This window comes from Nelumbo nucifera, chromosome 2 (assembly GCF_055504915.1).
Source record: "Nelumbo nucifera cultivar China Antique chromosome 2, China Antique-T2T, whole genome shotgun sequence".
In the NCBI taxonomy this organism is placed as follows: domain Eukaryota; kingdom Viridiplantae; phylum Streptophyta; class Magnoliopsida; order Proteales; family Nelumbonaceae; genus Nelumbo; species Nelumbo nucifera.
This window is the reverse complement of record NC_142650.1, coordinates 84266534-84338622: the sequence shown is the minus strand read 5'-3', so window position 1 is coordinate 84338622 and position 72089 is coordinate 84266534.

Below are 72089 nucleotides of genomic sequence, written 5' to 3'. Positions count from 1 at the left end.
AGTCCATAACCTTAGTTTGATTCATGTTTACCTACATAGATATGGCTTTTAATCTATGTTCCATTCCCATTTGTTCGTCTCTGAGATTTCCCTCCTATCTCAGTGACGGAGACGACGAAATGTCTCTGGAAATGTGGGAAATCACATGGGGTGCGTGAAGCCAACTGTTTCAGCTGCATAACCCCACCACCTTTCTGTGACGGATCATATCCACTCATCAAATGAGTTTCCCTTTGGCCTCTGTCAGACAAGGTTCAGAGCCGTTTTCAGGTAAACCCTTCTATCCAGTGAGTGCACACCCATCATATTCAGGTTACGCCAAGGTACCGTGAGAGAGTTCCCATTTTCTGGTGAAGCCCCTCCCACATCGGTCTATGACGCCCCTATCATCTTATGAAACACTCCAACAGATCCAACAGCGAATGGATAGCCCAATTTTATGGTGCGTTTCCTCATTACTGATGGACCCATCATTGTGCTAATGACGGAAGGCCTTTAGAGAGTCCATCATATGGATCTCCCTATCACTTGCATTCATATTTGCTGGAGGGAACAAAATTACGGCCTAGTTCTAATTTAGGTCAAACCAAAGTGGCTCCCACTAACTTTCATAAAGTCAGATTTCTGGTGGGCCTTAATCGGCTAGGGGTTCCGTACGCATCCCTTTTCAGGGTTGTGGGGGCCCACCAGGCAAAGAGGGGGTCATCCAATGACCTTCAGGGACACCATGGCAATGATGTGCATTCAGCCATGGTGTGCGCAAGAGCCACTAACGAGTCACCACGGGCCAAGTACTTATGGCCCATGGTCGCAGCACATCAAACATCCAAACATCACATGTAAAGGAGGAATTGATCCAATCAATTAATTGCTGTAAAGCCCATTCAACGGCCCATTTAAAAACCAAGTCATTAACGATTAATGTCCACTAGGTGTATGGGCTGAATCGCAGATAGCAGTTCGGCCCATACAGCTTATCTCACAATAATGGGCTTTTGCAGTTTTAACCCTTTAAAACTGGGCTTTACAGGTGGGCCGAATTAATCCCTGTAATTGAACATCAGATTTGGAACAAAAGTGTGAGACAATTGGACTGAAAACAGCCCCTTTCGAAACCCAGATTCGGTCCAAACAGTTTTGGTCCAATCTAGTCCGAAATGGTCCAAAACTGATTTTCAATTCAAGAATTAATTATTGAATGATCTGAAATTAATAGTTTTGATTTCTAGCAAACACAAAACAATTATGGACTGTTCGCACCACCTGCAAAACAGAGGTTAATCACAAGGGTTGCAGTTTCATAAACTGCAAATCGCAGAAAATGATTTCTCCATCTGCAAATCTCCAGCGCCGCCATCTCCTTCCATCTTCTTTAATCAAGAAAGAAAACAGAAATCCTATTTCTATTAATTACATTCTTGATCAAATCCTATACATTCAGTCTAAAATAAAAAAAAAATTATTTACAGACCGAATTGAATGAAATAAATAAATAGAAAAGAAAAAGGGTGCGCAGACCATCTGCGCTAAAACTGCACTGCGATCTCCAGGTTTGAACAGTCCATTAAATCAAAATAAATAAAGAACAATTCCAAATAAATTTTGGATTTAATAAAATTAATTTCAGATCAATCGCCCTTAACAAGAAACAGTTTCTTGAGAAAAAAAAAACAATCTGCGCAAATTTTGAAAGAATACCTTCTATCCATCTGCGCAGGGTCAGATCTGATTTTCTTTTGGTTCAAGATTCGAACCTGTGGCTCTGATACCACTGAAAGAATGGTAGGATCCATCTAATGGATGCCATAAAGGTTGCGGAATGGGTGGGGCGAATTTCAAAAATTTCCTACCTTCTCCCAACTAGGAATCATATTCCCCGAATTTAGAATACAATATTCAAGGATCTACTTGAACCCTAATCAAACCAGATCTGTACCAAAAGATAAATGGGAGGATTATACCTGATCCGGAGAAGTAGTATCTCCCAAAGTTGGTGTTCACGCCCAAAGAAAGCTCCAAGATCTGTCCCTGCTGAAGATGACACAGCTGTGGATGGAACAGAACCAGCAGGGTGCATCCTACACACTGGATCCTTCACAAGAATCCCCTGGATGTACTAAACACTGAATTCTTTCAGTCTTTCTTGCAAGACTGATGTCAAGAACTGGTTTCTTGACTTTCTTTTCTGCAAAGATCAAATCTTACAATAATGCAGATGGCGGCGGCAGGAGGAGATTTCCAGAAACGAAAAGGCTGAACTGTTTTCTTTTCTGGAGAGAATGAGATCAAATATCAATTCGCAGGAACCCTTCTTGCTTACCAGAACCTCTTGGATCGAAATCTGATTTCCCTCTCTTTGTTCATTCGAAAATCTCCTCCCTTTCTTCTTGATTAAGAAATCTCCTAATTAGGAGTTATCCCAATCCAAATCAGTATTTGGATAGGGGATAATCTTAATCCCTTTCCCAGATAGAGTTAGCTTACTCTTGATCTTATCAGGAGGTTACCAGATTCAAATCTGATTTGAATTTGGTCTCTAAGAGTGGATAAGGCTAAGAGCCCAATCCTTTTTGCTAACTTCAATCTCAAATTCGCCCCATTGATGGGTGATCATATCAGCCCACCTCGAAATGGGCTTTTGGCCCATTAAGTATCCAGTGTTTAATTAGTTTCCAATCTGCTGCCCAGTTGGGCTTCTTTGTATGGCGTGGGACCCAAGCATTGATCTACACACCAGCCACATGGGTTCGGCCCAGCCTTTAATACAAGGCCCAGCCGAATTCACTGAAAATCTCAATGAACCCCTTGAGTCCATCGTATGAACCCTATGGGCCCAACACTTACATTAAGTGGTCCCTGGGCCAAGCCATCTTATAAAAACCCAGGGACTGTGGGCAGGTGCAAGATTAGCCCATCAGGTATTATCCTAAATGGTCTTACACTTAACCTCTCAGCCCTTAACGATCAAGCACTGCCCGTCAAGAGAGGACCTCTCCCTCGGCTGCAAGGAACAGTGCCGCACTCTCCTCTCACATGGATCCCGGGAATTAAAACCATTTGCAAACATTTTGAAACCGTACATATATATGTAAATATATTAATTTTGCAAAAACAAAAATTCCAATGATTGAAATCAACTGCCGGCAGTTTGGTTTCCATCAGAGAGAGTGCATTCCCGATCATTACCCTTTGTCCGACAAAGTGGCTGATTCTGTCACTATGACCACCCACTCAGATGAATTCTCAAACTGCCCCAACATACCCAGGTTTTGATCCCCATTAAGGATCTCACTGATTGGCATATCAAAGGCAGCCTGATCCAGCACCTAGTGAAGTGTCATAATCGAGTCTAGGGGTCAGGTGTAACTTTCCAGTTTTGCCCATCTATCTCCAAGGTCCAGGGTAAGACTGGAAATCTGGTCCGGTTCAAGGATTCAAGTAATCCCATGCTGTATGTGCCTCGGGTCTTACCCTGATGGCTGAGACAGGCCATCCCAACACTTGGTGGCACACCAGTATCAGCCTTGGCAGGATAAATCTCCCCAGACTTATCCAACGGCTGTGAACATTTAAAACTAACATGAGTCTCTACAAATGTCCAGTTTTAGGGTTTTACACAGAATTAAACCAAACAACATGAATCAAACATGCACTTTATTTATTTCCACTAAATAACAAAAGTACATCAAAATGATTGAAGCTAAGGACATACAAAACTGTCTAACAGTTGGTTCATGATTGGTGCAGCCAACTCCCTTGGTGTTCTCTCCCTATCAGCCATCCTTTCTTCTTCTTAAAAAATAGGTGGATCACAAGTTGGTAAGACGAATTCAGAATTCACCCTTGGAGGTAAACGATCCTTCCTTTGCTTCGCCTCCTTCCTTAAACGACGGGTAGTCTTCTCAATTTTGGGGTTGTACCCTAGTTCACCTCTTTGAGAAGCACGAGGCATAAAACATGGAAGGTTAACACAAATAGAAGGTAACAAGCTAAGAAATTAAAGTTGCTCCCCGGCAACGGCGCCAAAATTTTGACGGGTTGTCGAAGCCCTCAAAATTAATGCTAGTCCCACAATAGAATTTTTGTAGTAATACTAGTACTAGGTTGAATCCCATAGGGAGCTAGGGAATAATTTCTCAGCTGAATGATTAATATAATGGAGTGAGAAAATTAAATAATTAAAATTTCTAAAAGAACAAGAAAGCAATTAGCAACGAACAAACAAGAGAAATCAGTCTTACCGAATTCTGATTCAAGGGTTCGGATTGATCAATTGGTCATCGATCATAGGTAGACTTCGACAATCTTGCAATTCAAGCATTTAACCTTAGATTTATTAGGATAGCCATAATAAACCTTGTGTTTTCCTAAATCAACTAACCAAACCCAACATTTGATCAACACTTACCACTAATTGATTGGGTGCGATAGCGTTCCATATTAACTAGTGATAGCATTAAGCTTTGTGAGAACAGTTAAACCAAAATAACAATAATTGAGATAGCTGCAATTATCGAATCTTGTTTCATTGATTCCCCTTAGGTTATAACATGTCAATACATTGGTCAAAGGCTGTCACGAACAATTGACCTAGAAAGATATTAACCTAATTGCTACTTATACCACTATTCGTGACAATTATGGATCACCGAACCATGGATAGCAGTAGGAAAATCAACATTAATTAATTTTTCAGACTAATTAACATTAACATCCATTGAGAATATGCACAAGAATCAATGAATACTTGAATTAAAAAGCAAGTACTTGAGTTAAATACAAAACCTCACAATGACACAATTGAATCTCCCCCTTGAACCAGAAAAGAAAAGGCTTAGTTGCTCATGATTTTCAAACCCTCCAGGCTTTGCTTCTTAGTAGGCTGCACTGATCTTCTTGAGTTGCTTGATGCTTGATTGCTTGATTGCTGGATGATTGAGTGATGCCTAAAGCTAGTCCCCCCCCCCCCCCTTTATATAGCTTTAGGAGGAGGGGCTCTCTCCATCTCCCTTTAGGAGATTAACTTTAAAATTAGAAAGTCCTAATCTGATCTACTTCTATCCTATCCTATCTAGTAATCTCAATCTCTTATCTTTAGGATTACAATTGAAATTTAAATCTGATAGGACTCTTCATTCTTGAATTCGAGTTGGGATTCTTTAATAACTTGGGCCGCTACAGGACTCTTCTGTGAATTTGGGCTTCAGCTATGGGCTGGGCTTTACTACGAAATTGTTCCGACTTTGGATCCGATTTTGACCTCGATGCAGACCGAATTTGTCAAAACCCAAAACATGAGAGTTGTGGGACTTTCCCTTATCTTTCCAGTGCATCTTGAATCATCCACATTAGAGTCCGGGATCGAGGGTTATGCCTAGATTACTGAATAGTGCCAAAACTGTGCAAAATCATCCGATTAGCCTTGTTTTCTTCCAATCGCCTTCTTGCTTGCCCTGAATCGAAATACAAGAGTAATGAGTCCAATTGAGTGCTAAATTAATGTAAAAAAATTAATATTTGGGGATAAAAATAGGGTACTTTTTAGTCTCAGCACAATGATATTGAGAAAGCAATCAGGATGCCCAAGAACTAGCCCGAATGATCTGAAGGGATGGAAGATCCATCATATGGATGGTCGAACCCTATAGGAAGGTTGGGCGAAATTTCAAAATTTTCTCTCTCTCCCATGTGGGAATCACATTCCCTATTTTAGAAAACTGCATTTTCAAGGTCAATCTGGAACCCAAACCGGACGAGATCTAAAACCAAAAGGGAGTGGAGGGATATACCTGATACAAAGTAATAATAACCTTCAATGAAGGTTTTCACGCCCAAGAAAAAATTCAAAGACTGCTTCCACCGAACATGACATGGGGCAGGATGAAGCAAAATCAATAGGGTAGTTCTTCACCAAGAATCTGATGGAGGGCTAGTGAGCACGACTTCAAATTATCTTTTCTGCCCAAAGGTAATATCAAGAACTCTTCTTGATCGCTCCCACAGGTGGAGATCGAACTGGTATGGTGGCAAGAGCAGGAGAAAAGGAGACGGTGCAGTCAAACTGTGTTGTCTCTCTCTGGAATTCAACAGTCAATCAGATGATTTCTAATGGGTTCTAAGGGTTTTCCCTGCTCTCCTATTTATAGCCTTAAAGAGAGGTTATCCTAATCCCATTAGGAGTTTCCTAATCCAAATCTTGTATTTGGATCTAGACTCTCTTTAAGAGATAAGGATAATCCCTTATTTTATCTACAGATAAAGATCAACCCTCCTAATCTAATTAGGAGTTTTCTGCTCCAAATCTTTATTTGGATCTGGACTCTCTGAGTGGATAGGGATAATCCCTTATCCTATCTGCTGATCTAAATCCCAGAACCGCCCCTTTTTAATTTCTCATTAAGCTAGTTCGAATTGGGCTTTAGGCTCATTAAGTCTATCTACTCACTTACCCTCCAAACTGCTGCCCAGTTGGATATCCTTGTATGGCATGGGACCCAAACATTGATCTACACATCAGCCACATGGGTTCAGCCTAGCCTCTGTTACAAGGCCTGGCCGAATTCACTGTAGGAGATAGTGAACCCCTGAGTCCATCACCATAGGCTCTTAATGGGGCCAACAATTACACTAAATGGTCTTTGGGTCAAGCCACCTTATAAAAACCCAAGGACTGTGGGCAGATGCAAGATTAGCCCATCAGGTATTACCCTCGATGGTCTAACACTTAAACTCTCAGCCCATAATGATCAAACACTACCCGACAAGAGAGGACCTCTCCCTCGGCTACAAGGTGCAGTGCTGCACTCTTTACTCACATGGATCCCGAGAATTAAAACCTTTTGCAAACATTTTGAAACCATAATATATATATATATATGTATATATGTATGTTTGTATATCTCTATATAAATATATTTTGCAAAACAAATTTCAACGGTTGAAATCGACTGCTGGCAATTTTGGTTTCCATCAGAGAGAGTGCATCCCCAATCATTCACTTTGTCTGAGAAAGGGGCTCATCCTATCACTATGATCACCCACTCAGATGAATTCTCGGACTGTCCCAACATACCCAAGTGTTGACCCCCTCTAAGGATCTCACTGATTGGCATATCAAAGACAGCCCAATCCAACACCTAGTGTAGTATCATAATCGAGTCTAGGGGTCAGGTGTAACATTCCAGTTTTGCCCATCTATCTCCAAGATCCAGGGCAATACTGGAATTTTGGTCCAGTTCAGGGTTTCACCCTACATGTACTATCAGGTCTCACCCTGGCAGCTAAGACAAGCCACCCCAACCAACTTGGCAGCACATCAGTGTCAGCTTTGGCAGGATAAATCTCCCAGATCTATCCAACGGCTGTGAAGATTCTAATCTAACATGAGTCTCATATGTGTCCAGTTTAAGGGTATTACACAGAAACACACCATAATAACATGAATCAAATATGTACTTTATTCATTTACATTAAATGTCATAATGTACATCATTGTGATTGGAGCTAAGGGCATACACTATCTAACACGATCAACAGGCCGATCCCCATCTCGGGAGACTCGCCACCGCAGTCCTCTACATCAAGAAATTCCACAGCCTCCGGCTAGCCGTGGTTGATCCTGGTCAATTCCAAGCAATGCAAGAAAAGGTCAACAAGATCTTCGAAATGATGCAGAACCTAGGACCCGCAGCACCGCCTAACAAGACCGTCCCCCCTTATGCACCGACACGCACGAAGGATGATCCCCGTTTCGAGGATACCAAAGCGCGCCGAGCAGGCAAGGGCAAAGCAAGATACAACAAGAAGGTCCACCCCCTCTGCCTGCTCTCATAGAAGGATGCACCAGACCATGCGGATCTCTGCCAAGGAAAGGCTCGGCAGACGAACGCCACCTCACGTGGTCTCCGTCGCTGAGTCTTTCTCCGTGAAAGACCACGCCACACGCCCCAAGAAGGAAAGGGCAACGCACACCATAGCCCTAGACCAAAGAGATGAAGAGATTCGGGAACTCCTACAGTGCTTAGAAGAGCTAGAGCGCAGCCAGAGAAGCACGGCGCCGGTTGTAGATCAGCCCGCACCACCGACCGTGCCCACGGCCAAGGAACCACCCTTCACCCAGGAAATTGTGGATGAGGTACCTCCCATAGGATGGTGGGCACCTCAGCTTGACAAGTACGATGGAAACACTGATCCGGCCAACCATATCGAGGCATTGAAGGCTCAGTTAATGTTGCACGGATCCTCCGAGGGCTTCTTGATGTGCAAAACCATAGTGGCAACCCTCGCAAGTCCAGCCCTAACCTGGTATTCCTCCCTTCCTCCACGCTCAATAGCGTCATGGGAGCAGTTGGAAACCCAGTTCCGTGCTCAGTTCACAGTGAGTCAAAAGCATTGGAAGACCTTGACCAACCTCATGCAGCTGCGATAGAGGAAAAACGAGTCCCTCAGGTACTATCTGGCAAGATTCAACAAGAAAGCACTATAGGTCAGGAACCTGAACCAGTCCGTGGCCTTCACCGCTATTCAACGTAGCCTCCACCCATCCCCGTTCAACTTCTCCATCTCCAAGAACCCTCCGCAAACCCTGGCTACACTAATGAGCCATGTGCAGAAGTATATCAACATAGAAGAAGCATAGACACAACTACAGGATGAGGAAGAGAGGCCTGACAATCGGAGGAGAGATACTGAGGAGCAAAAGTCAAAAAGGTTAGATCGGGACCATAAGAGGCAAGACCGCTGACCTGACCATAGACCGCGGACACCCCCGCCAACCTATCGGAACTTCACGCTGCTCAATATGCCATGGTCTAAAGCCCTGATGCAAATCTACGACCACAACTATTTTCATTGGCCCGAGAAGATGAAAACACAAAGCAACAAAATGAATTGCGACAAGTATTATGAGTTCCATAGAGATCATGGCCATGACACGGAGAACTGCTTCGACCTGCGCAACCAGATTGAAGACCTAATCAGGTGTGGATACCTCAATTGGTTCATCAAGAATGAGAAGCCGACACAGGAAGAACAACACACGGAGGATGCTCGACCGCCGCCTTGAGCTCCCCCTGCTGGTGTGATCCACATCATATCAGGTGGAATCGCCGAAGGAGGTGAGAGTAGCTCGAGCCGCAAGAAGTATGCACAACTATGCGAAACCGACAAATGGGGGCACAAGAAGAAGTGCTGCCAAACCATCACATTCACCGACAATGACCTTTGGGGGATTAAGACACCGCATGATGACACCTTGGTAATCATAGTTGAGGTGGCCAACTTTGAGGTATGGCGGATCCTGGTTGACATAGGTAGCTCCGTCGATGTACTCTTTGAGGACACATTTGAGAAGCTTGGCATCGACAAAGAGTGCCTAACCCCCGTCAACACTCCCCTAATGGGATTCTCTGGGGAGTCCCTCCTGCCCAATGGAAGAATAACCCTCCCCCTTATGATTAGAGACGGTGACATTACTGTGATGACCATGGTAGATTTCATTGTGGTTCTTTGCCCCTCTTCATACAACGCCATCCTTGGTAGGCCGACCCTTAATGCTCTGCAGGCTACGGTCTCCACATTCCATCTCGCAATGAAATTCCCCACTAAGTATGGCATAAGGGTAGCACGTGGAGACCAAAGAACTGCATGGAAGTAAAACTTGCTCTCCTGCCGAGGACCACGCCCAGCTACGAAAACATTGATGGCAGGAGCTTATGACTTAAGAAACAAAGTGAGAGCACAGCGTGGCCAACCTATTAAAGACCTCATCCAGGTGCCACTCAATGAAGAAGACCCCAAACAGACAGTCCAAGTCGGTTCTCTCCTAGATGACTGCCTTTGGGAAGAGCTTGTACAGCTACTAAAGGATCACGCTGACGTATTTGCCTAGTTGGCAGTAGATATGCCGGGGATTGACCCCAAGGTCATCATACACTATTTGAATGTCGACCCCCACTACCGACCTATCAAGCAGAGGAATAAGAGCTTCACAACAAAACGGTGGCAAATGATTGCAGACGAAGTACAAAAGCTACTCGACGCTGGCTTCATTCGAGAGGTCAAATACCCTGACTGGTTGGCCGACGTGGTAATGGTGAAGAAAGCCAATGGGAAGTGGAGAATATGCATCAACTTCACTGACCGAAACAAAGCCTACCCCAAAGACAGCTTTCCTCTACCAAGGATCGAACAACTTGTCGATGCAACGGTGGGCCATGAACTCCTGAGCTTTATGGATGCCTTTTCATGGTATAATCAGATTCGAATGAATCTCGATGATCAGGAGAAGACAGCTTTCATTACCGATCATGGCTTATATTGTTACAAGGTCATGCCCTTTAGCCTCAAGAATGCCAGTGCCACTTACCAATGGCTGGTGAATGAGGTGTTCAAAGATTAACTCAGCCAAAACATAGAGGCATACGTCAATGACATGCTAGTGAAGAGCAAAAAGGATGAGCTGAAGGAAGTGAGAGATCTATCTTATGGACGCCCAAATCTTGCGGAATAAGGTGGGCGAATTTCAAAAATTTCTCTCCCCTCAACTGGGAATCACATTCCCTATTTTAGAAAAAGCATATTTTTCAAGGATCAATCTTGAACCATGAATCGAACCAGATCTGAACAAAAGCAGTAGGAGAGGATTATACCTGATACGGAGAAATAATATCTCCCAACGAAGGTGTTCACGCCCAAGGAAGGATCCAAAGACTGCTCCCACTGAACATGGCGCAGTGTAGGATGGAGCAGAATCAGTAGTGTTCTCTCCAAGAACCTAATCCTTCGCAAGAAATAGTAGGATGGCATGTGAGCACAGCTTCCTATCAGTCCCTTCACAAGGAACTGATGTCAAGATCGAATCTTGATTTCTCCCACTGAACTGGAGGTCGAACTGGCAGGTGAGGCGGCAGCAGGAAGGAGGCGGCAAGAAAGAATTTCGCAGGGTTGCTTAATTTTTCCTTCTGTGATTTCAGCTCTGAAAAGGATGTGAATATGTGGGTTCTAAAGGCTGCTGCCCCCTCCTCCTTTTATAACTTTAAAGGGATAAGCTCCTAATCCCATTAGGAGTTGCTGATCCAAATCATATTTGGATTAGAGTTCCCTTTAAGTGATAAGGGTAAACCCTTATCTTATCTGTAGATTAGATCAGCCTTCTCCTAATCTCATTAGGAGGTTTCCAGATATGAATCAAATTTATATCTGGACTCTCTGAGTGGAGAGGGTTAAGACCCTATCCTATCTGCTAATCCACTCCCAGAATTCACCCCTTATTTAACTAATCAAATCAGCCCTGTTTGAAATGGGCTTTAAGCCCAATAAAGTTATGTGCTCACTTAGCCTTCCTAACTGCTGCCCAGTTGGGCTTCCTTGTATGATGTGGGACCCAAACATTGATCTACACATCAGCCACATTGGTTCAGCCCAGCCTTTGTTACAAGGCTTGGCCGAATACACTGTTTTGGGCAATGCACCCCTGAAACACATAACATGGGCTCTATGGGCCCAGCACTTACCCTAAGTGGTCACTGGGCCAAGCCACCTTGTAACACCCAGGGACTGTGGGCAGATGCAAGATTGGCCCCATCAGGTATTACCCTCAATGGTCTTACACTTAACCTCTCAACCCATAATGATCAAACACTACTCGACAAGAGAGGACCTCTCCCTCGGCTGCAAGGAACAGTGTTGCACTCTCTTCTTCTATGGATCCCGGGAATTAAAACCTTTTGCAAACATTTTGGAAACCATAATATATATACTTTTATATCTCATAGAAAATATATTTTGCAAAACAAATCTCAACGATTGAAATCGGCTGCCATCAGTCTTGGTTTCCATCAGAGAGAGTGCATCCCCGATCATTACCTTTGTCCGACAAAGGGGCTGATCCTGTCACTATGATCACCCACTCAGATGAATTCTCAGACAAGTCCCAACATACCCTGGTTTTGACCCCCGCTAAGGATCTCACTAATTGGTACATCAGAGACAACCCAATCTGACACCTAGTGTAGTATCATAATCGAGTCTAGGGGTTGGGTGTAACTTTCTAGTTTTGCCCATTAATATCCAAGGTCTAGGGCAATGCTGGAAATCTGGTCTGGTTCAAAGATTCAATTAATCCTGCACTGCATGTGCCTTGGGTCTCACCCTAGCGGCTGAGACAGGCCACCCCAACTGACTTGGTGGCACATCAGTGTCAGCCTTATCAAGATAGGTCTCCTCAGACCGACCCACTGGCTGTGAACATTCTAAACTAACACGAGTCTCATTAAGTATTCAGTTTAAGGGTATTACACAGAAACACACCAAAGGTACATGAATCAAATATGTACTTTATTCATTTACAATAAACTCATAATGTACATCATTCTAATTGAAGCTAAGGGCATACAAAAACTGTCTAACAGCTCCCACTTGCACTTAGGTCTAATCTGGTACAAGCCGGAGTCCCATGCTTTTCACGAGTTTCTCAAACACTTTCTGTGATAGTGGCTTTGTCCATGGGTCTGCTACATTTTCCGCTGACGCTACCATCTGAATCAGGACATCCTCTCTACCAACAATCTCTCGCAGTACGTGGTACTTCCTCTCGATGTGCTTTGACTTTGAGTGGGCTCGTGGCTCCTTAGCCTGAGCAATTGCTCCCTGTTTGTTGCACACGATGCTATCATGAAAACATATCCAGATGTAGACTTTCTATCGTCTAGATCCAACTGGAAATCGGCATCAGTATACCCCTGGATCTGTAATGAGCTACCATCGAATATCAGACAAAACTCTTTTGACCTTTGAAGGTACTTAAGTATGTTTATCACAGCAGTCCAGTGCTCCTGCCCTGGGTTGGCTTGGAATCTGCTTACCACACTCACTGCCTGAGCAATGTCAGGACGAGTGCACAGCAAGGCATACATGATGCTCCCTATGGCTGAGGCATAGGGAATGTCTTTCATGCCCTCAATCTCCTCAGAGGTCTTAGGAGACATCTTCTTTGAGAGAGTGACTCCGTGCCTGAAAGGAACACTTCCTTTCTTGGAGTTCTCCATGCTGTATCTTTTGACTATTTTGTCAATGTAAGTAGATTGGGATAATCCTATTATCCGCTTCGATCTATCTCTATAAAGTCGAAGACCCAGTATATACGAGGCTTCTCCAAGATCTTTCGTGGAGAATTGTTGTGAAAAACATACTTTCACCATAGTTAACATTCCTACATCATTCCCAATGTGTAGAATGTCATCTACATATAGAACCAAGAAAGTAACCTTATCCTCACTGGTCTTCCTGTAAACATAGGGCTCATCCGGATTCTGCTTGAAGTCAAACGATTTGACAGCAGAGTCAAAACGGATGTTCCAACTCTTAGAAGCTTGCTTAAGTCCATAAATGGATCTATTAAGTTTACATACCATGTGTTCCTGACCTGTAGCAATGAAGCCTTCCGGCTGCTGCATATAGATATATTCAGTAAGATCTCCATTCAGGAATGCAGTTTTGACATCCATTTGCCAAATCTCATAATCATGGTATGCTGCTATAACTAGCAGGATCCTAATGGATTTAAGCATGGCCATAGGAGAAAAGGTTTTCTCATAATTGATGCCCTCTTTCTAAGTGTACCCTTTTGCCACCAGACGAGTTTTGAAGGTCTCAACCCTTCCATCGGGGCCCTTCTTCCTCTTGTAAATCCACTTGCAACCAATTGTTTTCACCCCAGAGGGCGGATCTACTAGAGTCCAAACTCCATTGGTCTCCATTGAGTTCATCTCTGCTCTCATGGCCTCCACCCACTTCTGGGAATCTATGTCCTGTTAGACAGTTGTATGCCCTTAGCTTCAATCAGAATTATGTACATTATGAATTTATTGTAAATGAATAAAGAACTCATTTGATTCATGTTCTTGTGGTGTATTTCTGTGTAATACCCTGAAACTGGACACTTAATGAGACTTGTGTTAGTTTAGAATGTTCACAGCCATTGGGTGGAGGTTGACACTGATGTGCGGCTAACTGTTGGGGTGGCTTGTCTCAGCTAACAGGGTGAGACCCGAAGCACATGCAAAGTAGGATTAATAGAACCTCTGAACTAGACCTGATTTCCAGTATTGCCCTGGACCTAGGAGATAGATGGGCAAAACTGGAAAGTTACACCTGACCCCTAGACTCGATTATGATACTACACTAGGTGTTGGATTGGGCTGTCTTTGATGCACCAATCTGTGAAATCCTTAGCGGGGGTCAAAACCTGGGTATGTTGGGACAGTCCGAGAATTCATCTGAGTGGGTGATCATAGTGACAGGATCAGCCCCTTTGTCGGACAAAGGTAAAGATTGGGGATGCACTCTCTCTGATGGTAACCAAGACTATCGGCAACTAATTTCAAGTGTTAAGATTTTCTTTTGCAAAATATATTTATATATAAAGATATATATATGTTATGGTTTCGAAATGATTTGCAAAAGGTTTTAATTCCCAGTATCCATGTAAGCGGAGAGTGCAACACTATTCCTTGCAGTCGAGGGAGAGGTCCTCCCTTGTCGAGCAGTGTTTGATCATTATGGGCTGAGAGGTTAAGTGTAAAACCATTGAGGATAATACCTGATGTGCTAATCTTGGATCTGCCCACAGTCCCTAGGTGTTACAAGGTGGCTTGGCCCAGGGACCACTTAGGGTAAGTGTTGGGTCCATAGAGCCCACAAGATGAGTTTCATGGGGGGAACTGTCCATAACAGTGTATTCGGCCAAGCCTTGTAACAAAGGCTGGGCTGAACCCATGTGGCTGATGTGTAGATCAATGTTTGGGTCCCACACCATACAAGGAAGCCCAACTGGGCAGCAGTTTGGAAGGCTAGGTGAGTGCATAAACTTAAATGGGCCTTAAGCCCATTTCGAACTGGGCTGATTTGATAGTCAATTAAAAGGGGCGAATTCTTAGATTGATCAGCTGATAGGATTGGGCCTAGACCCTATCCACTTAGAGAGTCCAAGATCTAAATGAGATTTAGATCTAGAAGCCTCCTAATTAGATTAGATTTAGATCTAAATGAGATTTATAGGGAATTCGATTCCCTGCAAAGGTGGGAGAAATTTTGAAATTTGCCCTTTCCATTCCGCAAGACTTGGGCGTCCATGTGATGGATATCCCATCCCTTCAGTGGTATCAGAGCCAGGTTCAAATCTTGAATCAATTTAATTCAGATCTGAACCTGCGCAAATGGGCAGAAGGTGTTCTGCCCGATTTGCGCAGATATGAGTTTTGGGAAATTTGTTCCCAAAATTAATGGGCAAATAATCTGAAATTAATTTTATATAAATATGATTATTGTTTAGAATAGTTCTTTATGATTTTCTTGATTTATGGGCTGTTCGTACAAGAAGAGATCGAATTCTTGGTTTGCGCAGGGAACCTGCAAGATTTGCAGTTTCTTGATTTATTAATTACATTTGGTCTGTAAATAATTTTTTTTTTTATTTTTGGACTCAATGTATTAGGTATTCGATCTGATGTAAATATAATAGAAATTAGGTTTCCTATTCATTTTATTTTGGATCGAAGATGGCGGCGCAAGGAAGGAGATTTCGCAGATGGGACATTCTCTACCTGCGATATGCAATTTATGAAACTGCATTCTGTGTTCTAGCCTCTGTTTTGCAGGATGGATTGTACGAACAGCCCCGGATTGACTGATTCTTGTTTTCTTTTATCAGTTCTTTAATTTCATATTATTTCCTTGAATTAAAGATTTAATTAAAAATCAAACCCTAGTCCCATTCAAACCAAGATTGGTTCAAATTGTTTGGACCGAATCTAGGGTTCGATTAAGGCTGCATATCAGCCCTAATTTTTGTTCATATGGGCCTAAGGATTGATAACTAATTGGATATTTAATTTGGCCCAACCTGTAAAGCCCAGTTTTAAATTGTTAAAACTGCCAAAAGCCCACTTCAAAAGAACAAGCTATATGGGCCGAACTGGGTAACCCTAATTCAGCCCATATACCTAGATGATATTAATTGTTAATATTATGGATTAAAATGGGCTTCAAATGGACTTTTACAGATAATTAATTAATTGGATCAATTCCTCCCTGCATGTGGTGTATGGATGTGTGATGTGCTACGTTCATGGGCCATAAGTGCTTGGCCCATGTAGATTCGATAGTGGCTCTTGCACACACCATGGCTGAATGCACATCATTGCCATGGTGTCCCTCTTGGTCATTGGATGACCTCCCTCAATGGTGGGCCCCACACCTCCTAAAGAGGTTACGTGCAGAACCCTAGCCGATTGAGGCTCACTGAAATCTGGCTTTATGAAAGTGAGTGGGAGCCACTTTGGTTTGACCTAAAATAAACTAGGGGATAGTTCTTGTTCCCTCTAGTAAATATGAGTGCACGTGATAGGGAGATTCATGTGATGAACTTTCTAAAGGTCTTCCATCATTAGCATGAGGATGAGTCCTTCAATAATGAGGAAACGCACCAGAAAATGGGCTATCCATTTGTTGTTGGGTTTGTCTAAGTGTTTCATAAGATGATAGGGGCGTCATAGACCGATGTGGGAGGGGCTTCACCAGAAAATGGGAACTCTCTCACGGTACCATGGCGTTCACGAATATGATGGGTGAGCACTCACTGAAAATGGCTCTAAACCTTGTCTGACAGAGGCCAAAGGGAAAACTCATATGATGAGTGGATATGATCCTTCATAGAAAGGTGGTGCGGTTTTGCAGCTGAAACAGTTGGCTCCATGCACCCTACATGGTTTCCCACATTTCCAGAGACAAGTCATTGTCTCCGTCCTTGAGCAGGAGGGAAAACTCAAAGATGAACAAATGGGAATGGAACATAGATTAAAATCCATGTCTATGATTTGAACATGAATCAAATAAGGTTGTGGACTGATATTTGTTGTTTTATCAGAAAATGGAAAACGGACAATTTGCAAAGCTTCATGACGACAACAAGCTTAAGGGCCCAGCCGACTGGTACCGTAACCTAATGCTGGTTTTAACATCTGAAAAATTGGACAAGGCAGTCAAGTCTCCTGCCCCGGAACATCCGGGTGATAGGGCTTCTGAAGCCTGTAGGAGAGAATTCCAAGATTGGGAGGATAAAAACTCCCTAGCCCGCTGCTATGTCGTTGCTTCTTTGGACAACTCAATACAGAGGCAGTTCAATCAGATCGAACTTGGTAAGGACATATTGGACAGTCTGAAAACAATGTACGAAGAGCATAACCGTTCTACTCGGCAGAAGGTCTTGAAAATGTTCATGACCGCTCAGATGTCCAAGGGGCAGAAAGTTCATGACCATTGTCTTCGGATGATGGGATACATTAATGAGCTGGAAGCCCTTGGATCTGGGCTAGATCTTGGCACTCAAGTAGATGCCATTCTGAACTCCTTGCCCTCTTCCTTCAATGGGTTCATATTAAACTACAATATGAACAAGCTGAATGTCAGCGTCCAAGAGCTGAGCAATATGTTGCAAAGGGCTGAGGACTTACTTAAGAAGGATGAGCCTGTTGTGATGCTTGTTGAAGCTAACAAAATGGGCAAGAAAAAGAGGAAGGCAAAGAAGCCTCAGAAGAAGACTACCAAGCCCAAGAAACAGAAGAAGGACAGGACAGCAGATGCATGTCACTTCTGCAAACAAACCGACCACTAGAAGAGGAATTGTCCTTAGTACCTGGAATCCAAGAAAGGTAATTTCGAATCTTATGTCATAGAAACTAACTTATTGGTGGCTTTTGCATCCTGGTGTATTGACTCCGGGGCTTCAACTCATGCGTGTAACTCACTGCAAGGATTAAAGGTAAGTAGAAGGCTGAAGGATGGAGAAGTGATGCTCTACTTGGGGACTTCTGCAAGCGTTGCAGCTACGACAATAGGCACCGTAGAATTAAAATTTGTAGAAGGAAATATTGTACTTAAAGATTGTCTTTTTGTGCAAAATCTAAGAAGAAATTTGATTTTTGTCTCAAAACTGTGTGCGGATGGATATTCTGTCTTTTTCAGTAATACGATTACTATTAAAAGAAACAATAAATTCATCGCATATGGGGAACTAGAGAACGGTCTCTATGTTCTACATCCTTCTCTAGAAACTAACATAGCCGAAACTACATCGGCCGAAATCCCCAAGAAAAGAGCATGTGATACGGTTAATCCCACGTGCCTGTGGCATTATTGACTTGGCCATATCGGTATTGACCGAATCACAAGACTGGTAAAGGATGGTCCTTTGGATTTTCTAACTGTAGAAGATCTTCCCACTTGTGAGCCTTGCCTTCAGGGTAAGATGACAAAGAGGCTATTTATCGGTAAGCCTGAAAGATGTACAAGCACGCTTGACCTTATACATACTGATATATGTGGTCCCCTGAGTGTTAGGACCCGTAACCAACACATGTATTTCATTACATTCACTGATGACTATTTTCGGTATGGTTACGTGTACTTCATGAGACATAAGTCTGAATCCTTTGAAAAGTTCAAAGAGTTTAGACAAGAGGTCGAGAAACAGTTAGGGAGAGAAATTAAGTCCCTTTGATCAGATCGAGGCGGCGAATATCTCTCTGACAAATTTAGGGACTACTTGAAGGTAAACGGGATAGTATCACAGTTAACTCCTCCTGCTACACCACAACTTAACGGTGTTTCAGAGAGGAGGAATAAGACCCTATTAGATATGGTCCGGTAACTTCTCATCCATTCAGAGTTACCCACATCCTTTTGGGGATACGCATTAGAGACTGCGATATACGTGCTGAATCGGGTTCCAACCAAATTGGTTCCTAAGACTCCCTATGAGCTTTGGACCGGAAAGAAACCAAGTGTATGACACTTGAAGATTTGGGGTTGTCTGGCTCACGTTAAAAGGACTAATCTGGACAAATTGGAATCCAAGACCAGTTGTTGCCTATTCGTACGCTACCCAAAGGGCTCAGTGAGCTACCTATTCTATGATCCAAGTGAGCAGAAGGTGTTCTGTAGTCGGAATGCGCAATTCTTAGAAAATGACTACATCTTGGACAATCTTCGTCAGGAAATTGTTCTTGATGAGGAGAGCCCAGATGCAGTGGGAGGTGTCCCACAAGTTCCAGGTAGTGACCAACCTAGAAGATCTACCCGGGTGTCCAGGCCACCGGTCCGTTTTGGTTACGATCAGGATAGTTACCTGGTCGAAACCTTGACTAATGAAGAGGATCCCGTAACTTATACGAAAGCTATGTTGGACATAGACTCCCTTAAATGGTTAGATTCTATGAAAGCTGAGATGGACTCAATGAAGACCAATGGAGTCTGGACTCTAGTGGATCCGCCCTCCGGGGTAAAAGCAATTGGTTGCAAATGGATCTACAAGAGGAAGAAGGGCCCCGATGGCAGGGTTGAGACCTACAAAGCTCGTCTGGTGGTGAAAGGATACACTCAGAAAGAAGGCAACGATTATGAGGAAACCTTTTCGCCCGTGGCCATGCTTAAATCCATTAGGATCCTGCTAGCTGTAGCAGCTTACTATGACTATGAGATTTGGCAGATGGATGTCAAAACTGTGTTCCTGAATGGAGATCTTACTGAAGATATCTATATGTAGCAACCGCAAGGTTTTGTAGCTACGGGTCAGGAACACATGGTCTGTATGTTGAATTGATCCATCTATGGACTCAAGCAAGCTTCTAGAAGTTGGAACATCCGATTTGACTCTATGGTCAAAAGGTTTGATTTTGAGCAAAATCTGGATGAACCCTGTGTTTACAAGAAGACCAGTGGTGACGAGGTTACGTTTCTGGTTCTGTATGTAGATGGCATTCTGCTCATTGGGAATGATGTAGGAATGTTAACTACGATAAAAGTATGGCTGTCACAACAATTCTCCCTGAAAGGCCTTGGAGAAGCCTCCTATATACTGGGTCTTCGACTCTATAGAGATAGATCGAAGTGGATAATAGGATTATCCCAATCTGCTTATATTGACAAAATAGTCAAGAAATACAGCATGGAAAACACCAAGAAAGGAAATGTTCCTTTCAGGCATGGAGTCAATCTCTCCAAGAAGATGTCTCCAAAGACCTCTGAGGAGATCGAGAGCATGAAAGAGATTCCCTATGCCTCAGTAGTAGGGAGCATCATGTATGCCATGCTGTCCACTCATCTTGACATCGCCCAGGCAGTGAGTGTACGAGCAGATTCCAGGCCAACCCAGGGCAGGAGCATTGGACTGCTGTGAAATGCATACTTAAGTACCTTTGAAGGACAAAAGAGTTTTGTCTGGTATTCAATGGTAGTTCAATATAGATCCAAGGGTAGACAGATGCGGATTTCCAGACGGATCAGGATGATAGAAAGTCTACGTCTGGATATGTTTTCACGATAGGATTGTGTGCTATTTGCTAGAAAAGCAGCAAATAGGGGTCTACAGCAGACTCCACAACCGAGGCCGAATACATTGCTACAAGTGAAGCTGCCAAGGAAGTCGTGTGGATGAAGAAGTTCATTCACGAATAGGGAGTAGTTCCGTCCAGCACATCACCCATCCCATTGTTGTGTGACAACAATGGAGCGATTGCTCAGGCTAAGGAGCCATGAGCCCACTCGAAGTCGGAGCACATCGAGAGGAAGTACCACATACTCTGGGAGATTGTTGGTAGAGGGGATATTTTGATTCAGAAGGTAGCATCAGCAGAGAGTGTAGCAGACCCATTGACTAAGCCACTGACACAGAAAGATCTTGGAGAAGCCTCCTATATACTAGGTCTTCGACTCTATAGAGATAGATCGAAGCGGATAATAGGATTATCCCAATCTGCTTACACTGACAAAATAGTCAAGAGATACAGCATGGAAAACTCCAAGAAAGGAAATGTTCCTTTCATGCATGGAGTCACTCTCTCCAAGAAGATGTCTCCCAAGACTTCCGAGGAGATTGATGGCATGAAAGACGTTCCTTATGCCTCAGCCGTAGGGAGCATCATGTATGCCATGCTGTGCACTCATCCTGACATAGCTCAGGCAGTGAGTGTAGTAAGCATATTTCAGGCCAATCCAGGGTAGGAGCATTGGACTACTATGAAAAACATACTTAAGTACCTTCAAAGGACAAAAGAGTTTTGTCTAGTATTCGACGGTAGCTCATTACAGATCCAAGGGTATACAGATACCGATTTCTAGTCAGACCCAGATGAGAGAAAGTCTACATCTGGATATGTTTTCACGATAGGATCATGTGTTGTTTGCTGGAAAAGTAGCAAACAGTGGTCCACTGCAGACTCCACGACTGAGGCCGAGTACATTGCCGCAAGTGAGGCTGCCAAAGAAGCCATGTGGATGAAGAAGTTCGTTTACGAGTTGGAAGTAGTTCCATCCAGCACATCACCCATCCCATTGTTGTGTGAAAACAATGGAGCCATTGCTCAGGCTATGGAGCCGCGAGCCCACTCGAAGTCGAAGCACATCAAGAGGAAGAACCACGTACTGCGGGAGATTGTTGGTAGAGGGGACGTCCTGATTCAGAAGGTAGAGTCAGCGGAAAATGTAGCAGTCCCAATGACAAAGCCACTATCACAGAAAGTGTTTGAGAAACACGTGGAAAGTATGGGACTCCGGCTAGTACTTGATTGGACCTAAGTGCAAGTGGGAGCTGTTAGACAGTTTTGTATGCCCTTAGCTTCAATCAGAATGATGTACTTTATGAATTTATTGTAATTGAATAAAAGTGCATATTTGATTCATGTTCCCTTGGTATGTTTCTGTGTATTACCCTTAAACTGGACACTTAATGAGAGTCGTGTTAGTTTAGAATGTTCACAGCCAATGGGTCGGTCTGGGGAGACCTATCCTGACAAGGCTAACACTGTGGTGCCACCAAGTCGGTTGGGGTGACCTGTCTCATTTGCCAGGGTGAGACCCTAGGCGCATATAGTGTAGGATTAATTGAATCATTGAACTGGACCAGATTTTCAGTATTGCCCTGGACCTTGGAGATTGATGGGCAAAACTAGAAAGTTACACCCGACCCCTAGACTCGATTATGATACTGCACTAGGTGTCGGATTGGGCTGTCTTTGATGTACCAATCTGTGAGATCCATAGCGGGGGTCAAAACCTGGGTATGTTGGGACCGTCCGAGAATTCATCTGAGTGGGTGATCATAGAGATAGGATCAGCCCCTTTGTCGGACAAAGGTAATGATCGGGGATGCACTCTCACTGATGGAAACCAAGACTGCCGGTAGCCGATTTCAACCATTGAGATTTGTTTTGCAAAGTATATCTTATATAAGATATAAAAGTATATATATATTATGGTTTCTCAAATGTTTGCAAAAGGTTTTAATTCCCGGGATCCATATAAGTGGAGAGTGCAACACTGTTCCTTGTAGCCGAGGGAGAGGTCCTCTCTTGTCAGGCAGTGTGTGATCATTATGGGCTGAGAGGTTGAGTGTAAGACCATTGAGGATAATACCTGATGGGCTAATCTTGCATCTGCCCACAGTCCCTGGGTGTTACAAGGTGGCTTGGCCCAGGGATCACTTAGGGTAAGTGTTGGGCCCATAGAGCCCATTCGATGGGTTTCAGGGGGTGCACTGTCTTTAACAGTGTATTCGGCCAGGCCTTGTAACAAAGGCTGGGCCGAACCCATGTGGCTGATGTGTAGATCAATGCTTGGGTCCCACGCCATACAAGGAAGCCCAACTAGGCAGCAGTTAGGAAGGTTAAGTGAGCACATAATGAGATTAGGTGAAAGCTACTCAGAGAGTCCAGATCTGAATCATATTCAGATCGAGAAACCTCTTAATGAGATTAGGTGAAAGCTACTCTAATTTGCAGATAAGATAAGGGTTTATCCCTATCACCTAAAGAGAAGGCTTATCCCTATAAGGGTTTATCCCTATGATTTGGATAAGCTACTCCTAATTGGATTTGGAGCTGATCTTTTAGGTTAACAAAAGAAGGGGGTGGCAGCCTAAGAGACATACGTCAGATTTTCTTTAGTGCTGAAATCAAGAAGAGTGAATTCTGCACCCTGCGAATACTCTCTTGTCGCCTCCCTGTTCTTGCTGCCCTGTTTGCTAGTTCGATCTCCAGTTGTGGGAGAAGTCAAGATTGGATCTTGACATCAGCTCTTTGAGAAAGGATTGAAAGGAAGTTGTGCTCATGTACCATTCTACTGATTCTTGCGAAGGACAGAATTCTTGGGGAAGAACACTGCTGATTCTGCTCCATCCTGCACTACACCATCTTCAGTGGGAGCAGTCTTTGGATCCTTCCTTGGGCATGAATACCTTCGTTGGGAGATATTACTTCTCCGTATTAGGTATAATTCTCTCCTACTCCTTTTGGTTCAGATCTGGTTCAGTTTAAGGTTCAAGAATGATCCTTGAAAATATGATTTTCTAAATAGGGAATGTGATTCCCAGTTGAAGGGAGAGAAAAATTTTTGAAATTCGCCCCCTTATTCCGCAATCTTTGGGCATCCATGGGATGGATCTCTCATCCTGTCAAATTGAAGCCCCGGAGTCAATACACCAGGACACAGAAACTACCAATAAATTGGTTTCTATAACACAAGATTCAAAATTACCTTTCTTGGATTCCAGGTAGGCAGGACAGTTCCTTTTCCAGTGGCCGGTCTTGTTGCAGAAGTGACAGGCATCTGATGCTTTGTCTTTCTTCTACTTCTTACCCTTAGTGGCTTTCTTCTGAGGCTTCTTTGCCTTCCTCTTTCTCTTGCCTGTCTTGCTAGCTTCAATAAGCATAGCTATAGGCTCATCCTTTTTAATCAGTTCTTCTGCTCGTTGCAACATTTTGCTGAGCTCTTGTAAGCTGACATTCAGCTTGTTCATGTTATAATTCATTATAAACGGATTAAAGGAAGGAGGCAAAGAATTAAGGATGGCGTCTATCTGGGTCGTAAGGTCCAACCCGGATCCAAGAGCTTCAATCTCATTGATGTAGACCATCATCCGAAGACAATGGTCATGAACTTGTTGCCCTTTGGACATTTGAGCGGTCATGAACTGTTTCAAGACCTTTTGTCGAGTAGAATGATTATGCTCTTCATACATCGTCTTGAGACTGTCCAATATGTCCTTGGCAAGTTCAATCTAATCGAACTGCCTCTGTATTGGATTGTCCAAGGACGCAATGATGTAACACCGGGCAAGGGAGTTTTTCTCCTTCCAATCCTGATAGTCTCTCCTTCGGGCCTCAGAAGCCCTATCACCCGGATGCTCCGAGGTAGGATTTTTAGCCACTTTCTCTAACTTTTCAGAAGTTATGACCAATATAAGGTTCCTAAACTAGTCGGCATAGTTCGGACCCTTTAGCTTGTTGTCATCAAGAAGCTTTGCAAATTGTTCGTTTGTCATTTTCTGATAAAATAGCAAACATCAGTCCACAACCTAATTTGATTCATGTTCATTACATAGATATGGCTTTTAATCTATGTTCCATTCCCATTTATTCATCTTTGAGATTTCCCCCCCATCTCTGTGACGGAGACTACGAGTTGTCTCTGGAAATGTGGGAAATCACATAGGGTGCATGGAGCCAACTATTTCAGCTGCATAACCCCACCACCTTTTTGTGAAGGATCATATCCACTCATCATATGAGCTTTCCCTTTGGCCTCTGTTAGACAAGGTTCAGAGCCGTTTTTGGGTAAACCTTTCTGTCGAGTGAGTGCTTACCCATCACATTCATGAACGCCAAGGTACCGTTAGAGTGTTCCCATTTTCTAGCGAAGCCCCTCCCACATTGGTCTATGACGCCCCTATCATCTTATGAAACACTCAGACAAGTCCAATAGCAAATGGATAGCCCATTTTCTGGTGCATTTCTTCATTACTGAATGACCCATCCTCATACTAATGATGGAAGGCCTTTAGAGAGTTCATCATATGAATCTCCCTATCACATGCACTCATATTAGCTGGAGGGAATAGTAATTACGCCCTATTTTGATCTAGGTCAAACCAAAAGTGGCTCCCACTAACTTTCATAAAGTCAGATTTTGGTGGGCCCAAATCAACTAGTGTTTCGCACGTATCCTCTCCATGAGGGGTGGGACCCACCACTGAGGGAGGTCATCCAATGGCCAAAAGGGACACCCTGGCAATGATGTGCATTCAGCCATGGGTGCGCAAGAGCCACTGTCGAAATTGCATGGACCAAGTTCTTATGGTTCATGCTCGAAGCACATCACACATCCATATATCACATGCAAGGATAAATTGATCCAATCAATTAAATATTTGTAAAGCCCATTTGAAGCCCATTTCTAATCCATAATATTAACCATTAATATTATCTACGTATATGGGCTGAATTAGGGTTGATCAGTTCGGCCCATATAGCTTAATCCGCGATGTGGGCTTTAGCAGTTTTAACAACTTAAAACTGGGCCTTTACAGGTTGGGCCGATTTAAACATTTAATTAATTATCAATCCTCAGGCCCATTAGTGGGAAAATAAGGCTGACATTCAACCTTGATCGAACCCTAGATTCGGTCCAACTAGTTTGGACCAATCTGGTTCGAATGGGTCTAGGGTTTGATCTTTAATTAAAGATTTAATTCAAGAATTAATCTGAAATTAATTACTGATAAAAGAACAGGCAAGAATCAGTCAAATAGGGCTATTCGCACAATCCGTCCTGCAAAAAAGAGGTTAGATCACAGGTTGCAGTTTCATAAACTGTAAATCGCAGATAGCGATTCTCCCATCTGCGAAATCTCCTTCTCTGTGCCGCCATCTTCGATCCAAAATAAAATAAATAGAAAACCTAATTTCTATTAATAATTACATTAGATCGAATGCCTATACATTCGGTCTAAAAATAAAAAAAAAAAAATTATTTTACAGACCAAATGTAATAAAATAATAAAGAAACTACAAAATTGCAAGTTCCTTGCGCCAATCAAGATTTCGATCTCGATGTGAACGAACAGCCAAAAAATCAAGAAAATTATAAAGAACAGTTCTAAATAACAATCAGATTTATAAAAATTAATTTCAGATTAATCACCCATTAACTGGAAACAAATTTTCCAAAAAAACATTATATCTATGTAAATCGGGTAGAACATCTTCTGCCCATTTATGCAGGTTCAGATTTGATTCAATTTGGTTCAAGACTTGAACCTCACTCTGATACCTCTGAAGGGAGTGAGAGATCCATCGTATGGACACCCAAATCTTGCGGAATAAGGTGGGCGAACTTAAAAAATTTCTCTCCCCTCAACTGGGAATCGCATTCCCTATTTTAGAAAAATCATATTTTTCAAGGATCAATCTTGAAACATGAATCGAACTAGATCTGAACAAAAGCAGTAGGAGAGGATTATACCTAATACAAAGAAAGAATTTCTCCCAACGAAGGTGCTCATGCCCAAGGAAGGATCCCAAGACTGCTCCCACTGAAGATGGCACAGTGTAGGATGGAGCAGAATCAACAGTGTTCTCTCCAAGAACCTAATCCTTCGCAAGAAATAGCAGGATGGCACATGAGCATAGCTTCCTATCAGTCCCTTCACAAGGAACTGATGTCAAGATCGAATCTTGATTTCTCCCACTGAACTGGAGGTCGAACTGGCAGGTGAGGCGGCGGCAGGAAGGAGGCGGCAAGAAAGAATTTCGTAGGGTAGCTTAATTATTCCTTCTGTGATTTCAGCTCTGAAGAGGATGTGAATATGTGTGTTCTAAAGGCTGCCGCCCCCTCCTTCTTTTATAACTTTAAAGGCATCAGCTCCTAATCCCATTAGGAGTTGCTGATCCAAATCATATTTGGATCAGAATTCCCTTTAAGTGAAAAGGGTAAACCCTTATCTTATCTGCAGATTAGATCAGCCTTCTCCTAATCTCATTAGGAGGTTTCCAGATCTGAATCACATTTAGATCTGGACTCTCTGAGTGGAAAGGGTTAAGACCCTATCCTATCTGCTAATCCAATCCCAGAATTCACCTCTTATTTAATTGATCAAATCAGCCCAGTTCGAAATGGGCTTTAGGCCCAATAAGGTTATGTGTTCACTTAGCCTTCCTAACTGCTGCCCAGTTGGGCTTCCTTGTATAATGTGGGACCCAAATATTGATCTATACATCAGCCACATGTGTTCTGCCCAGCCTTTGTTACAAGGCCTGGCCGAATACACTGTTATGGGTAGTGCACCCCTGAAATCCATCACATGGGCTCTATGGGCCCAACACTTACCCTAAGTGGTCCTTGGGCCAAGCCACCTTGTAACACCCAGGGACTATGGGCAGATGCAAGATTAGCCCATTAGGTATTACCCTCAATGGTCTTACACTTAACCTCTCAGCCCATAATGATCAAACACTCCCCGACAAGAGAGGACCTCTCCCTCGGCTGCAAGGAGTAGTGTTGCACTCTCTTCTTATATGGATCCCGGGAATTAAAACCTTTTGCAAACATTTTGGAAACCATAATATATACTTTTATTGAAAGAATGGTAGGATCCATCTAATGGATGCCAAGAAGGTTGCGGAATGGGTGGGCGAATTTCAAAATTTTTCCTACCTTCTTCCAACTGGGAATCATATTCCCTAAATTTAGAATTCAATATTCAAGGATCTAACTTGAACCATAACCGAATCAGATCTTAACCAAAAGTAAAAGGGAGGAATATACCTGATCTGGAGAAGCAATATCTCCCAAAGTTGGTGTTCACACCCAAAGAAGAAACCAAGATCCGCTCCTGCTGAAGATGACACAGCTGTGGGTGGAATGGAACCAGCAGAGTGCGTCCTACACACTGGATCCTTCGCAAGAATCCTCTGGAAACTCTAAACACCGAATCTTCTTCAGTCTTTTCTGCAAAACCGATGTCAAGAACTGGTTTCTTGACTTCTTTCCTCTACAAAGATCGAATCTTGTGAGAGGCAATGGCAGCGGCGGCTGGAGGAGAACTCCAAGGACGAAGATAGGAGAAGTGATTCTCTTCTCTTTGGAGTATGAATGAGATCTAATCTCTATTCGCAGGAAGCTTTCTTGCTTTTATTGAAACCCTTGGTTCGAAATCTGATGTTTTTCTCTCTTAGGGTTTCTCCTCCTTTCTTCTTGATTAAGAAACCTCCTAATTAGGAGTTATCCCAATCCAAATCAGTATTTGGATAGGGGATTATCTTAATCCTATCTGCAGATTAAGTTAGCTTACTCCTGTTCTTATCAGGAGGTTACCAAATTCAAATCTGATTTTAATTTGGTCTCTCAGAGTGGATAAGGTTAAAAGGCCCTATCCTTTTGCTAACATAATCTCAGATCCGCCCCATAGATGGGTGATCACATCAGCCTAGCTCGAAATGGGCTTTTGGCCCATTAAGTGTTCAGTGCTTAATTTGTTTCCAATCTACTACCCAGTTGGGCTTCTTTGTATGGCCTAGGACCCAAGCATTGATCTACACACCAGCCACATGGATTCGGCCCAGCCTTTATTATAAGGCTGAGCCGAATTCACTGAAAAGCTCAGTAAACCCCTGAGCCCATCACATGGACCCTATGGGCCCAACACTTACATTAAGTGGTCCCTGGGCCAAACCATCTTATAAAAACCCACGGACTGTGGGCAGGTGCAAGATTAGCCCACTTAGATGAATTCTGAGACTATCCCAACATACCTAGGTTTTGATCCCCATCTAAGGATCTCACTGATTGGCATATCAAAGACAGCCCGATCCGACACCTAGTGAAGTGTCATAATCGAGTCGAGGGGTCATGTGTAACTTTCCAGTTTTGCCCATCTATCTCCAAGGTCCAGGGCAATACTGGAAATCTGGTCCGGTTCAAGGATTCGAGTAATCCTTGTGGCCGAGACAGGCCATCCCAGCACTTGGTGGCACACCAGTATCAGCCTTGGCAGGATAAATCTCCCTAGACTTATCCAATGGCTGTGAACATTTAAAACTAACATGAGTCTCTATAAGTGTCTAGTTTTAGGGTCTTACACAGAATCATACCAAACAACATGAATCAAACATGCACTTTATTTATTTACACTAAATAACAAAAGTACATCAAATCGGATTGAAGCTAAGGGCATACAAAACTGTCTAACATTTATATCTCATATAAAATATATTTTGCAAAAAAAATCTCAATGAATGAAATCGGCTGCCGGCAGTGTTGGTTTCCATCAGAGAGAGTGCATCCTGATCATTACCTTTGTCCGACAAAGGGGCTGATCCTGTCACTATGATCACCCACTCAGATGAATTCTCAGATTGTCCCAACATACCCAGGTTTTGACCCCCGCTAAGGATCTCACTGATTGGTACATCAGAGACAGCCCAATCCGACACCTAGTGTAGTATCATAATTGAGTCTATGGGTCGGGTGTAACTTTCCAGTTTTGCCCAATCTCCAAGGTCCATGGCAATGCTGGAAATCTGGTCTGGTTCAAAGATTCAATTAATCCCACACTGCATGTGCCTTGGGTCTCACCCTGGCAGCTGAGACAGGCCACCCCAATTGACTTGGTGGCACATCAATGTCAACCTTATCAGGATAGGTCTCCTCAGACCGACCCACTAGCTGTGAACATTCTAAACTAACACGAGTTTCATTAAGTGTCCAGTTTAAGGGTATTACACAGAAACACACCAAAGGAACATGAATCAAATATGTACTTTATTCATTTACAATAAACTCATAATGTACATCATTCTGATCGAAGCTAAGGGCATACAAAAACTGTCTAACACGAGCAGCACCTTGCCGACCTAAAGGAAGTCTTCAATACCCTTATGAAGTTTTAGATGAAGCTAAACCCAACCAAATGTGCCTTTGGGGTCAGCTCGGGTAAATTCCTGGGGTTCACGGTGACACAAATGGGGATTGAGGCAAATCTAGTGAAAATACAGGCCATCCTCGACATGCAATCGCCCCGAACCTACGAAGATGTGCAATGAATCACTGGTAGAATAGCCGCCCTTAGCAGGTACATGTCAAAATATGCGGACTGGTGTTTGTCATTCTTGAAAGCCCTAAAATAACCGAAGGACTTCCTATGAACCAAGTAATGTGAATGGTCCTTTCAAGAACTGAAGCGGTACCTAAGCTCGCCGCCACTCCTCACCAAGCTGAGCCTAGGGGATGAGCTATTGCTCTACCTATCAGCCGGAGATGTGGTCGTCAGCTCGGTACTGGTCAAGGAGGAAGACCAGGTATAGAGGCCAATCTACTACACCAGCAAAGTCCTTAGTGGCGCGGAAACTATTAAACAGTGTATGCCCTTAGCTCCAATCAAAACGATGTACATTATGACATTTAATGTAAATGAATAAAGTACATATTTGATTCATGTTATTATGGTGTGTTTCTGTGTAATACCCTTAAACTGGACACATATGAGATTCGTGTTTGTTTAGAATCTTCATAGTCATTGGATAGATCTGGGGAGATTTATCCTACCAAGGCTGATGCTGATGTGCCACCAAGTTGGTTGGGGTAGCTTGTCTCAGCTGCCATGGTGGGACCTGAGGTACATGCAGTGTGGGTTTTCTTGAGTCCTTGAACTGGACTAGAATTCCAGTATTGCCCTGGACCTTGGAGATAGGTGGGCAAAACTGGAATGTTACACCTGATCCCTAGACTCGATTATGATACTGCACTAGGTGTCAGATTGGGTTGTCTTTGATATGCCAATCAGTGAGATCCCTAGAGGGGGTCAAAACCTAGGTATGTTGGGACAGTCTGAGAATTCATCTGAGTGGGTGATCATAGTGACAGGATCAGCCCCTTTGTCGGACAAAGTGAATGATCGGGGATGCACTCTCACTGATGGAAACCAAAGTTGTCGGTAGCCGATTTCAATTGTTGAAATTTGTTTTGCAAAATATATTTATATAGAAATATACATATGTATATTATGGTTTCAAAATGTTTGCAAAAGGTTTTAATTCCCAGGATCCATGTGAGTAGAGAGTGCAGCACTATTCCTTGCAGCCGAGGGAGAGGTCCTCTCTTGTCGGGCATTGTTTGATCATTATGGGCTGAGAGGTTAAGTGTAAGACCATTGAGGGTAAAACCTAATGGGCTAATCATGCATCTGCCCGCAGTCCTTGGGTTTTTATAAGGTGGCTTGGCCCAAGGACCATTTAGTGTAAATGTTGGGCCCATTAAGAGTCCATGGTGATGGATTCAGGGGTTCACTGTTTCCTACAGTGAATTTGGCCAGGCCTTGTAACAGAGGCTGGGCTGAACCCATGTGGCTGATGTGTAGATCAATGTTTGGGACACACACCATACAAGGATATCCAAATGGGCAGCAGTTTGGAGGATAAGAGAGCACATGGACTTAAGGGGCCTAAAGCCCAATTCGAACTGGTTTAATATGATTAATTAAAGAAGGGGCAGTTTTGGGATTTACATTAGCAGATAGGATAAGGAGTTATCCCTATCCACTTAGAGAGTTCAGATCCAAATAAAGATTTGGATTAGGAAACTCCTAATAAGATAAGGAGGGCTGATCTTTATCTGTAGATAAGATAAGGGTTTATCCTTATCTATTAAAGATAGTCCAGATCCAAATACAAGATTTGGATTAGGAAACTCCTAATGGGATTAGGAGAAACTCTCTTTAAGGCTATAAATAGAGGAGGAGGGCGAACCCCAATTCACCCAATCAAATTACTGATACAAGAGAGAAGACATCTGTAGTTGGACTGACACCATATTCTGCTCTTGCCTTCTCTTATTGCTGCCGCCATTTCTAGTTTGATCTCCACCTGTAGGAGCGATCAAGAAAGGTTCTTGATATCAGTTTTTGGAGAAAAACTGATCTGAAGTCGTGCTCACTCGCTCTCCATCAGATTCTTGGTGAAGAATCAGGTTCTTGCTGAAGGACCACCCTACATTGTGTCATCTTTAGTGGGAGCAGTCTTTGGAGATCTCCTTGGGCATGAACACCTTCATTGGGAGTTACTACTACTCTGTATCAAGTATATCTCTCTCCTACCTTTTGGTTTCAGATCTAGACTATTTTAGGGTTCAAGATTGATCCTTGAAAATGCAGTTTTCTAAAACAGGGAATGTGATTCCCATATGGGAGAGAGAAATCACCCAACCTACCTGCAGGGTTCGGCCATCCATATGATGGATCTCTCATCCTTTCAGAGGTATCAGAGCCAGGTTCAAATCTTGAACCAAAATTGATCAGATCTGAAACTACGCAAATGGGCAGAAGGCGTTCTACCCGATTTGCGCAGATTAATGATTTTCTGGGAAATTGGTTTCCAGATTAACGGCGATTGATCTGAAATTAAATCTTTTAAATTTGATTTATATTTAGAACTGTTCATCTTATTTATCTTGATTTATGGGTTGTTCGTATGGTGGAGATCGCATTCTTTAATGGCGTAAGAAAATTGCGATTTGTAGTTCTTTACATTCTGGTTTGTAATTATTTGTTTTTAATCTTCTAGACTGAGTGTATATGAATTCGATTTGATGTAATATTAATAGAAAATTAGGGTTTTTCTATTTTATTTTATTCAAGATTGAAGCTGATTACGCAGAAGGAGGAGATTTCGCAGATTAGGGTTTGTAGTTTGTGAAACTGCAAACTGTAATCTAACATTTGTTTTGCAGGTAGTAGATCTGCGAACAGCCTTAGTACTGATTCTTGATTGTCTTTAATCAGTAATTTAATTTCAGATCAAATCTTGAATTAATTCTTGAATTAAAAATCAAACCCTAGACCCATTCGAACTAGATTGGACCAAACTGGTTGGACCAAATTTGTGGTTCGATGGGCATTGTTCTCAGCCCTAATTTTTCACTCTTGGATCAAGGGATTGATAGTTAATTGCAAGATCTAATTCAGCCCACACCTGTAAAGCCCAATTTTAATCTGTTAAAACTGCTTAAGCCCATTAACTACGTAAAGGCTATATGGGCCGAACTGCACTTTGCAATTCAGCCCATATACCTAGATAATATTAATCAGTAATATTATGGATAATTATGGGCTTTAATAATGGGTTTTATAGATATTAATTGATTGGATCAATTTTATCCCTGCATGTGATGTATGGATGTGTGATGTGCAACGTTCATGGGCCATAAGTACTTGGCCCATGCAGATATGATAGTGGCTCTTGCCCACACCATGGCTTAATGCACATCATTGCCATGGTGTCCTTAAGATCATTGGATGAGCTTCCTTCATGGTGGGCCCCACACCTCCCTAAGAGTAACTGTGCAGAACCCTAGCCGTTTAGGGCCCACCGAAATCTGGCTTTATGAAAGTCAGTGGGAGCCACTTTGGTTTGACCTAAATTAAACTAGGGCGTAATAATTTTGTTCCCTCCTGAATTATGGGTGCAAGTGATAGGAAGATTCATGTGATGAACTCTCTAAAGGCCTTCCATCATTAGCATGAAGATGGGTCCTTCAGTAATGAGGAAATGCACCATAAAATTGGGCTATCCATTTGCTGCTGGATCTGTTGGAATGTTTCATAAGATGATAGGGGCGTCAAAGACCGATGTGGGAGAGGCCTATCCTAAAATGGAAGACTCTCTCACGGTACCTTGGCATTCACGAATATGATGGGTGAGCACTCATTGGATAGAAAGGTTTAACCTAAAATGGCAATGAACCTTGTCTGACAGAGGCCAAAGGGAAAGCTCATATGATGAGTGGATATGATCCTTCACAAAAAGGTGGTGGGGTTATGCAGCTGAAACAGTTGGCTCTATGCACCCTATGTGATTTCCCACATTTTTAGAGACATAATTCATAGTCTCCATCACTGAGATAGGAGGGAAATCTCAGAGATGAACAAATGGGAATGGAACATAGATTAAAAGCCATATCTAACATGAATCAAATTAGATTGTGGACTAATGTTTGTTTTTTATCAAAAATAGCAAACAGACAATTCGCTAAACTGTTGAACGACAACAAACTTAAGGGCCCAAACTATGCTGATTGGTACCATAACCTTATGCTGGTCCTTACTTTAGAGAAGTTAGACAAAGTAGCTAAGAGTCCTGCCCCGGAGCGTCCAGGTGATATGGCTTCTGAGGCCCGTAGGAGTGACTACCAGGAATGGGAAGAGAAAAATTCCCTAGCCCGCTGCTATATCAATGCCTCCTTGGATAATCCGATACAGCGACAATTCGATCAGATCGAATTGTCCAAGGATATCTTGGATAGTCTGAGGATGATGTATGAGGAGGAGAATCATTCTACTCGTTACATGGTCTTGAAGCAGTTCATGACCGCGCAGATGTCCAAGAACCAATAGGTTCATGATCATTGTCTTCAGATGATGGGCTATGTCAATGAACATGAGGCTCTTGGATCCAAGCTTGACCATGTCACAAAGGTAAACACCATCCTAAATTCTTTGCCTCCTTCCTTCAATCAGTTCATCATGAATTATAACATGAATAATCTAAATGTTAGCATTCAAGAACTTAGCAATATGTTGCAGTGGGCCGAAGAACTGATAAAGAAGGATGAGCCCATTGCTATGCTTGTTGAAGCCAGCAAATTGGGCAAGAAGAAGAGGAAGGCAAAGAGAAAGCCTCAGAAGAAAGCTACTAAGTCTAAGAAGCAGAAGAAAAATAGGGTATCTGATGCTTGTCACTTCTGCAAGCAAACCGGCCACTAGAAGAGGAACTGTCCTCAGTACCTGGAATCCAAGAGACAAGGTAATTTCAAACCCTGTGTCATAGAAACCAATTTGTTGGTAACTTCTACTTCCTTGTGTATTGACTCTAGGGCTTCGACTCATGCGTAACTCACTACAGGGGTTCAAGATAAGTAGAAGATAGAGTGACGGAGAACTAACTCTTTACTTGGAGACTTCTACAAGTGTTGCAGCTACAACTATAGGAACTGTAGAGTTAATTTTCAGAGAAGGAACCATTGAACTAAAAGATTGTCTTTATGTACAGAATTTGAGAGGAAATTTGATTTCTGTTTCAAAAATGTGCACACATGGATATTCTGTTCTTTTTAGTAATACAATTACTATTAAAAGAAATAACAAATTCCTCACATACGGAGAACTTGAGAATGGTCTCTGAAGGGATGAGAGATCCATCCTATGGACGCCCAATGATTGCGGAATAAGGGGGCGAATTTCAAAAATTTTTCTCTCCCTTCAACTAGGAATCGCATTCCCTATTTAGAAAATCATATTTTCAATGATCATTTTTGAACCTTAAACTGAATCAGATCTGAACCAAAAGGAGTAGGAGAGAATTATACCTGATACAGAGAAGTAGTATCTCCCAATGGAGGTGTTCACGCCCAAGGAAGGATCCAAAAACTGCTCCCACTAAAAATGGCGCAGTGTAGGATGGAGTAGAATCAGCAATGTTCTTCTCCAAGAACTCTGTCCTTCGCAAGAATCAGCAGGATGGTACGTGAGCACAGCTTCCTTTCAATCCTTTCTCAAAGAACTGATGTCAAGATCCAATCTTGACTTCTCCCACAACTGGAGATCGAACTGGCAAGCAGGGCGGCAAGAGCAGGGAGGCGGCAAGAGAGTATTCACAAGGTGCAGGATTCTCTCTTCTTGATTTCAGCACTAAAGAAAATCTGATGTTGTGTGTCTTCTAAAGGCTGTCGCCCCCTCCTTCTTTTGTTAACCTAAAATGATTAGCTCCTAATCCAATTAGGAGCAGCTTATCCAAATCATATTTGGATAAGACTTCTCTTTAGGTGATAGGGATAAACCCTTATCTTATCTACAGATTAGATTAGCTTTCTCCTAATCTCATTAGGAGGTTTCTAGATCTGAATCATATTCAGATCTGAACTCTCTGAGTGGATAAGATTAAGACCCTATCATATCTGCTAATCCATCTCAGAATTCGCCCCTTTAATAAACTAAATGAATAGCCCAGTTCGAAATGGGCTTTAGGCCCATTAAGCTTATGTGCTCACTTAACCTTCCTAACTGCTGCCCAGTTGGGCTTCCTTGTATGGCGTGGGACCCAAGCATTGATCTACACATCAGCCACATGGATTCGGCCTAGCCTTTGTTACAAGGCCTGGCCGAATACACTGTTAAAGACAGTGCACCCCTTGAAACCCATCGAATGGGCTCTATGGGCCCAACACTTACCCTAAGTGGTCCCTGGGCCAAGCCACCTTGTAACACCCAGGGATTGTGGGTAGATGCAAGATTAGCCCATCAGGTATTATCCTCAATGGTCTTACACTTAACCTCTCAGCCCATAATGATCATACACGGCCCGACAAGAGAGGACCTCTCCCTCAGCTGCAAGGAACAGTGTTGCACTCTCCACTTATATGGATCCCGGGAATTAAAACCCTTTTGCAAACATTTGAGAAACCATAATATATATACTTTTATATCTCATATAAAATATACTTTGCAAAATAAATCTCAACGGTTGAAATCGGCTGCCAGCAGTCTTGGTTTCCATCAGTGAGAGTGCACCCCCGACCATTACCTTTATCCGACAAAGGGGCTGATCCTGTCACTATGATCACCCACTCAGATGAATTCTTGGGCTGTCCCAACATACCCAGGTTTTGACCCCCGCTAAGGATCTCACTGATTGGTATATCAAAGACAGTCCAATCCGACACCTAGTGCAGTATCATAAACGAGTCTAGGGGTCGGGTGTAACTTTCTAGTTTTGCCCATCAATCTCCAAGGTCCAGGGCAATACTGGAAATCTAGTCCAGTTCAAAGATTCAATTAATCCCACACTGTATGTGCCTAGGGTCTCACCTTGGCAGCTGAGACAGGCCACCCCAACCGACTTGGTGGCACCACAGTGTCAGCCTTGTCAGGATAGGTCTCCCCAGACCGACCCACTGGCTGTGAACATTCTAAACTAACTTGAGTCTCATTAAGTGTCCAGTTTAAGGGTATTACACAAAAACATACCAAGGAAACATGAATCAAATATGCACTTTTATTCATTTATAATAAACTCATAAAGTACATCATTCTGATTGAAGCTAAGGGCATACAAAACTGTCTAACAGTCTCTATGTTCTTCATCCTTCTCTAGAAACTAACATATCCGAAACTATGTCGGATGACATCCCCAAGTAAAGAACCCGTGATACACTCAATCCCATGTGCCTGTGGCATTACCGACTTGGCCATATTAACATAAATCGTATCACAAAGTTAGTAAAGGATGGTCATTTGGATTTTCTAACCATAGAAGATCTTCCAACTTGTGAACCTTGATGAACATACAATTTATCTATAATTTATGAGGTCTTTGCGTGGATTTTTATGCCGTTTTTATTTAATTTTGCCCTAATTTAGTTTAATGGTAAGAAAATATTTCAGGGGTAATTAATCCAAGAAAAAGAAAGAAAAAAGGCAAGAAAAGAAGGTTCAAGATTGAGGTGAATTGGGTGCCATCTCTACCCCAATTCACCCTATGACACATATAACCTGCTTCAAGGGTGATTGGATAACAAGGAATGAGGAAAATTCAGATCTGAATTGGTACAGATCTGAACTGTAGTTGAGGACTCAACTGATACAGAGCACATTTTGAATTCTGGGTGGACTGAATTCTTGGCTTTATCCACTTGTACCCAATCTAAATTAGCTAAGGATGTGTGTTTGGATTGAATAATTGTGATGCCTCAAAATATTCAATAAAAAGCAGCAGTGCATTCTATTAGCATTCAGATCTGTAGTAGGGCTGCTACAGTACAACAGTTAGTAGACCTGATTTCAGGTCAGGTTTGTGCTTTCAACCACCCGCACACACTCTTGCATATTCCTTAATTTCAAATTTTTATTTTTTTTTTCTTTCTATGATAGTCAGCTCTGATGTCTATTAAGAATGGATATGAGGTCTGATTTGAACTTGCACTCAGATCTGCTCTGCAACCTGCTAATTTGCAGCAATGTAATGCAGACCTGATTTCATGTTTCTGCAAAAGTTGTGTGGACCGAATGGCTTGTTTTACATAAACTTGAAAGCTATGGGTTGATATGGATGTTGTTGGTTGATGTGCATTTGTATGGACTTGTAAGAATTTTGAACCAAGATATGGGCTGAATCAACTGTGGGTTGAACTGCTGCCATTAATCCGAATTGCAGCAACACATACAGGTGGTATGCATTGCACACCTGATTTCAGGTCATAGAAGTTCTTCAAGATTATGAGCCATACACTTGCATAGCTTACAAACCTAAACCCAAACCTGGCTTAGGTCTGGTTATAGCTCAATTTAGGTCCCCTGAAGGCACCTTGAGAATTCAGCTTTGATAAGCAGCCCTCTGTCTAGCAGATGTTAATGGATGTGTGCAATAGTATACAATGCATTTCAATTCAGATTTCAATTATTATTGCTTTTTGAATTTCTCTGAACCAACAATCCCAAAGAATTGTAGGTTTGAAAGCAGATGCTGCAATTAATGGATGTAAATAAGATTGTTGGTTTGGATCCCTCTTAATAATCAAAATTATTTATGATTAGTAAATCATTGTACATATCTCAGTTATGATAAGCTTGGATTTATATTCTGTTGTATTGGCCTTTTTATTGCCTTGACTTTCACAGTTTATGACAAGTAGAGTCGAGCTGGAGGAGATCCTCTATGACCCAGAGATTGAAAGAACTCTCCGTGTCCATCTAAGAGCAGCTAGACAAGTCCAACAAGAAGCTCAAGAAGCTCAAGAAATGGATGAACAGAGAACCATGATGGATTATGCCAAACCCTCACTCACTGGAGCTGCTTCCAGCATTATCAGGCCTACTATTGCTACTAACAACTTTGAGATTAAACCTGCCATTATACAAATGATTCAAAAAACTGTGCAATTCTGTGGAATGGCCAATGAAAATCCCAATGCACATATTGCTAACTTTTTAGAAATATGTGACACCTTCAAACACAATGGGGTAAGTGATGATGCGATTAGGTTGAGGTTATTCTCATTCTCTTTGAAGGATAAAGCCAAAGCATGGCTGAATTCATTACTAGCAAGATCAATAGCTACGTGGGATGAAATGGCCAGCCGTTTCCTCTCTAAGTATTTTCCCCCTTCTAAAACTGCTAAAATTAGGAATGATATCACTACATTTTTCCAACAAGAGGGGGAATCTTTATACGAGTCATGGGAATGATAGAGCTGCTGAGAAGAGTTCCTCACCATGGCCTTCCCATATGGCTGCAAGTGCAGACCTTCTATAATGGTCTTACCGACTCAAATAAAACCATACTAGATGCTGTAGCCAAAGGGTCCATAAACAATAAGTCTCCTGAGGTTGCCCATGCACTCATTGAAGAAATGGAAACCAACAACTATCAATGGCATTCTAAAAGAACCCAAACTAGGAAGCAATATGCCCTGCATAATGTTGATACTTATACGGCACTATCTGCACAAATAGGAGCACTCAGTAAGAAAATTGATGAAATGCAGATAGCTGCCATGCATGTGCAACCTCTTACTTGTGAATTGTGTCGAGGAGGCCACATCAGTACTGATTGCCAAGTTGGCAATCAGTTCAGGCCATCTATTGAACAAGTCGACTATGTCAGCAATTTGTCAAGACAACTGGGTTACCAGAGTCACCATACCTTTCACCCAGAATGGAGGGGGCATCCAAACTAGTCCTGGCCCAGTCAGCATACTTCCAAGCCTTTCCACCAGACTTATCATCAGCCCGAACCAAAATCCAATTTGGAGGAGCTTATGACAAAATTTATAGCAAGTGCGGAAACTAGGTTCCAGAACTAGGAAGCCTCAATCAAGAACCTAGAAAACCAAGTGGTGCAATTGGCACAATTAATCTCTTCCAGACTGTCGGGAACTCTTCCAAGCAACACTGAAGTGAATCCACGAGAGCAGGTCCAAGCTATTACCTTAAGCAATGGAAAAGAGTTGCCCGAGGTAGAAAAGAAGAATAGGGCTGAACCCAAGGCAGAAACAAGCCTTGGGACTGGAAAGCAGATGAAGAAACAACATGAAGCACAACAAGGGATGCTCCAGCAGCCACAAGTTCCATTCCCTAACAAGCTGAAGCAATAGAAAATGGAGAAGGAATTTGGTAAGTTTCTTGAAATATTTAAAAGTTTACACATTAATATTCCTTTTGTTGATGCTTTAGCCCAGATGCCACACTATGCAATGTTTTTGAAGGAATTATTGGCAAACAAAAAGAAACTGAGAGATGTGGCTATAGTTGCTTTGAATGAGGAATGTTCTGCTATCCTTCTGAATAAGCTGCCTCAGAAACTCAAAGATCTAGGGAGTTTCACTATTCCTTGTACTATAGGCAATTTAAAAATTTAGAAAGCTTTATGTGACCTGGGAGCTAGCATCATTTTAATGCCATTTTCTATCTTCAAGAAATTGGGATTGGGGGAACCCCAACCCACTAGAGTGGCATTACAATTGGCTGATAGATCCATTAGACATCCTAGGGGGATCTTAGAAGATGTCTTAGTTAAAGTTGACAATTTCATTTTTTCAATTGATTTCATTGTGTTAGACATGCAAGAAGATGTGGAGGTCCCACTTATCCTAGGGAGACCCTTCCTGGCTACCGGGAAAGCGATGATTAATGTCCAACAAGGAAAACTCAGCCTTAGGATACAAGATGAGGAGATAATTTTTAAAATGTCTGATGCTACGAAACATGCACCCTCTAGTGATGATTCTTCTTATATGATTGATGCCATTGATATGACAATTGATGAATGCTTCTAGGTAAGTAAGATGGCTGATCCTCTTGAACTCTACCTCTAGCAGGGAGAACTTGAAAAAGGAGAAAATGAAGAAATAAACCTCATGATAGCATATCTGAATGGTAAGCCTCAATTCAAGGGAAAGGGGTTTCTCAAATTAGAGAACTTAGGCAAATTGCCTGGACCATCAAGTAAGCCATCATCCCAAGAACCCCCCCACCCTTGAACTAAAGCAATTACCTTCCCATTTAGAGTATGCTTTCCTTGAGGAACCATCAGCTCTCCCCGTAATAATTTTTGCATCGCTAAATCCTTTACAAAAAGAAAAATTATTAAGAGTGTTGCGGGAACACAAAAATGCTATAGCCTGGAAGGTAGAGGATATCAAAGGCATTAATCCATCAATCTGCACTCATAGAATTTTGATGGAAGAGGACAGCAAGCCTTCCGTTCAGCCCCAAAGACGCCTGAATCCCAACATGAAAGAAGTGGTAAAGGCTGAAATAATTAAGCTACTAGATGTCGGGATCATTTATCCTATTTCTGACAGTTCTTGGGTAAGCCACGTGCAAGTCGTGCCCAAGAAAGGGGGTATGGCCGTTGTTCCAAATGAGAAAAATGAACTCATCCCAACTAGAACTGTCACCGGATGGCGTGTATGTATTGACTATAGAAAGTTAAATGAAGCCACCCATAAGGACCATTTCCCTCTCCCATTTATGGACCAAATGTTAGAGAGGCTAGCCGGGCATGAGTATTATTGTTTCTTGGATGGATATTCGAGGTATAACTAGATCCCAATTGCACCATAAGACCAAGAAAATACCACTTTTACTTGCCCATATGGTACCTTTGCATACCGAAGGATGCCCTTTGGATTATGCAATGCCCCAGCAACCTTTCAGCGATGCATGATGTCCATATTTTCTGATATGGTTGAAAAATTTATTGAGATCTTTATGGATGATTTTTCAGTTTTTGGCTCTTCATTTGATGCATGCTTGAATAATCTGGAACAGGTGCTTACTAGATTCGAAGAAACACATCTTGTGTTGAATTGGGAGAAATGTCATTTTATAGTGCAAGAAGGCATAGTGCTTGGACACATGATCTCTCACAGAGGTATAGAAGTCGACAAGGCCAAGGTAGAGGCAATTGAAAAATTACCACCCCCATCATCTGTCTGCTATGTGAGAAGTTTCTTAGGGCATGTCGGCTTCTATAGGAGGTTTATTAAGGATTTCTCAAAAATTGCCAAGCCACTATCTACCTTGCTTCAGAAAGAAGTGCCTTTTGAATTTTCAATTGAATGCCTTCATACTTTCAACACCTTGAAACCCATGCACCTATCATGGTAGCACCAAATTGGACCCTCCCATTTGAATTAATGATACGAGTGATTCTGCTGTAGGGGTTATTTTGGGACAAAGAGTGAACAAACATTTCCAGCCAATTTACTATGCTAGCAGAACCTTGAATGGACCCCAACTCAATTACACCACCACAGAAAAGGAACTGCTAGCAGTAATCTTTGCACTTGATAAATTTTGTTCATATCTAATATTGTCCAAAGTTGTTGTATACACAGATTACTCGGCATTATGGCACTTGCTTACCAAGAAAAATTCAAAACCAAGACTGATCAGGTGGATCCTTCTACTACAAGAATTTGATATTGAGATTAGAGACATGAAGGATGCTACAAACCTGGCTGCTGATCATCTCTCCTGGTTAGACAAGGTAAGCTCAAAAGAGGAGATAACCAGCAACATCCGAGAAGAATTTCTGGATGAACAGCTGTACTCAGTTCAAGAATACGCATCTCCTTGGTATGCTGATTTTGCAAATTATCTAGCTGCACAAGTCATTCCACCTAACCTATCATATCAACAAAAGAAGAAATTCCTTTCTGATGTAAAATATTATTTGTGGGAGGAACCCTCTTTATATAAATTATGTGCAAATCAGATCATAAGGAGATGTGTCCTTGAGGAGGAGATGGAGTCGGTACTCCAATTTTGCCATGATAAAGAAGCAGGAGGTCATTTTGGAGCTAGCCACACCGCAGCCAAGGTTTCACATTATTCAAGGATGCCCACAGGTATGTGTCCACATGTGACAAATGTCAAAGGTCGGGAAACATTTTCCGACAGAATGAAATGCCCCTTTCCAATAATTTAATCTGCAAAATCTTTTATGTTTGGGGTATAGACTTCGTGGGACCCTTCCCGAATTCGTTTGGGAATAAGTACATCCTCGTTACTTTTGATTACGTATGGAAGCCATGGCTTTGCCCACAAATGACTCAAGGAGGGTGGTACACTTCCTGAAGAAGCTATTCTCCCGATTTGGCACTCCACGAGCTATAATTAGTGATAGGGGAACTCATTTCTGCAATAGCCAATTTGAGCGGTTAATGCAAAAATATGGAATTACACATAAATTGGCTATCCCTTATCACCCTCAAACTAGTGGCCAAGTGGAGTTGGCTAACAGAGAACTCAAAAGAATTATGGAAAAGACTGTAGCATTTGCTAGAAAAGATTGGTCCATTAAGTTAGATGATGCATTGTGGGCATACAAAACTGCATATATGACACCCATTGGCATGTCCCCCTACAGGTTGGTCTTTGGTAAAGCATGCCATTTACCAGTAGAATTAGAGCACAAGGCCTATTGGGCTCTTAAATTCTTGAATTTTGACATTGAGGCCATAGGGGCTAAAAGGAGGCTACAATGGAATGAGATGGATGAATTCAGACTTGCCGCCTATGAAAATGCCAAAGTCTATAAAAAAAGAATTAAAAGATGGCATGATAAGAACTTGTTGAGGTGGGACTTTTATGTTGGGCAGCAGGTATTGTTATATAATTCCCGTCTCTGCTTGTTCCTAGGCAAGCTGAGATCCAGGTGGTCTAGACCCTTTATCATCACTCAGGTTTTTTCCCAAGGGGCTATAGAAATCACCCACCCAGTTCAGAGCACATTTAAAGTAAATGGCCAGCGCCTGAAACCATATTTAGTGGGCGGTACTATACCCCCTCCATCCACTGTTTATCTTGACAACCAATGATCTTCTTGTTCATGAACAGGTTAAGGCATATTTTCTTCATTTTTTTTAGGATATTAGTTAGTAAAATAAAGATCTCCTTTTCAAAATTTCAATTCATTTTTAGCAGAAGAGGCTTCCCACCAAAGTGCCCACTTTATTATCTAGGGAGTCCTCTATTCACCCTTCTCTTTACTTGCTATTCCTTTTGTTGATTTCATTATTGTTCCCTATCACTAGGAACATTGCGGACAATGTTCATCTTAAGTGTGGGAGAGTGAGCTTGAGGCTAGGGTGTGGGAGCTGAAACCATGCACCTCATTCACCCTAACACACATATGCAGGCAATGACATATCCAAGTAGACTGGAACTCCTTAAGTTCATTGATATTTATTAGGTGATTTTTTTTAAGAAGGAATACAATGAGTTGAGGGAGACCAATGTAATTGTTAAGTTTTTATTCTTACGAATGACCCAACTTAGTATATGCATTGAGAAAAAGGGGGAGTTGAATATGTCTTTCAACATAACTAGCCTTAACTACCTTCATGTGTATGAAAGCACTTGATTTCATTGTTAATGGTCAAGAAAGCTAGTGCACATCTGAATTGTTGATACATGAGGTTCAATAATTGAGCCCAAATTGACTCCGCTATTTTGAGCTGAATAGTAAAACTAGCAGCTCAGAACATGATTCTTGTTATTTGCCTCAAGCATGTGACCAGTGTGAGATGGAGCATAAAATGCACTCACACTAAAAGAAGAAGAAAAGGGTGAGACGGAGCATAAAATGCACTCACCCCTTGAAATAAGTAATTATGGTGACAACTGAGGTTCAAAGGGACATACTAAAGTTGAACTCTAATTAAGATATAGTTACAGATGTGAAACGTAGTGCAATTAGATTATTAATGATGTGTGGCTCATTGTGACACTAGCAAGTGCACTAGCCATTCAAGTAATAGAGTAGTGAGTAGAGTATCATTCCCACGAGGATTTATGTAACAACTACTAGTAATAAATCAGTCTACTGTTATCTAATCATCCGAAATGTAAAATTAATGAAAATCTAAAATTCTAACTACAAAGTTATTTCTAACACATTGGACCAAACACCTTGTATGCAAGTGAGGAGACAAGCTAAAGATGCATAGAAAAATAAATTCAGCAACTAGTTTTCTAGGCAATTCGAGTAGAATAGGATTCAGCCTTGGTTTGGTGAAATCTCAAAGCAATGAACAGTCTCTCTCGTGTGCATGTTCAATCTATGCATGAGTGATGGTCCTTATATCTCTATCAAGGATCTAATCACCATGCATGCATTCAGATCTTAACAATTCTAGGGCTTCATTTCAGCTGGATGATCATCAACTCAGTTGAATGAACACCAACCGAATTGTGCAAGTTATCTCTAACCTTGCACTCAATTCGGCTCTTGATTGGCAGATCTGAAATCTAAGTCTTTCTCAAGCACTCTAAGAATTTCAAGAAAGAGGAACAATTCAGCCAGACTGAATTAAAGCTACCTAAATTCTTTCTCAAGTAATTCAGGTATTACAAGTTCATGATCTAAAATCATAGATCTGATTTTATAGAATAGCAGTTCGGATTTCACTATTTCATGATCTGAATTTTCAGATCTGAGATTGGAAAATAGCAATTCAGACCTTGTAAATTCATGATCTGAAATTTCAGATCTGAGATTTCAGAATAGCAGTTCGGCCAACAATCCACAATTGATATTCCAAACAAGAAACTTCAAGATTGAATCTACTTTACTTGAATGAACTTAGAAAACAAATTACAGAATTGAATTTACATAATACATGCTTTGATTACAGCATGAAAGGAAAATTTGATGGAGAAATTACATAAATCTTAGCTGAATTCGATTACCAATTTGTGCAGAAATCAAGTGAGGATGAAACCTTGATCTCCAATTGCTTTCTCCCCCTTCGATTTCAGCTTCTTCTTCTCTTGAAGCTGCTTGTTCCTCCTCTCTTCTCCTCTCTTGTGCCTATCTCTCTCTTCTTCTCTCTTAGAACAAGAACTCAAGGAGAGATTGAAATCAGGTGTTGGACCACTTTTTCCCCCTCTAGAGGCCTTCTTATATAGGCTTTCAAGGAAGCTCTTGTCTCTTCTTGAAGTCTCTAGAATTGAGTGTATTACACCTCTCATGAACCTTCTAGAGTGCTCCCTCCTTCTCTTCAAGAAACTTCTAGGAGTTGCCGCCCCTACTCCCTTTGGGCTGCTATTTGGGCTGCAACTTAGCTTGCTTTTTGAGCACATGTAGGCTGCACTCTAGGCTGTTCTTTGGGCTGAAAATGGGCTAGGCCGAAATTTCCTTCTTACTAGGCTTCTTCCCTTGGGTTTTCCAAAGAGTTAGCTTGCACTACTTGGGCCGAATGAAACTCCCTTGCTCTCAAGGCTGGGCTGGGCTGAACTTGATAAATTTTGGGCTTTCTTTTCTTGCTTTTTGCCTTCTTTTTCTTGAGTTGGCTGCCCCTTAAATCTTTCTTGCAATCAAGCTAAAATAGGGCAAAATCTAATTAAACCGGCATAAAATTTCATGCCAAAACCTCATAAAATAAAGATAAATTGTAGGTTCATCAATTAATTTTGACAATTAAGGAGCTGATTTATATATTGATTGGGAGTGAAGGCTGGATTTTGAAGAAATTCATATTCTCCTTTCCTTGGATCTTATACATGTGTTAAATGGTAATGTCTTTGTTTGAGGACAAGAAAAAGCTTAAGCGTGGGGGTATTTGATTGCAAGTTTTATCCTAATTCTAATTTTTTTATGTAATCTTAGAGAGATAAAGAGATTGAGTTCATTAGATAAAGAGATAAGATTAGAATTAGGATAAAACTTTCCACTCTTGTAAGATTAACTTCAAGAGGAAGTAGGAGACCACCCCCCTCCCCTTTAATCTGTATAAAGGAGGGGGCGGACCAGCTTTAGGCATCACTTGATCACTAATTCACTCAATCACTGAATTTCGGATTTGAATCAAGAAGCAAGGAGCAATCAGTCAAGAAGGGTTCAAGAAAGGTTCAAGAATTCAAGAAACTTAAAGAAGAAGGTGGCGGAAGGAAGAGGAGATCTCAGCACCATGGGCGAATTCAAGAGTTCTTTCTTCCCCTTTGTTTGCTTTAATTCTTCCATCATGAACTGATTTGTTTTCTTGCTAGGGCTATGGAAAGCCTAACCATGTTAATGAATATATTTTTATCTTCTTTATTTATCCAAGATTGTGATTTCCATATAGTCTATGAATTATTGTGCTTATTGCAATTAAGAGTTTGGCCACCTCTTAATTGATTTGGGTTATCTGAATGAATTGAGAGAGGAATTCACATAATTGATAGAATAATTCATAGTTTGAATTGAATGGTATATAGAGATATATATACTTGATTCATCTGAATTTAATGGTTTTCTTGGACTTAATGCACTTCCATCTTGAGAGCTCTACTCGAGAGATCGAAGGGTTACCTGATGGGCGTAGGTTTAGTATATCTCGAGAGAGAATATTAAATAAATTTGGGAAAATCTCAGCTTATGGGAATGACAATTAGTCTTGGATAATCGGACCCATCAATATTCATTACATTGGTTAGGTGGACCAAAAGTCCTAGCAATTTCATCATTTGCATATTCGATTAGTAATCACCCTTGTTTTTATTTCTTTTGTTCCAGTTTTATTTTCAGTAGTTCTTGCTCCATCCTAAATTTCGATTCTCCAGATAATTAGGGAAAACTGTGATTCTAATACTTATTTTGTTAAATCCCCGTGGGAACGATATTATTATACTACTTGATAATTAGTGCACTTGCTAGGGTTATATATTTATAGCTATCAAGTTTTTAGCGTCGTTGCCGGGGATTTAATCCTAAAATAATATTAGAACTTGTTAACCTTGATTAATTTGGATTGTTATTTCTGTTTTTATTATTTTATTTTGTTTTTTTTTTTGTTATTTTTGTTCGAATTTTTTCTTTATTTAAAGATATGCTTGGGAAGTATCCTCACCATGGAATACCAGTTTGGCATCAAATTCAAACTTTTTATAATGATATTGCTCCATCTAATCGCTCCATTATTGATGTAGACTCAGGAGGCACAATTATGAAGAAAACTCCAGAGGAAGCCTATGATCTAGTGGAAGAAATGGTATTAAACAACTTCCAATGGAGTAATGACCGAACCAATCAAAAGGGAGTACACCATATCGATTCCTTTGCTGCTCTTGAAGGGATGAAAGATCCATCCTATGGACGCCCAAAGATTGCGGAATAAGGGGCGAATTTCAAAAATTTTATCTCTCCCTTCAACTGGGAATCGTATTCCCCTTTTAGAAAATCATATTTTCAAGGATCAATCTTGAACCATAAACTGAACCAGATCTGAACCAAAAGGAGTGGGAGAGGATTATACCTGATACGGAGAAATACTATCTCCCAATGGAGGTGTTCACGCCCAAGGAAGGATAAAAAATCTGCTCTCACTGAAAATGGCACAGTGAAGGATGGAGCCGAATCAGTAATGTTCTTCAAAAGAACTTGACCCTTTGCAAGAATCAACTGGACGGCTTGTGAGTACAGCTCCAATCAATCTCTTCCCAAAAGATTGAAATCAAGATCCAATCTTGATTGCTCCCAAGAACTGGAGATCGAACTGAAGGAATGGCAATGGCAGGAAGGTGGCGGCAGGAGAGAATTCGCAGTATGCAGGAAATCTCTCAATCTCTCTTTCTTTAAGAGAAGAATGCTGTTGATGATGTAAAAGGCTGCCGCCCCCTTCCCCTTTTACAATCTCAAAGGGATCACCTCCTAATCAGATTAGGAGTTGCTAATCCAAATCATATTTGGGTTAGAAGTCCCTTAGTGATAAGGGATAATCCTTATCTTATCGGCAAATCAGATCAGCTGTCTCCTAATCTAATTAGGAGGTTTCCAGATCTAAATCTTATTTAGATCTTGGACTCTCTGAGTGGATAGGGTCTAAGCCCAATCCTTTTAGCTGACCCACTTCAGAATTCGCCCCCTTTAAATGACTGATCAAATCAGCCCAGTTCGAAATGGGCTTAAGGCCCATTAAGGTTATGTACTCAAAAACCTTCCAAATTGCTGCCCAGTTGGGCTTCCTTGTATGGCGTGGGACCCAAGCATTGATTTACACATCAGCCACATGGGTTCAGCCCAGCCTTTGTTACAAGGCCTAGCCGAATGCACTGCTGAAGACAGTGTACCCCCTGAAACCCATCAAATGAGCTCTATGGGCCCAACACTTACACTATGTGGTCCCTGGGCCAAGCCACCTTGTAACACCCAGGGACTGTGGGCAGATGCAAGATTAGCCCATCAGGCATTATCCTCAATGGTCTTACACTTAACCTCTCAGCCCATAATGATCATACACTGCCCGACAAGAGAGAACCTCTCCCTCGGCTGCAAGGAACAGTGTTGCACTCTCCACTTATATGGATCCCGGGAATTAAGACCTTCTTGCAAACAATTTAGAAACCATACATATATACTTTTATATCTTATATAAAATATATTTTGCAAAACAAATCTCAACGGTTGAAATCGGCTGCCGGCAGTCTTGGTTTCCATCAGTGAGAGTGCATCCCTGATCATTACCTTTGTCCGACAAAGGGGCTGATCCTGTCACTATGATCACCCACTCAGATGAATTCTCGGACTGTCCCAACATACCCAGGTTTTGACCCCAGCTAAGGATCTCACTGATTGGTACATCAAAGACAGCCCAATCCGACACCTAGTGTAGTATCATAATCGAGTCTAGGGGTCGGGTGTAACTTTCTAGTTTTGCCCATCAATCTCCAAGGTCCAGGGCAATACTGGAAATCTGGTCCAGTTCAAAGATTCAATTAATCCTACACTGTATGTGCCTAGGGTCTCACCCTGGCAGCTGAGACAGGCCACCCCAACCGACTTGGTGGCACCACAGTGTCAGCCTTGTCAGGATAGGTCTCCCCAGACCGTCCCACTGGCTGTGAACATTCTAAACTAACACGGAAACATACCAAGGGAACATGAATCAAATATGTATCTTTATTCATTTACAATAAACTCATAAAGTACATCATTCTGATTGAAGCTAAGGGCATACAAAACTGTCTAACAGCTCCCACTTGCACTTAGGTCCAATCAGGTACTAGCCAGAGTCCCAGACTTTCCATGTGTTTCATAAACACTTTCTGTGTCAATGGCTTAGTCAATGGGTCTACCACATTCTCCGCTGATGCTACCTCTTTACACTATCCTCCCATAGGTCCAGCGTTGTCATACAGCAGTTGAACGGGTGATATGCTGAATTCCAAATTCAGGAATGAACACCTTCATTCATAAGGCAGCCTCACTTACGGCAATGCTTTCGGCTTGCGTTGTGGACTATTAATTTGCTAGTTAGGACCCCTGCTTGCTGACATTCAGGAAACAACACACGATCCTATCGTGAAGACATATCTAGATGTAGACTTTCTATCATCTGGGTCTGACTGGAAATCGGCATCTGTAAACCCCTGGATCTGTAGTAAGCTACCGTCGAACACCAGACAAAACTCTTTTGTCCTTCGAAAGTACTTAAGAATGTTTTTCATAGCAGTCCAATGCTCCTGCCCTGGGTTGGCCTGAAATCTGCTTACTACACTCACTGCCTGAGCAATGTCAGGACGAGTGCACAGCATGGCATACATGATGCTCCCTACGGCAGAGGCATAGGGAACGTCTTTCATGCCATCAATCTCCTCAGAAGTCTTGGGAGACATCTTCTTGGAGAGAGTGACTCCGTGCCTGAAAGGAACATTTCCTTTCTTGGAGTTTTCCATGCTGTATCTTTTGACTATTTTGTCAATGTAAGCAGATTGGGATAATCCTATTATCCGCTTCGATCTATCTCTATAGAGTTGAAGACCCAGTATATAGGAGGCTTCTCCAAGATCTTTCATGGAGAATTGCTGCGAAAGCCATACTTTCACCGTAGTTAACATTCCTACATCATTCCCAATGAGTAGAATGTCATCTACATACAGAACCAAGAAGGTAACCTTATCCCCTTTGTACTTCCTGTAGATACAGGGTTCATCCGGATTCTGCTCAAAGTCAAACGATTTGACATCAGAGTTAAAACGGATGTTCCAACTTCTAGAAGCTTGCTCAAGCCCATAAATGGATCTGTTAAGTTTACATAACATGTTTTCCTGACCTGCAGCAATGAAGCCTTGCGGCTGCTGCATATAGATATCTTCAGTAAGATCTCCATTCAGGAATGCAGTTTTGACATCCATCTGCCAAATCTCATAATCATGGTATGCTGCTACAGCTAGCAGGATCCTAATGGATTTAAGCATGGCCACAGGCGAAAAGGTTTCCTCATAATCGATGCCCTCTTTCTGAGTGTACCCTTTCGCCACCAGATGAGCCTTGAAGGTCTCAACTTTACCATCGGGGCCCTTCTTCCTCTTGTAAATCCATTTGCAACCGATTGCCTTTACCCCGGAGGGCGGATCTACTAGAGTCCAGACTCCATTGGTCTCCATTGAGTCCATCTCTGCCCTCATGGCCTCCACCCACTTCTGGTAATCTATGTCCAACATAGCTTCCGCGTAAGTCACGGGATCCTCCTCACTAGTCAAGGTTTCCACCAGGTAACTATCCTGGTCATAACCATAACAGACTGGTGGCCTGGATGCCCGAGTGGATCTTCTAAGTTGGTCACTACCTGGAACTTGTGGGACATCTCCCACTGCTCCTGAGCTCTCCTCATCCAGAACAACTTCCTAACGATGGGTGTCCAGGATATAGTCGGTTTCCAAGAACTGTAAATTTTGACTGCAGAACACTTTCTGCTCACTTGGGTCATAGAAAAGGTAACCTATAGAGCCTTTTGGGTAGCCTACAAATAGGCAACGGCTGGTCTTGGATTCCTACTTGTCTGCACTTGTTCTTTTGACGTGTGCTGGACAACCCCAAATCTTCAAGTGTCTGACACTTGGTTTCTTTCCGGTCCAAAGTTCATATGGAGTATTCGGAACTGATTTGGTTGGAACCCGATTCAGCACGTAAATCGCAGCCTCTAATGCGTAACCCCAAAAGGATGTGGGTAACTCTGAGTGTATGAGAAGCGACCGGACCATATCTATTAAGGTCCTATTCCTCCTCTCTGAAACACCGTTAGGTTGTGGTGTAGCAGGAGGAGCTAATTGTGATACTATCCCATTGTCCTTTAAGTAGTCCCTGAATTCGTCAAAGAGATATTCGCCACCTCGATCGGATCGAAGGGCTTTAATTTCTCTCCCTAACTGTTTCTCGACCTCTTGTCTAAACTCTTTGAACTTTTCAAAGGATTCAGACTTGTGTCTCATTAGGTACACGTAACCATATCGTGAAAAATCATCTGTGAAGGTGATGAAATACACGTGTTGATTTCGTGTCCTAACACTCAGGGGACCACATACATCAGTATGTATTAGGTCAAGTGTGCCTGTACATCTTTCAGGCTTACCGTCAAATGGCCGTGTCATCATCTTGCCTTGTAGGCAAGGCTCACAGGTGGGAAGATCTTCTACAGCTAGAAAATCCAAAGGACCATCCTTTACCAACCTTGTGATTCGGTCAACACTGATGTGGCCAAGTCGGTAATGCCACAGACACGTGGGATTAACTGTATCATGGGCTCTCTTCTTGGGGTTTTCAACCGACGTAGTTTCGGTTATGTTAGTTTCTAGAGAAGGATGTAGAACATAGAGACCGTTCTCCAGTTCCCCGTATACGATGAATCTGTTGTTTCTTTTTAATAGTAATCGTGTTACTAAAGAAGACAGAATAACCATTTGCACACAGTTTTGAGACAGAAATCAAATTTCTTCTTAAATTTTGTACATAAAGACAATCTTTCAGTACAATTATTCCTTCTCTAAAATATAATTCCACGGTTCCTATGGCCGCGGCTGCAACAGTTGTAGTGGTCCCCAAGTAGAGTGTGACTTCTCCCTCACTCAGCCTTCTGCTTACCTTGAACCCCTTTAGTGAGTTACACGCATGAGTTGAAGCCCCGGAGTCAATACACCAGGACGCAGAAGCTACCAACAAATTGGTTTCTATAACACAAGTTTCGAAATTACCTTTCTTGGATTCCAGGTAGGCAGGACAATTCCTTTTCCAGTGGCCGGTCTTCTTGCAAAAATGACAGGCATCTGATGCCTTGTCCTTCCTCTGTTTCTTGGGTTTGGCAGCCTTTTTCTGGGGCTTTCTCTTCGCCTTCCTTTTCTTGCCCGATTTGCCAGTTTCAACAAGCATGGCAATGGGCTCATCCTTTTTAATCAATTCTTCGGCCCTCTGCAACATATTGCTGAGTTACTGCAAGCTGACGTTCAGCTTGTTCATGTTGTAGTTCATGATGAATGGATTAAAGGATGGAGGCAGAGAGTTGAGAATAGCATCGATCTGAGTTACCAGATCCAGCCCGGATCCAAGAGCCTCTAGTTCGTTGATATAGCCCATCATCCGAAGACAATGGTCGTGAACTTGTTGGCCCTTGGACATCTGCGCGGTCATGAACTGTTTCAAGACCTTCTGCCGAGTAGAACGATTCTGCTCTTCGTACATTGTCCTAAGACTGTCCAATACGTCTTTAGCAAGTTTGATCTGATCGAACTGCCTCTGAATTGGATTGTCCAAGGAGGCAATGATATAGCAACGGACAAGGGAGTTTTTCTCCTCCCATTCTTGGTATTCTCTTCTTCGGGCCTCAGAAGCCCTATCTCCCGGACGATCCGGGGCAGGATTCTTTTCTACCTTGTCCAATTTCTAAGAGGTTAAGACCAACATAAGGTTCCTATACCAGTCAGCACAGTTTGGGCCTTTCAACTTGTTGTCATCAAGTAGCTTTGCAAATGATCCGTTTGCCATTTTCTGATAAAAGAGCAAACATCAGTCCACGACCTAATTTGATTCATGTTCATTTCATAGATATGGATTTTAATCTACGATCCATTTCCATTTATTCGTCTCTGAGATTTCCCTCCTTTCTCAGTGACGGAGACTACGGGTTGTCTCTGGAAATGTGGGAAATCACATAGGGTGCATGAGGCCAACTGTTTCAGCTGCATAACCCCACCACCTTTCTGTGAAGGATCATATCCACTCATCATATGAGTTTTCCCTTTGGCCTCTGTCATACAAGGTTCAGAGCCGTTTTCAGGTAAACCTTTCTATCCAGTGAGTGCTTACCCATCATGTTCGTGAACGCCAAGGTACCGTGAGAGAGTTCCCATTTTCTGGTGAAGCCCTCCCACATCGGTCTATGACGCCCCTATCATCTTATGAAACACTTAGACAAGCCCAACAGCAAATGGATAGCCCATTTTCTGGTGCGTTTCCTCATTACTGAAGGACCCATCCTTGTGCTAATGATGGAAGGCCTTTAGAGAGTTCATCATATGAATCTCCCTATCACATGCACTCATATTATCTAGAGGGAACTGATAATTACGGCCTAGTTTTATCTTTAGGTCAAACCAAAGTGGCTCCCACTGACTTTCATAAAGCCAGATTTTGGTGGGCCTAAATCGGCTAGGGTTCCGCACGAGGCCTCATGATGAGGTGTGGGGCCCACCACTGAGGGAGGTCATCCAATGACCAAAAGGGACACCATGGCAATGACGTGCATTCAGCCATGGTGTGCGAAAGAGCCACTGTCGATTGAGCATGGGCCAAGTACTTATGGCCCATGTACATAGCACATCACACATCCATACATCACATGCAGGGATAAATTGATCCAATCAATTAATTATCTGTGAAGCCCATTTGAAGCCCATTTTAAATCCATAACATTAACCATTAACATTATCTAGGTATATGGGCCGAACGGTTCAACCCATATAGCTTTAAGGGTTAAGTGGGCTTTTAGCAGTTTTAACTGTTTAAAACTGGGCCTTTACAGGTTGGGCCGAATTAACCATTCAATTAAATATCAATCCTTAGGCCCATCAGTGGGAAAATTAGGGCTGACTTTCAGCCTTGATTAAACCCTAGATTCGGTCCAATCAGTTTGAACCAATCTTGGTTCGAATGGGTCTAGGGTTTGATCTTTAATTAAATCTTTAATTCAAGAAAATAATCTGAAATTAATTACTGATAAAAGAAAAACAACAATTAGTAAATCAGGGCTGTTCGCACAATCCATCCTGCAAAACAGAGGTTAGATCATAGAATGCAGTTTCACAAACTGCAAATCGCAGATGGCGATTCTCCCATCTGCGAAATCTTCTTCTTTGCGAAATCTCCCTTTCTGCGCCGCCATCTTCGATCCATAATTAAAATAAATAAAAATCCTATTTCTATTAATAATTACAACAGATCGAATGTAACAAATAAAAAAACTGCAGGGATGAGAGATCCCTGCAAATCAAGAAACTGCAAATCTTGCAGGTTCCCTGCGCAAACCAAGATTTCGATCTCCTCTTGTACAGACAGCCCATAAATCAAGAAAATCATAAAGAACAATTCTAAATAATAATCAGATTTATAAAATTAATTTCAGATTATTCGCCCATTAATTTTGGGAACAAAATTTCCCAAAACCCATATCTGCGCAAATCGGGTAGAACACCTTCAGCCCATTTGCGCAGGTTCAGATCTGAAACAAACTGGTTCAAGATTTGAACCATGGCTCTAATACCACTGAAGGGATGAGAGATCCATCCTATGGACGCCCAAAGATTGCGGAATAAGGGGCGAATTTCAAAAATTTTATCTCTCCCTTCAACTGGGAATCGTATTCCCCTTTTAGAAAATCATATTTTCAAAGATCAATCTTGAACCATAAACTGAACCAGATCTGAACCAAAAGGAGTGGGAGAGGATTATACCTGATACGGAGAAATACTATCTCCCAATGGAGGTGGCGTAGTGAAGGATGGAGCAGAATCAGCAATGTTCTTCAAAAGAACTTGACCCTTCGCAAGAATCAACTGGACGGCTTGTGAGTACAGCTCCAATCAATCTTTTCCCAAAAGATTGAAATCAAGATCCAATCTTGATTGCTCCCAAGAACTGGAGATCGAACTGAAGGAATGGCAATGGCAGGAAGGTGGCGGCAGGAGAGAATTCGCAGTATGCAGGAAATCTCTCAATCTCTCTTTCTTTAAGAGAAGAATGCTGTTGATGATGTAAAAGGCTGCCGCCCCCTTCCCCTTTTATAATCTCAAAGGGATCAGCTCCTAATCAGATTAGGAGTTGCTAATCCAAATCATATTTGGGTTAGAAGTCCCTCAGTGATAAGGGATAATCCTTATCTTTTCTGCAAATCAGATCAGCTGTCTCCTAATCTAATTAGGAGGTTTCCAGATCTAAATCTTATTTAGATCTTGGACTCTCTGAGTGGATAGGGTCTAAGCCCAATCCTTTTAGCTGACCCACTTCAGAATTCGCCCCCTTTAAATGACTGATCAAATCAGCTCAGTCCGAAATGGGCTTAAGGCCCATTAAGGTTATGTACTCAAAAACCTTCCAAATTTCTGCCCAGTTGGGCTTCCTTGTATGGCGTGGGACCCAAGCATTGATCTACACATCAGCCACATGGGTTCAGCCCAGCCTTTGTTACAAGGCCTAGCCGAATGCACTGCTGAAGACAGTGTACCCCCTGAAACCCATCAAATGAGCTCTATGGGCCCAACACTTACACTAAGTGGTCCCTGGGCCAAGCCACCTTGTAACACCCAGGGACTGTGGCCAGATGCAAGATTAGCCCATCAGGCATTATCCTCAATGGTCTTACACTTAACCTCTCAGCCCATAATGATCATACACTACCCGACAAGAGAGGACCTCTCCCTCGGCTGCAAGGAACAGTGTTGCACTCTCCACTTATATGGATCCCGGGAATTAAAACCTTCTTGCAAACACTTTAGAAACCATACATATATACTTTTATATCTTATATAAAATATATTTTGCAAAACAAATCTCAACGGTTGAAATCGGCTGCCGGCAGTCTTGGTTTCCATCAGTGAGAGTGCATCCCTGATCATTACCTTTGTCCGACAAAGGGGCTGATCCTGTCACTATGATCACCCACTCAGATGAATTCTCGGACTGTCCCAACATACCCAGGTTTTGACCCCAGCTAAGGATCTCACTGATTGGTACATCAAAGACAACCCAATCTGACACCTACTGTAGTATCATAATCGAGTCTAGGGGTCGGGTGTAACTTTCCAGTTTTGCCCATCAATCTCCAAGGTCCAGGGCAATACTGGAAATCTGGTCCAGTTCAAAGATTCAATTAATCCTACACTGTATGTGCCTAGGGTCTCACCCTGGCAGCTGAGACAGGCCACCCCAACCGACTTGGTGGCACCACAGTGTCAGCCTTGTCAGGATAGGTCTCCCCAGACCGACCCACTGGCTGTGAACATTCTAAACTAACACGAGTCTCATTAAGTGTCTAGTTTAAGGGTATTACACAGAAACATACCAAGGGAACATGAATCAAATATGTATCTTTATTCATTTACAATAAACTCATAAAGTACATCATTCTGATTGAAGCTAAGGGCATACAAAACTGTCTAACAGCTCTATCAGCTCAACTTGCTAATCTGAATAAGAAACTTGACACTTTTAATGTTGCAGCTATTAATGCATCATCTAGCATCTCATGCGATTTATGTGGTCAAATAGGACATACTAATTCTGATTGTCAATTAAATAGTCCTTTTATTTCCTATGAGAATGCTAATTTTATCTCTCACGTTGGCAGGTCAAACTTCAACCCATACTCCAATACATACAACCCAGGGTGGAGGAATCACCTGAACTTTTCATGGAGTAACAATTAGCAAAAGGCACCCATGGGTTTCCAACCACAGCCGCCCCCACAAGAAAAAAAGAACAATCTGGAGGAAATGATCTCTAAGTTCATTAATGCCACTGAAGCAAGGTTCCAAAGCCATGAAGCATCAATTAAGAATTTAGAAGTTCAAGTGGGGCAATTGCTTAAGAACTTGAAAATCTATATAAGGAGGCCTCTAGAAGGGGGGAAGGTATTCAATTGCTTAAGAGAAAGGCTCTCCCACTCCTAGAGGTTCGAATACCTTGAAGAGAAGAGAAGAGAAGAGAAGAAGGGTTAGGCGCAAGGAAGAAGAAGAAGAAGGGGCTGAAAGAGTTCAAGTCAAGCTAGCAAGAAGAGAAGTTGAGTTCAAAATTGGGGGTTTTTTATTCAGAGATCTATTGTAATCATTCTATTCTAGTTTCATTTTCCTTTGATTTGAATTCAGCTTCCTTGTTGTAAATTTTTCTTTCTCCCTCTTTCATTCTTTCTTGATGTATTTCAGTTTGTAAAATTTTAAATCAGCAATCAAATTCTTTTTGATTCATTCGAATGATTGTGAATTGTACATAAAGTTTCTTGAATAGGGGTTAAATTGTAGATTAATTCGGCCAATTAACTTTCAAAACTCAGATCTGAATTCAGATCTCAGATTGCAAGATCTGAATTGCTTGAAAGAGAATTCAAATCTACAAATTTCAGATTGGTCAAATTAATCTAAAGTTTGGAATTCTTAGAGTGCTTGAGAAAGACTCTAAGAATTCAGATCTACTATTCAAGAACTGAATTGGATGCAAGGTTAGAGATAACTTGCACAATTCAGTTGGTGATCAATTCAGATTTGAATTGATGCCTTAGAAGTGTTTGAAGAAATGCATGCATGGGATTAGATCCTTGATAGAGATATGGGGATCATCACTAATGCATAGGATGAACATGCACTCGAAAGAGGTTGTTCATGACCTTGGGGTTTCACCAAACTAAGGCTTAATCACAATCTATTTGAATGATTCAACTTGATTGATTGCTGAATTCTGAGATTAGCATTAAACTGTTTACTCTTCTAACCTGAATTGAAGGCAATTGGGCCAATAATTTAGATAGATTTTAGTTTAGAATTTTTAGCTTTTCAATAAAGTTTTGATTTATTGTTGATCAGATAAGAAGTGCCCAGTTTAGTATTGGTAATTGTTTCCTAAATCCTCGTGGGAACGATACTTCACTCACTACTTTATTACTTGAACGGCTAGTGCACTTGCTAGTGTCACAATGAGCCACACACCAAACCTTGCCTTTAGGGTAAGATGATGAAACAACCATTTAACGGTAAGCATGAAAGATGTACAGGCACACTTGACCTTATACATATTGATGTATGTGGTCCCATGAGTGTTAGGACACGTAACCAGCACGTTTATTTTATAACATTTACCGATGATTATTCTTGGTATGGTTACGTGTACCTAATGAGACACAAGTCTGAATCATTTGAAAAGTTCAAAGAGTTCAGACAAGAGGTCGGATGCAGCTAGGGAGAGAAATTAAGACCCTTCGATCGAATCGAGGTGGCGAGTATCTCTCTAACAAATTCATGGACTACTTAAAGGTCATTGGGATAGTATCATAGCTAGTTCCTCCTGCTACACCACAACAAAACGATGTGTGAGAGAGGAGGAACCGGACTTTATTGAATATGGTCCAATCACTTCTCGTACATTTAGAGTTACCCACATCCTTTTGGGGTTATGCATTGGAGACTGCAATATACGTGCTGAACTGGGTTCCAACCAAATCAGTTCCGAAGACTCCCTATGAGCTTTGGACCGGTAAGAAACTAAGTGTGAGACACTTGAAGATTTGGGGTTGTCCGACACATGTTAAAAGAATGAGTGTGGACAAATTGGAATCCAAGACCTGTCGTTGCCTATTCGTAGGCTACCCCAAAGGCTCTGTGGGTTACTTATTCTATGACCTAGGAGAACAAAAGGTGTTCTATAGCCAAAATGCCCATTTCTTGGAAGATGATTACATCCTAAACAATCATCATCAGGAAGTTGTTCTTGATGAGGAGAGCTCAAGGGTAGTGGGAGGTGTCCCACAAGTTCTAAGTAATGACCAACCTAGAAGATCTACCCGGGTTTCTAGTCTTCTAGTCCGTTTCGGCTATGACCAGGATAGCTACTTGGTGGAAGCCATGACTAGTGAGGAGGATCCCGTGACTAATACGGAAGCTATGTTGGAAATAAATTCTTTGAAGTGGGTAGATGCCATGAGAGCTAAGATGGACTCGATGGAGACCAATGGAGTCTGGACTCTAGTAGATCCGCCCTCTGGGGTAAAAGCAATTGGTTGCAAATGGATCTATAAGAGGAAAAATGACCCCGATGGTAAGGTTGAGACTTACAAGGCTCATCTTGTGGTGAAAGGGTACACTCAGAAAGAGTGCATCGATTATGAGGAAACCTTTTTGCCGGGGGCCATGCTTAAATCCATTAGGATCTTGCTAGCTGTAGCAGCATACCATGAATATGAGATTTGGAAAATGGATGTCAAAACTGCGTTCCTAAATGGAGATCTTATTGAAGATATATATATGTAGCAACCACAAGGTTTCATAGCTACAGGTCAGGAACACATGGTATGTAAATTAAATAGATCCATATATGGACTTAAGCAACCTTCTAGAAGTTGGAACATCCGATTTGACTCTACCGTCAAAAGGTTTGAATTTGAGCAAAATCCAAATAAGCCCTATGTTTACAAAAAATCCAGTGGGGATAAGGTTATGTTCTTGGTTCTATATGTGGATGACATTCTACTCATTGGGAATGATGTAGGAATGTTGACCATGGTGAAAGTGTGGCTTTCACAGCAATTCTCCATGAAAGATCTTGGAGAAGTCTCCTATATACTAGTTTTTCAACTCTATAGAGATAGATTGAAGAGGATAATAGGATTATCCCAATCTGTTTATATTGAAAAGATAGTCAACAGATATAGCATGGAGAACTCCAAGAAAGGAAATGTTCCTTTCAGGCATGGAGTCACTCTCTCCAAGGTCATGTCTCCCAAGACACCCGAGGAGATTCAGGGCATGAAGGACGTTCCCTATGCCTATATCGTAGGGAGCATCATGTATGTCATGCTGTGCACTCATCCTGACATCGCTCAGGCAGTGAGTGTGGTAAGCAGATTCCAGGCCAACCCAGGACAGGAGCATTGGACTGCTATGGAAAACATACTTAAGTACCTTCGAAGGACAAAAGAGTTTTGTATGGTATTCGATGGTAGCTCACTACAGATCCAGGGGTATACTGATGCCGACTTCCAATTAGATCCAGATGATAGAAAGTCTACATATGTGTATGTTTTCAGGATAGGATCGTGTGTTGTTTGCTGGAAAAGTAGCAAACAGGGATCCACAGTGGATTCCACAACCGAAGCCGAATACATTGCCATAACTGAGGCTACCTTATGAATAAAGGTGTTCATTCTGGAATTTGGAATTCAGCACATCACCCATTCCACTATTGTGTGACAACACTGGATCAACGAGAGATTGATGTTAAAAGGTATCATCAGCGGAGAATATGGCAGACCTATTGACTAAGCCACTAACACAGAAAATGTTTGAGAAACAGGTGGAAAGTTTGGGACTCCGGCTTGTACTCGATTGGACCTAAGTGCAAGTGGGAGCTGTTAGACAGTGTATGCCCTTAGCTCCAATCAGAATGATGTACATTATGACATTTAACATAAATGAATAAAGTAAATATTTGATTCATGTTATGGTGGTGTGTTTCTATGTAATACCCTTTAACTGGACACATTAGAGACTCGTTTAGTTTGGAATCTTCAAAGCTGTTGGATAGATCTAGGGAGATTTATCCTGCCAAGGCTGACCCTGATGTGCTGCCAAGTTGGTTAGGGTACCTTGTCTCAGCTGCTAGGGTGAGAGATGAGGTACATGCAGTGTGGATTTTCTTGAAACCCTGAACCAAACCAGAATTCCAGTATTGCCCTGGACCTTGAAGATAGATAGGCAAAACTGGAATGTTACACCTGACCCCTAGACTCAATTATGATACTGCACTAGGTGTCGGATTGGGTTGTCTTTGATATGCCAATCAGTGAGATCCTTAGAGGGGGTCAAAACCTGGGTATGTTGGGACAGTCTGAGAGTTCATCTGAGTGGGTGATCATAGTGATAGGATCAGCCCCTTTGTCGGACAAAGTGAATGATCGGGGATGCACTCTCTCTGATGGAAACCAAAGCTGTCGACAACCGATTTCAATCGTTGAAATTTGTTTTACAAAATATATTTATATAGAGATATACATATATATATATATTATGGTTTCAAAATGTTGGCAAAGGGGTTAATTCCCGGGATACATGTGAGTAGAGAGTGCAGCACTGTTCGTTGCAGCTGAGGGAGAGGTCCTCTCTTGTCAGGCAATGTTTGATCATTATGGGCTAAGAGGTTAAGTGTAAGACCATTGAGGGTAATACCTGATGGGCTAATCTTGCATCTGCCCACAGTCCTTGGGTTTTTATAAGGTGGCTTGACCTAAGGACCATTTAGTGTAAATGTTGGGCCCATTAAGAGCCCATGGTGAAGGACTCAGGGGTTCACTATTTCCTACAGTGAATTCGGCCAGGCCTTGTAACCGAGGCTGGGTTGAACCCATGTGGCTGATGGGTAGATCAATGTTTGGGTCACACGCCATACAAGATATCCAACTGGGCAGCAGTTTGGAGGATAAGAGAGCACATGGACTTAATGGGCCTAAAGCCCAATTCGAACTGGTTTAATATGATTAATTAAAGTAGGGGCAGTTTTGGGATTTAGATCAGCAGATAGGATAAGGACTTATCCCTGTCCACTCAGAGAGTCCAGATCCAAATAAAGATTTGGATTAGGAAACTACTAATAAGATTAGGAGGGCTGATCTTTATTTGTAGATAAGATAATGGTTTATCCTTATCTATTAAAGAGAGTCCATGTCCAAATACAAGATTTGGATTAGGAAACTCCTAATGGGATTAGGAGAACCTCTCTTTAAAGCTATAAATAGAGGAGGAGGGTGAACCCCAATTCACCCAATCAGAATACTGATACAAGAGAGAAGACACCTGTAGTTGGGCTGACGCCATCTTCCGCTCTTGCCTTCTTCTATTTCTGCCACCATTGCCAGTTCGATCTCCGTCTGTAGGAGCGATCAAGAAATGTTCTTGATATCAGTTTTTGGAGAAAAACTGATCTAAAGTCGTGCTCACTCACTCTCCATCAGATTCTTGGTTAAGAATCAGGTTCATGCTGAAGGACCACCCTATTGATTATGCTCCACCCTACACTGTGTCATCTTCAGTTGGAGCAGTCTTTGAAGATCTCTTTAGACGTGAACACCTTCATTGTGATTCCCATATGGGAGAGAGAAATTTTTGAAATTTCACCCAACCTACCTGCAGGGTTCAGCCATCCATATGATGGATCTCTCATCCTTTCAGAAACCTAGTACTCCAACTTGGAGAAAATGGCTCTGTCTCTGGTCACCTCGGCCAGAAAGCTCAGGCTATACTTTCAGGCCCACAGTTTTTGAGTGCTCACCGACCAGCCGCTTAAGCTAGTCCTCCAAAGGCTGGAAGCATCTGGCCACTTAATCAAATGGAACATTGAGCTGAGTGAGTTCGACATCGAATAAGCACCCCGGCCTGCGAACAAAGATCAATCCCTAGCCGACCTCATTGCCGAATGCACATTCACCACCAAGGATCCTTCCCCACCACCGCAAGTATAGATCCTGCACGTAGATGGCTCATCCATCCAACAAGGCAATGGAGCCATTCTTATTCTCCTTGGCCCAAATTACACAGTGTTAGAGTATGCCCTCAGGTTCAATTTTAAAGCGTCCAACAATGAAGCTGAGTATTAGGCCTTGATCACCAGGCTATGCCTCGCCCTAGACATGTGAGCTTGGAGAGTAGAAGCATTCAGTGATTCTCAGCTGGTGGTCAACCAGATCCATGGACAATTTGAGATGAGATTGCCCATGATGACAAGTTATCTACAGAAGGTGTAGGAGCTCATCCACCGACTTGAGCTCTTCAACATCCAGCAGATTCTTTGAGCCGAGAACATACGAGCCAATGCGCTATCCAAGTTAGCCAGCTCCCCGAGAACCAACCTCGGCAAGACAGCACAGTTGGACACTTTGGCCCAGTCGAGCATCGAGCAGACAGCTCTCCTCATCCTCCCGGTACAGCACAACCCATCCTAGATGGATCCCATAGCACAGTACCTCCGAGAAGGAACACTTCCAGAAGATCGAACATAAGCGAAAAAACTCTATCACAGATCAGCCTAGTATTACCTTGTCCAAGGTCAGCTCTACCGCCGCTCACACACTCTCCCCTACCTGAAATGCCTCTCCCCATCCGTGGCAGACTACATTCTCAGGGAGATCCACGAAGGTATCTGCGGAGACCATCCCGGTGCAAGCACACTGGCACACAAGGCACTCCGGCAAGGTTACTTTTGGCCGAGGATGAAGCAAGGTGCAGCCCAGTTAGTTCGAAGATGCGATAGTTGTTAGCGACACTCCAATCTCCATCACCAGCCTGAAGCCAATCACTAGCCCATGGTCATTCGCGCAATGGGGGATGGACATCCTCGGACCCTTCCCCACTACAATTGCTTAGAAAAAGTTCCCCTGGTAGCGGTGGACTACTTCACCAAATGGGTGGAAGCCAAAGCTCTAGCACGGATTACTGCGCATAATGCCCAAAACTTTTTCTGGCAAAGTATTGTCTACCAATTCGGTATTCCATGCATCCTCATCACAGATAACGAGACACAGTTTACCAACCAAAAGTTTGAGGCCCTCTTCTCTAACTTGAAGATCGACCATCGGACCATGGCTGTACACCGACCCCAGAGCAATGGGCAGACCGAGGTGACCAACCAATCCTTGTTGCACGGACTGAAGACCCAGCTAGACCAGGCCAAGGGGAGGTGGGCCGAGGAACTGCCAAGCATACTTTGGGCATACAGGACTACTTAGTGGACAGCCATCGGTGAGACACCCTTCAGCCTGGCCTACAGAGCTAAAGCTATGGTACCTGTAGAAATTGGCTCTCTAACCCTTTGGACCGAGCTCTTTGATGAAGACCAAAACAACGAGGACCTCCATGCAGAGCTAGACCTAATCGAGGAAGCTCAGGACTGAGCATATGTCAGAATGGTAGAACAGCAGTAGAGGATGGCGAAGTACTACGACACTAAAGTCAGAAAACGCGAGTTCAAGATAGGTGACCTCGTCCTCCGCAAAGTCATAGTGCCCGCGCCTGGAGAAGGAAAAATGGACCAAACTGGGAAGGGCCGTATAGTCACCAAGGTTCTTGGCCTAGGCACATACAGGCTCGAAGACCTGGATGGCCGACCAATATTGAGGAGTTGGAACATAGGAAACCTTCGGACGTACTATCAATGACTAAGTATTAATAAATATCACCTTGTTCAAGCAAAATGTTGAGTGCCTGACACACCACATGCGCGCATGCCACTACACAACCGAGCTACACAACCGTGCTACACGACTGAGCTACATGACCGCGCTACACAATCGAGCTACACAACCGCACTACACAACCATGCTACATGACCAAGCTACACGACTGCACTACACAACCACACATGTGTAGCTCGATATAACCCATTGACTCGGCTAACCTCTGAATGGCTTGAGCCCACAATGCATAGCTCAGCAGCATATTGTTGACCTACTTGACTCAGCTGACCTTCGAATGGCCTAAGCCTAAAGTAGAGAAGAATGCCCCCGCCCCTCAAGGCTTGAGGATGGTCAACCAAACTCTGCTCACCTATCGACTAATTCGGCCAGAGCTAGCCGAGCAACGACTAATCCTCAAAGGGCCCCAAAGGCTCCCAAGACTAGAAACTGAGCATCCCAAAGATGAGAGCTCGGAATGCACTCTCGCTTCACCAGTCGGAGGATAAAGTTCTCGGCCAAACCAAACCTTGGCCATGATAAGGCCGAGGAAACAAAAATAAAATATATATAAGTTGCATACAAGTTTGGAACAAGAAAATTTCATTAAGCTAAAGCAACCGGTACATTAGGTGGAAGCTCAGCAAACCGAACCATTACAAGAGCAACAAAAATAAAAAGAAGGGACCCATGGTAGTTCAATCCGCAGAAGGGAAGTTGGTGGCCTCATCTGTTAGACAGTTTTGTATGCCCTTAGCTTCAATCCGATTTGATGTACTTTTGACGTTTAGTGTAAATAAATAAAGTGCTTGTTTGATTCATGTTCTTTGGTATAATTCTGTGTAAGACCCTAAAACTAGACAATTAAAGAGACTCGTGTCAGTTTTAAATGTTCATAGCCATTGGATAAGTCTGGGGAGATTTATCCTGCCAAGGTTGATACTAGTGTGCCACCAAGTGTTGGGATGGCCTGTCTCGGCCACCAGGGTAAGACCCAAGGCACATGCAGTATGGGATTACTCGAATCCTTGAACCGGACTAGAATTTTAGTATTGCCCTGGACCTTGGAGACAGATGGGCAAAACTGGAAAGTTAGACCTGACCCCTAGACTCGATTATGATACTTCACTAGGTGTCGGATCAGGCTGTCTTTGATATGCCAATTAGTGAGATCCTTTGCGGGGATCAAAACCTGGGTATGTTGAGACAGTTTGAGAATTCATCTGAGTGGGTGATCATAGTGACAGGATCAACCCCTTTGTCGGACAAAGGTAATGATCGGGAATGCACTCTCTCTGATGGAAACCAAACTGCCGGCAGTTGATTTCAATCGTTGGAATTTTGTTTTGCAAAATTAAAATATATATATATGTATATGTACGGTTTCGAAATGTTTGCAAATGGTTTTAATTCCCGGGATCCATGTGACTGGAGAGTGCGGCACTGTTCCTTGCAGCCGAGGGAGAGGTCCTCTCTTGTCGGGCAGTGCTTGATCATTAAGGGCTGAGAGGTTAAGTGTAAGACCATTTAGGATAGTACCTGATGGGCTAATCTTGCACCTGCCCACAGTCCCTGGGTTTTTATAAGATGGCTTGGCCCAGGGACCACTTAGTGTAAGTGTTGGGCCTATAGGGTCCATGTGATGGGCTCAGGGGTTTACTGAGTTTTTCAGGGAATTCGGCTAGGCCGAACCCATGTGGCTGGTGTGTAGATCAATGCTTGGGTCCCACGCCATACAAAGAAGCCCAACTGGGCAGCATATTGGAAACTAGTTAAGCACTGAACACTTAATGGGCCAAAAGCCCATTTCGAGCTGGGCTGATATGATCACCCATCTATGGGGCGGATCTGAGATTAGTGTTAGCAAAAGGATTGGGCCTTTAACCTTATCCACTCTAGGAGACCAAATTCAAATCAGATTTGAATCTAGTAACTTCCTAATAAGATTAGGAGTAAGATAACTTAATCTGCAGATAGGATTAAGATCATCCCCTATCCAAATACTGATTTGGATTGGGATAACTCCTAACTAGGGGTTTCTTAATCAAGAAGAAAGAAGAAAAAAAAAACCCTAAGAGAAAAAATATCAGATTTCAAACAAGGGGTTTTGTGAGAAAGCAAGAAAGCTTCTTGCGAATTGAGATCAGATCTCATTCATACTCCAGAGAGAAGAGAGGCAATTCAGCCATCTTCGTCCCAGGAGTTCTCCTCCAACCGCCACCACTCTTTCTGACAAGATTCGATCTTTGAAGAAGAAAGAAGTCAAGAAATCAGTTCTTGACATCAGTCTTGTAGAAAAGACTGAAAAAGATTCGGTGTTCAGAGTTTCCAGAGGATTCTTACGAAGGATCCAGTGTGTAGGATGCACTCTGTTGGTTCTATTCCACCCACAGGTCTGTCATCTTCAGCAGGAGCGGATCTTGGTGTCTTCTTTAGGCATGAACACCAACTTTGGGAGATACTGCTTCTCTGGATCAGGTATATTCCTCCCTTTTTCTTTTTGGTTCAGATCTGGTTCGATTATGGTTCAAGTAGGATCCTTGAATATTGTATTCTAAGTTTAGGGAATATGATTCCCAGTTGGAAGAATGTAGGAAAATTTTTGAAATTCGCCCACCCATTCCGCAACCTTCTTGACATCCATTAGAAGGATCCTACCATTCTTTCAGTGGTATCAGAGCCACAGGTTCGAATCTTGAACCAAAAGAAAATCAGATCTGAACCTGCGTAGATGGACAGAAGATGTTCTGCCAAGATTTGCGCAGATTGTTTTCTTTATTTCAAGAAATTGTTTCTTGTTAAGGATGATTGATCTGAAATTAATTTCTGTTAAATTCAAAATTAATTTAGAACTGTTCTTTATTTATTTTGATTTAATGGACTGTTCGAACCTAGAGATCGCAGTGCAGTTTTGCCGCAAATGATCTGTGCACCCTTTTTCATTTATTTTATTCAATTCGGTCTTTAAATAATTTTTTTTTATTTTCTAGACTGAATGTATAGGATTTGATCAGGAATGTAATTAATTAATAGAAATAGGATTTCTGTTATTTTTTATTTTCTTGATTAAAGAAGAAGGAAGAAGAAGGCGACGTTGGAGATTTGCAGATGGAGAAATCGCTTTCTGCGATTTGCAGTTTGTGAAACTGCAACCTTAGTGATTAACCTCTGTTTTGCAGGTGGTGCAAACAGTCCATATTTGATTTATGATTATTGAAAATCAAAATTATTAATTTCAGATCTTTCATGAATTAATTCTTGAATTGAAAATCAGTTTCGGACCATTTCGGACTAGATTGGACCAAAACTATTTGGACCGAATCTAGGGTTCAAAGGGGACTTTTTTTCAGTCCATCTTTCTGACACTTGTTGTTCCAACTCTGATGTTCAATTACAGGGATTAATTCGGCCCACCTGTAAAGCCCAGTTTTAAATGGTTAAAACTGCAAAAGCCCACTATTGTGAAAAAAGTTGTATGGGCCGAACTGCTAACTGCGATTCAGCCCATATACCTAGTCGACATTAATTATTAATGTTATGGATTTTAAATGGGCTGTTAAATGGGCTTTACAGCAGTTAATTGATTGGATCAATTCTTTCTTTACATGTGATGTTTGGATGTTTGATGTGTTGCGACCGTGGGCCATAAGCACTTGGCCCATGATGACTCGTTAGTGGCTCTTGCGCACACCATGGCTGAATGCACACCATTGCCATGGTGTCCCTTAAGGTCAATGGATGACCCCTCCTTGTTTGGTGGGCCCCACAACCCTGAAAAGGGATGCGTACGGAACCCCTAGCCGATTAAGGCCCACCAGAAATCTGACTTCATGAAAGTCAGTGGGAGCCACTTTGGTTTGACCTAAAATTATAACTAGGGCGTAATCTTGTTCCCTCCAGCAAATATAAGTGCATGTGATAGGGAGATCCATATGATGGACTCTCTAATGGCTTTCCGTCATTAGCACGATGATGGGTCCTTCAGTAATGGGAATGGAACATAGATTAAAAACCATATCTATGTAGGAAACATGAATCAAACTAAGGTTGTGGACTAACGTCTTTGTTGTTTTATTAGAAAATGGCAAACGGTCCAAACTATGCCGACTGGTACAGAAATCTTATGCTAGTCCTAACTTCTGAAAAGTTAGATAAGGTAGTGAAAAATCCTACCCCGGAGCGTCCGAGTGATAAGGCTTCTGAGGCCCATAGGAGGGACTACCAAGATTGGGAGGATAAGAACTCCCTAGCCCGCTGCTTTGTCATTGCATCACTAGACAACTCAATACAGAGGCAGTTCGATCAGATCGAACTATTCAAGGACATATTGGATAGTCTAAGGACAATGTATGAAGAGCAGAACCGTTCTACTCGACAGAAGGTCCTGAAATTGTTCATGACCGCGCAGATGTCCAAAGGGCAAAAAGTTCATGACCATTGTCTTCGGATGGTAAGCTACGTTAACGAACTTGAAGCCCTTGGATCCGGGCTAGATCTTGGCACTCAAGTAGATGCCATCCTGAATTCTTTGCCCTCTTCCTTCAATGTGTTCACAAGGAACTACAACATGAATAAGCTGAATGTCTGCGTCCAGGAACTCAGCAATATGTTGTAGAGGGCCGAGGATCTACTCAAGAAGGATGAGCCTGTGGTTATGCGTCCTGAAGCTAACAAATTGGGCAAGAAAAAGAGAAAGGCAAAGAAGCCCCAGAAGAAAGCTGCCAAACCTAAGAAGCAAAAGAAGAACAAGGCATCTGATGTCTGTCACTTCTGCAAGTAGACCGGCCACTGGAAGAGGAACTGTCCTGCCTACCTGGAATCTAAGAAAGGTAACGTTGAAACTTGTGTCATAGAAGCTAATATGTTAGTTACTTCTGTGTCCGGGTGTGTTGACTCTGGGGCTTCAACTCATGCATGTAACTCACTGTTGGGGTTCAAAGTTAGCAGAAGATTGAGTGAAGGCAAAGTGACACTATTCTTGGGAACGACTACAAGTGTTGCAGCTGCAGCAATAGGAACCGTAGAATTAGTTTTTAGAGAAGGAGTGCTTGTACTTAAAGATTGTCTTTATGTACAGAACTTGAGAAGAAATTTAATTTCTATTTCTAAACCGTGTGTTGATGGATATACTATTTCTTTTAGTAATATGATTACTGTTAAATGGAATAACAAATTCATCGCATACGAGGAACTGGAGAACGGTCTCTATGTTCTACATCCTTCTCTGGATACTAATTTAACTGAAACTACGTCGGTCAAAAATCCCAAGAAAAGGAATCATGATACAGTAAGTCCCACGTGCCTCTGGCATTACCGACTAGGCCATATCGGTGTTGACCGAATCACAAGGCTGGTAAAGGATGGTCCTTTGGATTTTCTAACCATAGAAAATCTTCCCACTTGTAAGCCTTGCCTTCAAGGTAAGATGACTAAGCGGCCATTTGACGGCAAGCCTGAAAGATCTGCAGGCACACTTGACCTAATACATACTGATGTATGTGGTCCCCTGAATGTTAGGACACGGAATCAACACGTGTATTTCTTCACCTTTACAGATGATTTTTCACAATATGGTTACGTGTACCTAATGAGACACAAGTCTGAATCTTTTGAAAAGTTCAAAGAGTTCAGACAGGAAGTCAAGAAACAGTTAGGGAGAGAAATTAAGGCCCTTCGATCGGATCGAGGTGGCGAGTATCTCTCTGACGAAGTCAGGGACTACTTGAAGGACAATGGGATAGTGTCACAATTGGCTCCTCCTGCCACACCTCAACTCTACGGTGTTTCAGAGAGGAGGAATAGGACCTTGTTGGACATGGTCCGGTCATTTCTCGTACGCTCAGAATTACCCACATCCTTTTGGGGATACGCGTTAGAGATTGCTATCTACGTGCTGAATCGGGTTCCAACCAAATCAGTTCCGAAAACTCCATATGAACTATGGACCGGAAGGATGCCAAGTGTAAGACACTTGAAGATTTGGGGTTGTCCTGCACATGTTAAAAGAACAAGTGCGGACAAGTTGGAGTCTAAAACCAGTCGTTTGCTTATTTATAGGCTACCCAAAAGATTCGGTGGGTTATCTATTCTATGACCCAAGCAAGCAGAAAGTGTTCTGTAGTCGTAACGCCCAATTCTTAGAAACCAAATACATCCTGGACACCCATCGTCAGGAAATAGTTCTTGATGAGGAGAGCTCAGGAGCAGTGGGAGATGTCCCACAAGTTCCAGGTGGTGACCAACCTAGAAGATCCACTCGGGTATCCAGACCACCAGTCCAATATAGTTATGACCAGGATAGTTACCTGGTGGAAGCCTTGACTAGTGAGGAGGATCCCATAACTTATGCAGAAGCTATGTTAGACATTGATTCCCAGAAGTAGGTGGAGGCCATGAGAGCTGAGATCGACTCGATGGAGACCAATGGAGTCTGGACTCGAGTAGATCCGCCCTTTGGGGTAAAAGCAATTGGTTGCAAATGGATCTACAAGAGGAAGAAGGGCCTCGATGGCAGGATTGAGACCTACAAAGCTCGTTTGGTGGCAAAAGGGTATACTTAGAAAGAAGGCATCAATTATAAGGAAACATTTTCGCCCGTGGCCATGCTTAAATCCATTAGGATCCTACTAGTTGTAGCAGTGTACCATGACTATGAGATTTGACAAATGGATGTCAAAACTGCGTTCCTGAATGGAGATCTTGGTGAAGATATCTACATGCAGCAGCCGCAAGGCTTCATTGCTTTTGGTTAGGAACACATGGTATGTAAACTTAATAAATCCATATATGGACTTAAGCAGGACTCTAGGAGTTGGAACATCCACTTTGATTCACCTGTCAAAATGTTTGACTTTGAGCAGAATTCGGATGAGCCCTGTGTTTATAGGAAGTCTAGTGGGGATAAGATCACCTTTTTGGTGTTGTACGTGGATGATATCCTACTCATTGGGAATGATGTAGGAATGTTGACTTTGGTG